Here is a 65,464-nt window from a genome sequence, read left to right on the forward strand (position 1 = left end):
GCTTTTTTTTTTTTTTTCTTTTTCCAGTTAGTTAGCTTTCAAAATTTGAACGCCCACAATGTCTGGAGAGGTTTCCTGTTTGGTTAGGTAAAGTTGAATGGCCACAAAAAGTAGCAGACGATGCCTGATGTCTTCAATTTAGCAATGAAACAAATATAGCATTGTTGGCAGTGGAGCTGCATGCCTGTATGCTGACCAGCTTCCAGTTGGCCTCGGTGGAGACACAAACACTGAGACAAAAAGGGAGCTCAGTCCTCTCCTCATTCAGCTCCGAGTTATACTACTGAGGTTGTCAGGGTGGACCTGAGCTTCCTGAAACAGTAAACTAATGCTAAGCTCCTACTCAGAGTGAGAAATGACCTTCAGAGTCCAACTCAACCATCTTCCCCAGTTCATCTGTATCCTTGCCCTGAGTATACTTACCCTTTGCAGACAAGAGTCTAATCAGGTCCCAAAGATCTCTGCTGATGGAGATTGTCCATCGCCCCCAGGAAATCCATTCAGTTCATTGTTATCCTCTCAGAGTATTTCCTCATACCTAATTTGACACTCCCTTGCAGTAATCTAAGGCTTCACTCCTTATCATATGGCCAGTGGATACAGAGAACATATAAATCCTTTCCTCTCTGCAGTCTTTTACATAGTTGAAGGTGGCTACCATGTCTTCTCTAGCTGAAGCCACCCTATTCCCTCAATCTTTCCTCTTGGATAGTGTTTTGGAAACCTCTGAAAGAAAGACTGAAGGGCCTGGGGTATTGTATCTGTTGTGCGAGTATGTAAGAGCTGAGGGGCACCCAGTACCAAGGTCAGGCAGACTGACAGCATAGTTTTAGGTAACCGGGTTTTAATCATTTTGACCTAGATTGCCAGTTGTGCTGCAACAGTTGTGCTGGGGGTTTCAGTGAGGAGGACACTTATTAACAAGGGAAGAGACGGTAACTAAACAGTTGACAGATGGTCATGACTTTAGCACGCTGTCAAGCACGTGCTGTATCTGAATTTATGACTTAAGCTACTGAACCTCTTTTTCAGCTCCCATCTGGCCAATCTTCACCTGCCCTCCCTTTCTCCTTCCTTCAAGGACAGTGTCGAGAAAGGGAAGGGTTTTATACAGCCATACCTCCTGCCTCAGTGTGCCAAGCCTTCCCCAGACTAATACTGTTTTCTCATTACAAATCCCACAGCTTATCATTCAGCGTAAAACCAAGCTAGGATGTAATGCCTGGTGTACAAGGTATTTATGCAGGGACACGTTATGATTCAGATAGTGGCATACATTGAAAACTAATCCAGACAATTCTAAAGTAAATGAGTAAATAATCTGCCACCTAACGACATATCCGTGGCTCGCTGTATCTTTGTATTTGAGAGAGACATTTTCAGGTCAATAAGCCATGTGAATGAAGAGGAGAAATGGAAATGAGGTGGGGGAATGCACCTAGAACCCCACTCTTCAAAAAGGCTTGTTCTCCACCTTTCCCTGTGACAATGTTCTTTAGCGAATGGATTTCCAGCACTTCAGAAAACAGACTGAAAGGTTTATTGACAAAAGGTCAATTGCCTCCAAATGAAGAATGAGTTGTTGAGTAGGCTGTAAAAGATGTTTCATTTCTATTGAACAAAACCCACCTTCTGAACATCTGAATAGCAACCCACCACACAGACCAGGCTGTTGTCATTCCTGCCAGAAAGTCCAAGACTCAGGTGGCTCCAGTAGTGTGAGCACAAAGGGTATCTTTAGACAAGGAAAATACCGGTTGCTTTCTAACAAGTGTCTTAGGGGTCTTCTAACTTACAGTAAATTTTCTTAAACAGGACTTGGTGCCTGGGGTACAAGGAAGGCCATCCTTCAAAATATTAGCTGATTTACTTTTCTATGCTCTGCTTGAGTTGGTGCTGGCTACCTGGGACTGCTTCTCCTCCTGCAATCAAGGAGCTGCCATGATGGCTACATTCCTCTGATACTGGCGGTGACTAACAGGGGGAATCCTTGTGATTGTGGGATACCAGCTGTCTACAAGCACTCAGCAAGGAATACAGAGCTCTCACCATAAAAAATCAGTGCGGTCACTAGCATTGCCTCAACCTGTGTGAAAGTCCTTACGTGTCTCTCTGTCCTTCCTAGCCTATCTCCCTCATTCTTGGAGTCATAGAAACATCTAAACATCTTTTGAGGAGCGGAGGAGAAAGACCAAGCGGCCAGAGTAGTTCCAAGGAGCTGGGATATTGCGTTGTTTATGGTGCCCTGGGCTGTTCTAGCTGGCCCGTGCAACGAAGCACCAGGTCTGTTTGAAACAAGTCACAATTCACGGTGTACCCTGCTGTGTTAGGAAAGCTGTCACAAAAAACCAACATTTGACTCATTTGCTGCTTGCTGGTGGTGTTGGGAAACAAACTTTTGCAGTCGAGTAAAGTTCAGTATGTCGGAGCGTGCCAGCAGGAAGAGAAAATGCTGATGATAGGTGGGAAGGGAGTGTTGCAGGAGGGAAGGCACTTATGGGGTTGAGCTCAGGCCAGGGCTGTTGTCCCTGGCTGTGGTGCACCCCCTCCTCCATCCCACTGGCCTTGCAGGTGCCCCTGAGCTCTGTCCCCATAATGGTCCAGGGATTCTACCCGTAACGGACCCAAGACCCTTCCCTTCAAGTGCCTACAACTGCCTCCTCCATCAAACCCTGCCCACAATACTGGCTCGGCACCAGAGGCTGAATGCCATGCCAAAAAAAACTGTGGAAAAAAAAAAAGCTCAGGCAGTGAAAAGAAAAGGAAGGACAAGAGAAGGGGGGAGTACTACAGTCATTTCTTCCCGCAAAGCTTTGAGCATCCTCTGCAGGTATCTGGGTGCTCTCGAATTCCCGTCATCACCAGCAGGCTTCAGTATCAGACATTATACCCTGACAACAAGGTGCCATCCTGGGACCTGATGGGACTATTCTCCTTGCTTTCAAGATACTTTGGCTAGCAGGACAAGTGCACTATAAAATGTCTCTTTTTGTTTCAGCTGACTGATTTGAAGCTTCTGAGCCACAATGGTCCAGCCAAATGAGCGGTCCCATCACCCCCAGGTGAATACCACGGCAAGGAAAGGTATTGGACCAAGGTTCCTTTTGTTCTGCATCATTTCCAGGCAGGACACTGCAGGAACAGAGCTCTTGAGAAGCAGAGAACTAAAATTATAGATGTAAATGGTGTTTATTGCAGGGGAGGATTAAAACCCAAACTAACAGGCATAAATATGAGAGGGTGGTCATCTGAAGCAATCTGCTGTCAGCAGGAGCAGCTACTGCTCCACAAGTTGTGCGCTGCCCTTTTTCACAGGGGTGGCATCTTCCTCCCCACATCCAGCCAGTTGCCCAACCCTCATTTGCCATGCTGTGTTGCTGTTGAGCGTTGCGTCAAATTCATATTGAGCACAACAAGGCGCAAGAGCCCTGGTCTTCCTTTCTGCTTGTGAAGTGCCAGGCACACCTAGGGTATCCTATAAATGATAAATAACAATAACACATGCACATATTCATAACCAAGTCACTGTTTACATAGTGAATATTCAGCAGCCAGCAGATGGTTCTTCTTTCACTGCCTCCAAAATGGAAATGACCAGTTACTAAAGATAAAATATTCCTTCCCTTTTGCTGCTTCCCGAGGGCTCCTACTTGTTGTTCTCTTGCAGAACTGCTGCTCCCTAGAGAAGGAAGCCTTTCAGCCTTGGAAACAGTGAAATCAGATCTGAAATATGAAATGTTTCAGCAGGAGCTGCAGATAAATGAACAGAGTGTTAAATCAATTCCAGAAAATAGACTTGGATTAATCCTCCTGCCTGCCACAGCAGTGCTCTGGGAGAAGCGGTCTCTCTCCCTGCTGCCACACGGCTGCTGCCCCTGCCATCACGACACTCCTCTGGTGGGTCTGTGTGAGCAGTTCCTAAATTACTTTGGCTCTGCAAAAAAGCTAGCTATCAACTAGTGCACTGGATGCACTGCACACAGCCACCAGCCCGGCCACACTGCAGGTGGCAAGGATTTTAACTGGCTACTTGTTTGCTACACGGAGGGCCGGATCCTGCCTGCTTCGTTTCTACCTGCCCCAGTGGGTGCAGTTTCCATTTAAGATCCATTACATAAAATGCACCTACAGCACTGGGAGCAGAGACCAGGCCTCCAGCCACCCAAGGCCAAGTCAAACACCATCTTGCGTCTTGCCCTTCTGTGTCCCCACGTGTCACATGCACGGTTGCCCAGCTCCATTGAAGGACACGGTCCCATCCCATCCCATCGGGTAGCTTGGTATGAAAGATGCTGGGCTCAAACTCTGGCAGATTTAGGAGGAGCTGGAGCCCAGGCACTTCATTTTCTGAGCACCTCTTTAAGCCCTGGGTTTGGTGCAGAATAAGGGCCATTTATCCCCCCCAGTCAGATGCCCACGTAGAGGGGATTCCCACACCGATCCCTGAGTGGGTTGAGGTGCTTTCTGCACAGCCCTGAGCTAGACTTCTGTTCAGCCCTATCACGAGCCAGAATGTTCTCTGGGCAGCTCTCTGTCCCTACCAGTGATGAACAGTGTCTTTTCTTGGAGCAGATCTGGCTTGCTTTACCAGAAGAAATTCAAAGCCTTGTTCAGGAAGAGGGTGAGAGGCAGAACCAGGTCCTCCTCTGAGGATGCTGGAGGCAGCCCCACGTTCACTTGTTTCCAGCCCCCATGCGGCCTGGACTCCCAAGGGAAACACCTCTTTCTTTGTGCCGGGGCGGTGTGGAGATATCCCTACAGATGTTGGGAGTGAACATGAGGGCCCTGAGGCCAATACGCCTTCTGGGCTCAGAGCTGAAGGGTAAACCTCAGCCCAGTAATATCATCTGCCTAAATGAGCCAAGGGAAAATAACTGAGATGCTGCTTTCTTTTCTTGGATGAAGGAAAAGCAAGCCACAATTTGATCATGCGTAGCTGTTTGTCAGATTCCAGGAACCACCTGACGTATTTGGTATCAAACAAATGAAGCCCTTAGCACTGCTTTGAGTAAAGTTAGGTAGATGGCACTGTATCAAAGGCAACCACCCATCAAGCTATCTGAAGAAAGGGCATACTGCTGTCAGATGGTAATTTCCCTTATCCCCAGGCTTCTGGGCATCTCCAAAGGCCAATGGTGGTCCAGGGCCCACAGAGCCAGTGTGGTGTCTGCTGTGGGGATGGCATCTCCTCCTCACAGGGGCAGTGATCGAGTGAGGAAAACCCAACAGAGGACTGCAGTAGAGGAGCAGTGGACCTCTGCAGTGGAGGACCGCGGAGGATAACTACAGAGGACCACAGTGTAAACAGCCAGGAGGGAGATGAATTATTCACCTCTGAAGACCCAGTGAGGAGTTATGAGAGGAAACAGAAAAAGGGGGAATAAATGTGAGGGAGAAATCCCACAGCAGGGAAACTTGGACTTTCTCCAGACTCGTCTTCACTTGCTTCTCTCAGATTCCTGCCTGGTGGATTTGGGGTAAGCACAGCCAGTACCCAGGTTTCCAAAAGGCCTGCCAGAAGAGGAGCCACGGTCTGCTTCACTCACAGCTGGGGAAAGAGGGCTGCCCCATAGAGCTGGAGGGGGCGGCAGGCAGGCTGTGCCTGGGGAGCAGAGGGAGCAGTGGGGAGCAGGGGCACGATCACTCTGGGGACTCTGAGAGGACCGAGGCCAGGGGGAGGCCTGGGGAGGGCTTGGGCAGGAGGGGTCCTGGCATGGTGTGGAGGGCAGGACTGAAAGGAGCTGGGAAACAGGAGTGGAAGAGATGGAGATGGGGGGATGGAGGGGACTTGGGGAGGGAATGTGGAAGCTGGAAAGAATAAGGGTGGTTGGGGTCAAAAAGAGCCAGCGGAGGGGTTGGGGTGAGCGCCGGGATGAGAGGGGCTCCCTGCAGGAGGCACCGGCTTCCCAAGCACCCTCCCAATCCCGGCACTTCTCGACGCCCCTCCCCGGGCACCCAGCTACCGCCCCCCGCCCGGTTTTCCACGGCTGCCGGCTGACCCCCCCCCCCCGCTTTGCAGCCGAGGAAGAGCTGCAGGTCCGCGGGTGACGGGTGAGCCGGTCACCTCCTGAGGAACAGCCCTCGGGGGGTGCCCGGGGCGGGTGGGGTGGCCCATGGGGACAGGAGAGCATCCCCCTCCCGCCCCGCCCCGGCGCCGGGTGCGGCGGGGATGCCCGGCCGAGCCGGGAGGTGGCGCTGGGAGCCCGCCGGGAGCGGCGGAAGGGAGGGGACGGGAGGGGAGCGGCGGGGAGTGCAGCCCTGCCCGCAGTCTCATCCAGAAAAGCCCCGCCGAGCCGCTTCCAAAGGCCGCTCCTACCCCGCTAGCCGTGATGCCCCCGGCAGGTCCGCCCCCGCCTGGCCGGCTGAAGGCCCCAGAGTGTCGGGGAGGGCGCCAGGCTTTCGGTTGTCATTGGGCAACTCCCACTGGAAGATACAGGCACAGACAAACAGGGTCTTCTTCAAAGAGGCGTAGCTCCTTCCTACGCTCACCTTTATCAGGGGCATCCAAAGGCAGTGGAGTGATGATCGAGGTAAAGGGAAGCAGCAATCCCACCTCCCCTGCCGGGGTGAGGATCGAATCACCTCCCCAAAGCCTTTGTCATCTTGCCCTTGGGGAAAGAGTAGCAGATGGTTGGACTAGATGATCTGAAAGGTCCCTTCCAACCTAGGCGATTCTATGGAACAAAGGGGCTGCACGGAGAGGAAACAGAACAGATCAACAAACTCACTCCAGCACAATTAACCCTTCCTACAGTACCTGCTTGCATATCCAAGGCAGACAACTTGAAGGTTCATCTGGCTCCAACCTGCCCATAAAATATGCCCCATATGGGGACATCCACACCCATATCTTAACAAAATGCCATCTTGTCAGAGGCTAACGCAAACTGGGCAAAGTGCTGGGAACCACACGGTGGGGAATGAATCAGCTGAGCAAGCGATGTAGGTCAGTGGGTACAGGCCAGGCCTGTACCACATGTGGTATGAGATGCTGCGGTGCTGTGTTTTCGGCCCACTGGGTTACAGAGCTCAGGGCGCTTGCTTGGCCCACAGCCCCATGCTCACCTCAGCAGACCCCTGAGGCGCTGCCCTGTCTGGGAAGGTCGTGAGGCAGCAGCCAGCAATGAGTGTGGAGCGTACATCCTGCAGCAGCCAGCTCTTCTGAGCCCACCTCTCCATCCCTCACGGCACACAAAAGGGAGTAGGGGGCAGGTGGTGTGGGGTGGAGAGACGTTTCAGTGGAGGCTGAAGATACAGAAGGGGTAGGAGAACGGGAGCCCTGCAGTAAGGTGTGCTGCCCCCCAGCACACTCCTGGTGCTGCAGGGAGTGGGCTGGGGGGGGGGGGGCAGAAATGCACAGGTTACACATCCCTTCCCTGGGTCACCCACTGCGTGGGGCTGCCACCATTGTGACTTGGGAGCCAAACAGCTCAAGGGGATTTGTGGACGTGCAATGGCAGCCCAGTATGGTACCATCAAAACCCAAGAGAGACCTCTCCCCTGCCTCTGTCCCACCGTGGTCCACCGCCAGCTCTGCTGGGGAGCCTCCAGCCCCACAGCTGTGATCTCTCCTGGGAGGGCAGTGCTTGCTCTCCCAGCAGGATCCACCTGCAGAGCAGCATCCCCCACCCACACCTCCCCAAACTGCCACCAACAAGGACTTTGGAGTCCTCATTGCAAGAGGCTAAAAGCTGCATCAGATGTGAATCTTACCCGCTGCAGTGATTCGTGCTCTCTTGCAACATGGCTAAACGTGCTCCAGGAGTTCTCCAAGCTTTTGCTTGGGAGCTTCAGTGCTTTCTCCTTGTTTGTTACACCCTGTTTTACATTGGTCACCAACAGAGAGCAAAAGAGCTGCTGCATCTGCCTTGTCTCTGTGTGCTAGAGCTCTCCCTGGGTCTCTTGGGGGTCTGCTGAAGCAGTGGCAAAGCTGCCAGTTGCTGGGCTACCTGTAAGAGTAACCTGGAAGTCAAAAAGCATGGCTGCAATCATCAGTGACCACCAGTGTTTCAGGACTCTGCTTTTGCCACGGGGTAGCATTATTAGCCATCAATAAATGTCATCCACCCGCACTTCCCTTCTAGCTTCAGTTTGTCAGAGTTCTCAGCTCCTCCCCGGTGTAACTCCAGCCTGATAAACGCATATTGCCTCTACCTGAGTGGTGGCTTCGTTTCAGCAAAGGGGTGGGAGAAAGGAGGTGCAAAGATCATTATGAATGAAGTTGAAGATGAGAAATTATATGCGCAGTAAAACCATAGGTAAAGCCAGCAGCAGCAGCAGAGAAATTAATAAATAATTATTTGTTGATGACTAGGGCTGCAGGTGTTCCAGGCTGAGAAGTGGTTGAAAGTAGCTGGTGAGTGGGTCAGAGGAGACGTTGTGCGCTTCATACAACGTGCGGCTTACCTAGGGAACACCTTGCTGCAAGGTGCTGTGGATGCCCACATTTTATACGACTTCTGAATTTCTTTCAAGAACGATGTATTTGCTGGTGCAGGAAGCCTCATGCTGGCGAGTGGGAGAAGACACTGCAGGAGCATCGTCCTCCTGCTCTGTTCTTATGCTTTACTCAAGGTGTTTGCTGCCAGCCACTTACAGAAACAGAATGCTAGTCTACATAAATCCTTTTTCTGACCTAGGACCCTTCCTTTTTCTTCCCTTTTGTCCTTTTTTTTTTCATTCTGAGGCTATTCTGCACATGGAGGAAAGGCCAACAAACCGTTAGCAAATATGTTTTTGTTGAATATTTTTTATATGAGACAGCCTATTTAGAGTTAATGACTTTCATAAAGGACCACGCTACCCTGCATTAGCTAGCTGCACTCCTGACAACTGTTTTTGCCGGCGAGAACATCAGTGCATTGATTGTTTGCTCCTGGGCAGGCTGGGCATGTGGGCAGAGGCACAGCCTGCACGCAGAGGCCCTGTGTTTGGCCAGGATGGGAATACGGTTCATTACATGATGTGCATATTCCTCGCTGGCTCTCCCGGCTCAGCCTGTCAGCTTACATCCTTCCCCCATAATCCACTGACATTCTCATTAAAACTACCATCACTTTTCCCTGCTATCTCTGCAATCAATCTTTCATTGCTTGAAGCATCATCGCAAATGTCATTTCCTGCTTCAGAAGGTCAAGTGCTCAGCCTGGATCTTCTTCTCATCTGTCAGGAATTACCCGTTGCACTTCCTGATGCAGCAGGGTCATTTCCCTGAGATTTGTGGGAAAGATTTGACTGTGATCCACGACCTCCATTTCGAGCTCCATATAACCACGTATTTATTTCATTTCTCTCTCACACGCAGGTGCGTAAGAGAGGGAGGTGTATTTTCCACAGAGTGAATGGACCGGTGTTCCTAGCTGTGTGCATCTCCAGACCACAAGGAAGCAACACAGCACGCCCTGGGCTTTTAGAGCAGACACAGGGCCAAATCAGAGCCTCTGTTGTTGACAGGGTATGTGGGCGGTGGGCTTGACCTCTGGGGAAGTGAGACTAGCTATTTGCAGAGTAATGCAAGGATGTTTGATGCACAAAAGCTGGCTTGGCATTACCACGTGCAAGCCTGCAGGTCTAGAAGACGACCTCTACTGGGTCCTTCTTCAAGGGGGTGAGCGAAGTGCTCCGTGTTGCAAAAGGCAGGGGAAAAGCGGAGGAACATTTGGGTAGTGGCGGGATGCTGGGGTGAAGAGAGGAAAGTCCTGAGCAAGAAGCTACACCAGTTGCTTGTGGTGACACAGGAGCCAGCGGGAGCAGCCACAGAGGCGCTGCTGGAGGCAGCAGCGGCTCACAGCCGGGAGGACCGAGGGTGGTATTCATTGAGAAGAGCGGTTGAGTTTAAGCTGCATTGGTGGCTCGGACAACTTGAGCTGCTGGTGCTGAGGGCACAGCCATGGTGTCTTTTGGAGCCGGGCTGACGGTGGCTGGGCAGCACTGTGGGAATACCTTGCTTCCCCAGGCCATTGAAAAAACCGAGATCTGGAGCCACGGAGAAATCCCGTGCCTGCGAGCGCTGAGCCACACTGTCCCACCTGCCTGGCAATCGGGAAGAGCCAATTAGCATATTTTAATGTAACTGATTAGTGCCTGGTCACGCAGCCTGGGTGGTGGGTGATGTTTGAAGCAGATTTGAAATTACAAGCATGTAGACACCAAACCACGAGGGAGCCGGCATGGGGGAGAGACGATTTCCCAGCTTAGCAGCTGCGACCCCAGTTTCTCTGTTATTCCCAATGGCAAACCGCCTTCAAAGAGCCCTGCAAGGGTCTGGGGTGAGCACTTGAAAATTAAGAAATTAACTTTTTTTAATTAAGGGAATTGAGGTGGCTGGTGTTATGGCGGCTCAGCCACTGCTGCAGCTCTTCCAGCCTTTCCTTTTCCCATGGTCTCCTGTGGGAAAGGAGAAGCGTCTTGCATGGGGCCGGGGGTCTCCCCCAGGCAGACCCCAGTGAAGGGCTCAGAGCCCCCTCCCCCGCGCAGGGACATGCAGGTCTGTCGCAGCTGGCTCTGCCCCGGATTTCAGGGGGTGTATGTGGGAGGTGCTGCCCTGCATTTGGGCTCTGGGAGCGGGCTGTGGGGCAGCCCGGAGGCCCCCGGCCGGGCCATGGCTGTGGCGGGCACTGCCTCAGCCCGGGATGGTGCCCGCAGCTCTCCCGCGCTCTGGGGACCCAGCAATGGTGCTCACTGAGAGAAGAGGCTGCCTACAGAGGCCCTGTTTCCTTAGTTACGGCAGGCAGGAGGTATTTCGGGAAGGAGGCAGCCAGCGCTGGGAAAGGCAGGCAGGCCTCGGGAGAGGGGACCTAACGCTGCCCCGGGGAGCAGCTGCCCTCCTGCTGCCATCCCCAGGGCTGTGCGAGGCAGGGTGGTTCACCAACACTTCCCTTATGCGGTCACTGAACTGCCCGGATTTCATTTTCCGAGTGTCTGCTCAGTGCCCTGGAGTCCAGCTGGAAGAAACGCCGGGCGCCTGTGGCTGGGGTTGAAGTGCTGCTCCCCAGCCGCAGGGGAAACCATCCAGCATCACTGGGAAAGCACAGCTTTAACCTCCTCAGGTGTGAGTTTCCATCTCTAACCAGGAGATAATCCCCAGCTTGTCCCGGGGATGAGGAGAAATTCATTCCTGCTTTTGAAGCATGGACATAACATGATGATGAGGAAAAAATCCTCCAAGGAAACAAGTAATTCTGCCCTGGAAGCAGTTTGCAGGTAAGAAAGTCTGGGGCCTCCTCCAGGGCTGCGCTGCGCCAGCACCGGCCAGTTTGTGCCTTTGCCCATTCCCAGCCCTGCTTCCCAGGTGCCGTGTCCAGGCCTGCCCACACCGCACGGTCCCATGAAGCCCCTTGCTGGCTCCCACCCCTGTGCTAGGGATGTGAGGGCTCTCTTCGATGGTTGCCTACATGGCTGAGGGCTCGCGGGCTGTGCTTGCCACACCCCAGCTGGCTCATCCTGGTGGGGAGCAGCCTGCATGGGGACATCCCGGCAGTGCCGTGCTGTGCCAGGCTGGGCTGCCAGCCAGGGGCACAGACACAGTCTGGTCGGCTCCAGGAGCAGGGACTAAAGGGTATTTTCATTCCTGCACCCTTCAAGTCTGCCCCTGGCCTGGGCAAACTGCCGTTTTTGGGACATACACCAGCTCCACAGGGGTATTCAAAGGCATATCTCCGGCGAAGGGCCACACCTTCGCCAGCACTTGGCTCCAAAGCTCGGAGACACTGGAGCTGCCCAAGGGAAAAACCACCAGCCTTTTTTTTTAAACATGGGCAAAATAAACTTTTTCTCCAGATGTCATTCTCAGGAACAGTTGCACCATCTTGTCTGAAATGTGTCTAGACAAACTCAGCGCGAGTCCCTGAGCTTGCCTGGAGAAATTCAGCTTGAATATTAAAGCCATAAGCAATGGAAAAGAGGAATTACAATTGGGAGCATCACACAGACAGCAGGACGCAGTGCTACAGCTCCGACTGCGAATCAGCTCCCTGTGCCTTGTCCTCCCGCGGCACGCCGTGTCTCTCCTGTGCTGCTGCAGGGTCGTAAGCAGCACAGGAAGGAGTTAACGGGCTCCTCCACACGCGGAGCTGGAGCCTGAGCCACATGCTGCTTGTGCTTCCCAGGCGTGGGGAGGGACCTAAAAACCATGGGTTGCCCGAGCCCTTGTGAGACCACTCCTGTAAGGCTCTTCTTGGGCAAATTCCATTCTATTCTATTCTATTCTATTCTATTCTATTCTATTCTATTCCATTCCATTCCATTCCATTCCATTCCATTCCAGCTAAGCACAATCTGGGCCAGAGTCAGGAATCATAGAGTCATAGAACGGTTTGGGTTGGAAGGGACCTTAAAGATCATCCAGTTCCAACCCCCCTGCCATGGGCAGGGACGCCTCCCACTAGACCAGGCTGCTCAAAGCCCCATCCAGCCTGGCCTTGAACACCTCCAGGGATGGGGTATCCACACCCTCCCTGGGCAACCTGTTCCAGTGTCTCACCACCCTCACAGTAAAGAATTTATTCCTAATATCCAATCTAAATCTACCCTCCTTCAGTTTGAAACCATTACCCCTCATCCGATCACTACACTCCCTGATAAAAAGTCCCCCCCCATCCTTCCTGTAGGCCCCCTTTAGGTACTGGAAGGCTGCTATAAGGTCTCCCTGGAGCCTTCTCTTCTCCAGAAAGAAACAAGCATCTCCAGGGAACAGCTTACACACATGGTAGGTTTGCCCAGCTTTGTGTGAGCCCTGATGTCTTGGTGGGCCAAGGGAGGAGGAGTGGCTGTTCACTCCTTTGGGATTTGGGCAGCTCAGCAGCAGCAAGGTTGCCAGTTCTGCCCAGAAGTCAAGATTTCCCAGCAGCATTTGCCAGTTTAGATGGCAGAGAAGCCATGGCTTATGAAAAACACGGTCTGCGCTTACTGAGAACTAGGGTATCGAGTACTGGGGACCCAGTGGCAGATCACAATCACAAGGCATTTTAGAAAATCCCCACAGATTTGTTTCTCCCACAAGCCCCCGCTGTTCAGCATTTGCAGAGCACATGTTGTACTAAGCCAGTACAGTCCTCTCTGCTCTCTCCTGAGGCAGACAGTGTCATCTGCTGCAAGGCAGCAGTCAAGGTCCCCAAGCCTTGGTGATGCTGTAGGACTGTTGCTGGCTTGTCTGGGGTGAGGGGGCAAGTTGCATGACTTCTCTGCATCATACGTATCGCTAGGGCTGAAGGAGATGGCAGTGAAAGAGATCTGGAAATCTTTTTTTATTCAGCTGTTCCCTAAAGTTTTAGGCACATGTTGTTTGGGCTATGGTAGGTCCTAGACATCACCAGTTGGGGATAAAGGTCTCATTTATAGTAAAGTTTTATCAAAAGGCATCACGTTGTAGCCCACCCGTGTTCTGCACCATACCTCTGCAGAGCAGAAACCAGCTGAGTGCTACCTCACCTTGTGGAGCCTGAAAAAAAAAAAAAAGGAAAGACCGTATGGGAGACACCCGCGTTTTTCACCCCTTGGTTCCTCATGGTCCGTGAGCGGTGTCAGCCTGTGTCCACTTGCAGTATGAGGTTCCACTTGCAGTATGAAGGGAGGTTCTTGGCTGGCAGCTGATTACACGTTTTTGTTCCCTGATGCTTCTCCTGGTGACTTTCATAGCTGTGCTTGTCAGACTGGAAGGTCTTTTAAGCGGTAGGGGCTTAGCCACTGGATTGTTAAAAGAGATGAAATGAGCCCAAACCAGCCTTCAGAAGATGCTGCAGAGCAGCACTGTTTACTCAGCGTCTGGAGAAGCCCCTGATGTAGGACCCCAGGCCCCCCATACGAGGTGGTATCAATGAAGCACTTGGGATGTCAGTGGGACTTCCCTGTAGTCACGTTCTGGTGGCTGTTCCCTGGCAGTCCAGCTGCAGGTGTGTCCCTGATCACCGGCTGGGAATACCAGTGACTGGGTGAGACCACCAGTACCAAAGCCCTGTGTGTGCTGCCGGCCCTTCCTCCAGCACGGGGTGTTGCACCTGCATCCTCACATCCTGTGGAGAGATGTGGGCATCCTGTGGAGAGATGGGGCACAGGGTGAGATGCTTAGGGGAAACCAGGCTCTCAAAACCCCTTTGCACCTTGGTGGCTCAGGTCCCTGTCCCACCTGCCGGTCACTCCTGATGGCAGGAAGGCACGGCTGCCCTGCAGAAATAAGACCCCTGGTAAGTTTCTTAGCTACCACCCCTGCCACGCAACTGAGCCATGCTGCATCAACGGGAGAGGCTCTGCAAACGCTGCCGAGGTCTAAACCGCTCCCGCCCACCTGCCCCTGTCGCGGGGCTGACCCCCTGTGTGCCCCCACTGCGCTGCCTGCCTGCCCCGGAGGCCCGTTCCCCTCTCCCCCTCCCTCCGGTGGGCACACGCCCGGCCAGCCATCCCGAGGAGCCCCAGCGCCGCAGAAGCTGCTCGCAGAGGCCGATGCGGGGGGGGCAGAGCCTCAGACCCCGAAATAGCCTGAGCCGCCGCAGACCCCGCAGCCCGGGCGCTGCGCCGGCAGCTCCCCGCCCGCTCCCCGCACCGGCAGCCGCCGCGGAGCCGCCGGCCGCGGCCTCGCCGCCTCCTCCCCGCACGGTAGGCAGCGCGGCAGGGGGCTGCCCGCCCCCGCTTCGGGCCAGGAGGCGGCTCCCCCCGCCCTCTCCCCGCGGCGGGGCCCGGAGCTCCGGCCGCTCTTCGGCCCGGCAGCGCAGGCCCCGGCGTCCCAGCATCGGTGAGGCGGAGGGAGCGGCCCGGGGTCCGCGGCCTCTCCGCCGCAGCGGGGCGGGCGGGGAGGCGGAGCGGCGGCGGCCCCGGCCCCTTCCCCTTCCCTTTCCCTTGCCGGTGCCGGGCAGCCGGCGGCCGGGCGGCGCGGGGGGGCCGCGGGGAGAGGAGGAGGGAGGTGGCGAGCGCGGCGCGGCGGCGGACGCGGGGCCCGGAGCGGAGCGGGCCCGGGACTCCCCCCCGAGCAGGTCAGTGCGGGCTGCGGGGCTCAGCCGGCGGTGGGCGGCGGGTCCGGCGGGCAGCGGGGCTCCGGCGAGGGGTGGCTGAGGGGTCCCCAGGGGTGCAGGATGGGTCGCGGGGGGCGCGTCGTGCCGGTGGGGTGATTGGGGTGGGGAGGTGGCCGCGCCGTGCGTGGGGGGAATGCCGCCGCCCCCAACCCCCATCCCCATCCCCATCGGGCTTAGCTGCGCCTCCCGGGTGGGCCTGGCTTTGGGACTGCGCTGGGGGATGCTCAGGGCAACTTGCCTGACCCCCTGGGCGAGTGTGCCAGCGCCGCGTTGGGCAGCACCCAGATGCAGCTTGCGAGGGTGACTCTGTGGGTCCAGGGATGGGTTTGGTTTGCTGTTGTAGGAGATTTTGGGGCACTGAGCTCTGTTTAGACACCGTTTTCCTGCCCTCCTTCTGGACCAGGTACCGAAGTGGCTTTAAGTAATGCTTGTCTCCACCCGCCTGATGGGCGGCTGGGGCCCAGCGAGGTGCGGGGGCTTCCCTGGGCTGCTGGAGTACGTCAGTGGCAGAAGCAGAGCGCGAGCCCCAGCCCCTCAGTGTCCTTTCCCAGTGCCCGCGCGCTGGCCTGCGCTCCTGTCCTCTGATGCGAGATAAAATGTCATCCCACCGCTGTGTCATGCCATGGGCTTGTGCTCGGTCCCCACGTCATCCTGGCTACAGAATCCTCCTGACGGTGTTAGAAATGCTTCATGCTGGCAGGGGGCAAGAAGGGGAATCTCTCCCCATTTCTCCCTCCAGCTTTTGAGAGATTGATGACTGTGAAAGGGCTGTTGGGTCAGGATGATCTAACGCTCTAAGTTGTTCTCCCCCCAGTTTACGACTTGTCCGCAGAACAAGGCCCTGCCTTCTCCCTCACTTGCTTCCCCATCCTTTCTAGCAGCAGCAGTGCTGCACAGTGGGTTTGCAATTCAGAAACCTCCTGAACAGAACGGGTGTTATCCAGGAGAAAGAAAGAGAAACCTTTGTCTGGCTGGCGGATGTTATTTCTGCATGAACATCTTTTTCTCTTTAACTGTTTAGCCACCATCTCCAGCACTGATCTGCACTCCTGCCTTCTCCCCTTTCAGAGAGGTCAGGGGGGAGTGGACAGAGAGTGAGGAGGAGAGGGGAAAGCTGTCTGGGCAGAAGAGGTACAAGAAAGCACCTTGCCCCACGTTGGGGTTTTATGATGCAGTGTGACAGGTCAGGCTGCCTGTCTGAGCAGCAAAGAGAAGGCAAAATGTGCCATCTGGAATAAAAGGTGCCGTTGAAGTGGTTTGCAGTATTTGTTCAGAGGAGAGAGGGGCAAAAGCACAGAAAAAGCAGAAGGCAGAAAGTCTGGCCTTGAGACCAGACCTGAACCCTGGCCTCGCTGCCTGCCTTGCTACCCTGCGAAGTGGTGGTCAGGGCTGGGCAGCAGAAGGAGAGGGAGGCAGAAGCAGCTCTTTCAGGAAGGATTTATCTTAAGTAGCCTGGCAAACAGCCATTGGCAAACAAATAAGTAATAAATAAAAAGCCGGCACCCCTGCAGCCTCTGACTCCGTAGCACATATGGGCTTTTCCGGCTTCCCTGTAAGCTTAAACCTCTGCCTTCTTCCCATGGCAGCATCCTGGCTCCTGTCTTCCTGCAACTCCCATCTGAATGCCTTTCTGCTCTTTTTTTTTTTTTTTTTTTTTTTTTTTTTTTTTTGCATGATAACACTCTAATCACTCTGTAGCTGCTCTCCTCTTCAAAGCTTTCCCTGATGTTAACTAGTTCATCCCTGGTTTGGTGGCTGCTGACACTGGTAAGCATAGGGTGGTCCTGCAAACGGGGACAGAAATAGCAGTGCTTGCTGGGGATGCTGGTCAGGGGTGTGCATAGGCCCTCGCGGGTAAATACCATCCTCTTTCCACGCAGAGACTTCTGGCCCAAGGGAAAGTAAGGCAGATTTCATCACACCTTCAGAGCCTACATCTGCAGAGTTGTAAAAGGAGGAGTGTTGCTGCTTTAAAATATCCCTCGCAGGAAATACTCCCGTCTTAACAGACTGCGAGAGCTTTCCCAAAGCAGCAAGGAGAGGGAGAAATGTTTCGAACACCCACAAGTGAATTAAATTGATATTAAACTAATCAGTCACCTAAACTCTTAAGCAAACACCAGCGTGCTGTGCAAATGCTGACTCCTCTGTGAGTCCTATAAACACCAAAGCCTTCTACCATTGTCACTTCTGTGTTTGGTGAAACCGCTCTTCTTACCTGCTTTAATTGCTGTAAATATATTTTGTGTACTTAGCCCTGAGTTTGAAGAAAATATTGCATCGCTGAGGCACTGCGCTCAGAGCAAAAAGCGGGTTTGCTTTGAGATTCTTTCAGGAGAGGCAGCTCCAGTCCCAATTCCCTTCGGCTATGGCTTGATTACATTCAGTCCCTAACCAGCTATCAGATCCCTCAATGATGAGAGGCCTTAGAGCTTGGCATTTACCTGCACTTTAAGATGCCTGAACATCTTTTAAAAGCTAGCTTGAAGTTCTTGCTTCAAATGTAGCTGGGGCTGGTAATTAGGCTGTGATCACACCTCGTTATTAGGTGGGGACAATGGCAGCAGTTTGCTCACACCGTTAAAACAACAGCTGTGCACGGCCCTTCCCATCGCCCAGGCTGCTATTGTTGCTGGTTAATGGGTGAGACTGGGCACAGCAGGTCCCGAAGGAGAGAGGCCAGGGGAGGTGGGGTGGAGTAGCCTGGTGGGGGGCATGGGCTCCCCTCTCCCAGCTCGCTGTCCCGGTCCCTGTGTCACCCTCACCTCTCTGGCAGTTCAGCCACCGCTCCATCACCAGGCTGGCTTTTTATGACTCATCTTGGTGGTTACCTAAGCCCCAGCGCTGTGTCCTGCCTTGCCTGTCCTGGTACAACCCTCTCTTAGTGGATGGCTGTGTTGGCGTAAGAGCTGCAGCCACGCTAAAGGCTGCAGAGAAAACCTCTTTGGCTGAGAAATCTCCTTCCTAATTGAAATTACTGTAATGCTGCCCGGCCTCTGGGGAGCGTGAACGCCACAGTGTGGAAGCATTTCAGCACTGGGATCAGTTGTGCAGTTCCCAGCAGAGTCCCCATGAGAAGCTGTGGGTACCATTTTGACCAAAGAGGGGCCTCTATGCTGTTGTGGTTTGATTTCACACAAAGATGTGTTTAAAATGGAGTTCTGGGGCAGAGGGGATCAGTGCTCCTGTTCAGTGGGAGCATCAGAAAGCTTTGGGTTACCCAATTCCCCTACCCCTAGCACCAACATCTTGTGTCTTGTCATCTGCAGAGTGTGGGTGAGCCAAGAGGAAGGCAGGATCTGAGCTGCACCCCCAAGTGCTAGAAAGCAGGTTGTGAGAGGTGGAAAAATATGTCGTCATGTAATTTTGAGTTCACCCTAACAGAGAGAGGAACATGCTCTGGCCCTGCTCTGCCAGGGAGCACTTTATTGTTAGCTGGGAGTTGGTGGTAGGGGACAGCTGGGGCAGGAGGTGATGGAGATTGAGACAATGAGACCCTTGATGTGCTGCATTGGATGGTGTAGGGGAGACCAGGAGAAGGTAGAGGTGGGAGAGTTAGGGCAAACCTCAGGTTTGGAAGAATAGCTGGGGAGCAGCTCCCAGCTGTGGCCCAAAGTGAGCCCAGGGTACTCTGAGATGAGGCCTGGGGACCCTGTGTTGGCCAAGCCATGGTGACCATGCTGGAAGAGTCCCCTTGCTGCACTGCCAATGCAGCAAGATGATCCACGCTAGGATGACACACATGCCAGGGAATTGGCACAGGCTGAAGAGATGAGATGTTGTGTGAGGGCTGGCAAACTGAGGGCTGCCTTGTGAGGCTCGGAAGCAGCCAACCGTGGGCCACAGGGCACCAGAGCAGCTAGGATCCCAGCCAGCGCTGGGACAGCCCCCAGTAGCCTGTGGCTTGGGACCCACCTGACTAGAGGACCTGGTTGCAACAGCAGGTTGGGATGGTTTTCTTGGCATGGCCCTGGCTTGGAGCAGAGTCTCCATCCTTGGAGATACTCAAAACGTGCCTGGACATGGCCTTATCAGCCTCCTCTAGCTGACCCTGTTTTGAGAAGGGACGCTGGACTAGATGATCTCCCTTCAGCCTCAACGCTTCTGTGATTATTTGTCCTGTCTTCTGACAAATTTGGTCACCATGGGATAATCCCCAAGGCAGCATTAGAGACCAGAAGTTTGGCGGTTTGCCTGGCTGCCCTGGGCCTGCAAACAGCGGTCTGGAGGTCTCTGCACCAGTAAGAGACTCCCAGGGCTTGCAGGCTCCCGGCTGGGGACATGCACCATTCTTTGTGTTTCTGGGCAGCTTTTCTCAGGGAGAGGTCTCAGATGGCAGAACTTCATGGAAGGGAAGTAAAATGACAAAAATGGCAGAAAAATGAACCAAACTTCATAGACTTCAAGTTTGATCTGCGCTTTTTTTGGCTCTTGACCTGCTGCTGAGTAGGATGGATGGATTAAAGTCACAATTTACATTAATGATCATAAAGCCGTGACCTAAGCACCTAGTTTTAATCTGGCTGTGTTTGTACACTTCTGCACTTTTCCTAAGGACAAACTGATTCTCAGTGATGAGTATGTTGTGATACTTAGGGCTGAGCAGGAGGCTGCACCGTGCTTGAGTGGGTTTACAGTGTAACATATAGTTATTTAGATTCTTAATGTTTATATTTCTTGCATTAGAAAATGGTGAGTGACACATTTATTTGTTAGATATCATTTCATTATTTATTATAAATTTGGTCCAGCTATATTTCAGTGGACAATGAAATCCAATTCAAACTGCAGACAAATGGTTTCTAGTTGGTTAAAGTGTGGGTCCACAACACAATAGAAAAAAAAATAGTTTATGAAAGCATTATTTGTATATGTAATTAATTTAACAATAGTATCTTACTATACTATATTGTATTACTATAATAATACATTATAAGAACAGAATTTTATTATAGGAGATGTAAAATATAACCAGTGATATAACCTGATTATTTCTGGCTTTTAAGAATTCAGAACTAGTAGAGATTATCTTCTCACACTTCATCCTCATTGGGCTTGGAAAGGGAACCAGGCTCTCCTGTGTTAACCTGCAGTAATTTTCTGAACTTTGACTAAACTAATCAGTGTACTAAATTAATTGAAACTTTTTTTTTTCCCCTCTGCTTTCAAAAAAGTTGCTGCTGTCAGAGCCGCTTTTGCAGTTCATCGGGCTTTAGCTCCAGATGCTCAGCCAGTGTGTGGATCTGGCAGCAAGGACATTCTGCATGAATTTCTACTGACTTATTTCTCACTGATGAGAGTGATCTGAGGTCTTAGCATGTAGGTTGTTATAACTTCCAGTTTTAAATTGACTGTCTTTTAATTTAAAAAGTTTTTAGTTCAGACAAAATCTGATTACTTTTAAGTCAGGTACGTGTTTCCAAAAGCCATCACTCTTTTATTTGTTCTAGTTCCAAGTCCTCTTTATTGCTTTTTCCTTTCATATTACGCTGCTGCTAATCTTGTCATCAGGCAGTTTCATTGCATTTTTCTGTTGGGAGGTTTTCATCAAGTTTAATTTTCTTTCATCCAAGTTTTTAATTTCTTGTGTTTTCTTCCACGAAATTTCATCAAATTCTTCCTTGTTCAGAAAACAAAAAAACGCCCTAACAAAGCGAATACTGATAGTAACAGCTGCAGTGGCTAGGCTACCTCCTGAGAATGGTGAATTTTAAAGACTTTCAGGTTAGTTTAGTCATTGCAGGAAAGTCAGGGGATGGATGTTTCTGCAAATACAGTCTTCTGATACCTTACGCATCAGGCTTGATAAACCTAACTATGCAAAACTGTAGTAATTGGACTTATAGAAACTGTGACCATGCCCTAAGCCTTGTCCTGGGTACATACGTACACTATAACAGCTACAGCTTTACATGGGTTCCAGAGTAATCATTAGGTTTCAGGATTCCTTCATGACAGTAGCTACATCTGAGGGGCCGGCTGTTTTTTGGACAGTCCCTGCACAGAGTCAAACTTCAGGTGTTTCTTTCCCTCCATAACAAGGAGGTGAATTCCTGGTACTCATGAAAGGCATGTTGCAGTTGTTGGTTTCAGCAGAGAAGGGGTTTCACTTTACATTTCTTTGGGCCTGGGATTTTTTGTGGAAAATATCCTGGGGGTAGAATAAATTTCTGTGCATCTGTAGCCTTTGAAGTCCCAGCTGGGAGTGATGTTCGGGGGTGTCCCTGGGAGCCTGCAGTGCCACCACTGTGTCCTCCCCAGCCCCTGGGGTGGGAGAAGGGGTGCACAGGCGTGTGATGGGACCTGCCGAACTTCGGGTCCGATCCTGCTCTCGGTGCTGCAGGCTGGCTGCCCACTCCCCAGACGTGCTGGGGAATGCTCTGTGTTCCCCGGAGCTCGCCTTGGTCAAGAGATGGGAAGCGAGGAGGGTGTTTGTGTCAGCAGGATGGTATCTCGCTCCCTCATTGAACAGAGCTAATGCGGGTAGCTGGGTTTTGCGGCCATACCTGTGCACGTGGCCAGCCTGGTGCTCTGCGCAGTGCCAGCGGCATCTCTGGAGCCCGCTCTCAGATTCGGGCTGGTCCTGCAGCTCATGTAGCACAGGATCTCTCCCTGCCATGGGGAGCATTAGGAGGAGCCTTCCCGGTCCCCTCCTGTGGCTTTTCACTCCTGGCTTTTGGTCCTTTTTTGGTCCCCTCCCTCCAGCATGACATCCATATGCCCCGTGATGGAGCTGTGCTGCCAGGAGAAGCACAAGAAAGCAGCTGGACAGGATTTGGAGTCTGGTGTGTCCTGCGGGTGGTCCTATCCCCAGGGACATGGCAACAGTGTGGGATTCAGTATCACTTGAATATTGATCCCCGCCGCTCTGGAGGAGGGTTTGGTTGTCTGTGCGGAGCTTTGCTCACCCTCCTGGGGCTGTGGTCAGCACAGGCATGTCAGGATGAGCCGAAGCCTCCACAGCATCTGCGGTTGCAGAGTTTTTTTGGCTCTAGTAAGTGCAGGTGCAGCACTGGCACTGGTGAAGCAGAGGGGTGTTTCAGGGCAGGATGTGCCCGTGCTTTACTGGAAGCACTGGTTGTCTCGGAGAGCCAGGCTGGGAGTCAGCAGTTGTGCTGAGGTCTTGTCCACTCTCACCTTGGGTTTTCTCAAACTGGCTGAAGGCTCTTTGTGTTTCCAGGTGGGGAGATGCTTCCCAGAGCAGCGATGGCAGCTATGCAGCACAGTACGTGCCAAACTGCCCCTTACATCAGCAATGTAGTGGATGAGGAGGTGGAGACCCTCGCTCCTTTAGTAAATGCCTTGCCGGTACCGCAGAGGCCAAGTATGGGATCTCAGGCGCTCACTGCGGGGCCAGCCCAGCTAGGCGAGAGCAGTGTTCACAGTGGCAGGTTTGGGATGTGCTGAGCGGGGATGCAGGCAGGGAGAACAGCATACACAAAACCAGGCAGAAAGCAGGAGCCCGGTCTGGGGCTGGGCCAGGACACCCAGCCACTGTGAAAAGCCCTACCTATCAGCACTGCATCCCCAAGCATCTCTCCCAAAATGGGCACAGACCCTGTCTGATTCTTGCTGATTTTGGCAGGGCCTCAATAGCTGCTGGGCTGTGGAGAGGTTTGCAGTGGCTCTTGCTGGGACACTGCACCTTACCTGGGCCCCCAAATCTCCTTGGATGGCTGTATTCCTGGTGTTGGCTCTGCTGTGCCCAAAGCCTCCTGGAAGGACGAGGGGGCACAGGCTTGAGGAGGCTCCTTTTGCAGCCATTTGCTGCAGCACCTCCCATTTAGTTTCATTTCCTTTTCTCTTCCACATGAGCGGTGATGCTCTGGAGGGCAGGGGTGGCTGCCTGGGACCCTGTGCTGCCATCAGAGTGGGCAGAGCAGTGCAGGGGCTGCCAGCCTTTCTCCAAGCACCAGCCTGCCTGCGTGGCCCTGTGTGCAGGGAAGGCAGGCTTGTGCAGAGAAATTAGGGACAATCTCTCTGTTTCCCTGCCCCTAAAACTTGCCATCCTGATCTTTTTTCCCATTTCCCCTCTGATCCCAAATAGCCTTTTTCCAAGGCTTGCCCACGGAGAATCTCTGATGCTGACTGTTGGATGCGGCATGTTTGAAAGGATGCGACCTCCCTCCAGACCTGCCAGGCTGGGCTGACAGCCGCTGCGCAGTGTCGTGTCGCCTGCTCTTGCAGCTTGCAGGTCTCTCTGTGACCACCCTGCTGCCAAATCTGCCATCTGTTTCACCACATCCTCTGGGCGATGCTGTGCCTCCCGGCCCACGGCTTCCCTCCTCCCGATTCCTTGTCCCTTTCTCAGCTCAGCTGCTGTACATGTCCAGATGTGACACTTGCTTCTCTGCCTGAAGGGAAAGAAACCATTTCTTGTGTTTTCCTCCGTTGCATCCATCACTCCCGACAGCCCTTGCACTGGCCATGGGCAGCTGCTGGCCGGTGGGCATGGCCGGAGCAGGGCAGGAAGGCAGTGCAGTGGGTGCAGGCAGTGCCAGCCTGCGGCACTGGGACAGCAGAGGCTGCGTGCTGCCCATCTGTGCCCAGCTCACCCCTGTGTACTGGGCCACTCGCCTGCGGTAGGTGTGTGTTGGGGTGGGATCCTGAACCCCAGTCCTTGCCATGCATCTTGTCCCTGCTCCTGCTGTTTTGGGATGCACCAATGTGCCCATCCCAACAGCCCCATGATTTCCATCTTATCTCTGATGCTCCAGGGACGTTTGACTCTCCGGTTCCTCTCCCTGGAGGAGACGAGAGCAAGCTGGTGGGTGTGATGGGCTGTCTGCTCCTCTCTGCTCTGCTCTGCCCTGCAGCAGGTACATGGCTGGGGCTTTGCTTGGGTGTTCTGGGCAAGGGGAATTCCCTGGGGGTGACGGGGGTGATGGAAACGAGCTGTCTTGTCGTGTGAGCACCCGTTGTGCCAGGAGGAGGCTGGAACAATCGGTGCTTTGCAGAGCCACGTGTCTGCAGCTCCACATATGCCCGTGAGAGCTGCCTCCCTTCCCAGCTGCAGCAGCAGCAGCATCTTTCCTCTGATCTCCCCCAAAGGCTGCGTGGGCTGCGGAGGCGGCTGGATGCATGCCCCGGTGATCGGGGGAAGACTGACTGCATGATTCCCCCGCTGCCCAGTGAAAAGCAGGGCCGGGCTGGCCCTGCGTGGGGGCAGGATTTGGTGGGAGGGCAGGTGGCTGGCCCACGGCCCAGGCAAAGGCAGCACAATCTGGTGTTGAGACTATGCGACGGGTTCAGTCTCTTCCCTCCGCCTTTTCAAGGACCAAATTTACTTGCACACTGGGGGATAGTTGGTGATTTGGTGGATCCCCTACAGATGTGTCCCCAGGGGATGGAGGTGGCTGAGCCAGGCCTTGAGGAGCACCTTCTCTCCTTGTCCTACTGCTGCAGACCCCTGTGTTAACCATCAAAGTCTTTCCCCTTCCCTTTGATGCGCTATTGACTCAAAGTGGTATGCTGAGAGCTAATCCCTCTGGCGCAGCTGGATGCAGCTAGTGCAGTGGCTGCCGGGGCCATCCCAGCTTGTGCAACCCGCCGGTGCCGGAGCCTTCACTGAGCTGCCAGCTCCCACGCTCCCAGGGCAGCGTGATTCATCCCGGTCGGCTGCTATTACCCCAATCTGCTCGGAAGCTGGGCAGAGGTGGGAGGAAAGCCTCATCGGGGCCAGGATTGGCGAGTGGTGTACTCGTGGGCTCCTGCTGCAGCCCAAATCTCGCTCTGCTCCTGGCACCGAGCACAGGCGATAGAAATGTTCTAGCTCTGCAGATGCTCTAAAATCGTATTTTATGTGTGCGCGTGTGTGTATAAATAGTGTTGTAACCCACTGCTCTCAGGAAGAAGCTTTTGTGTGTGCGGAGAGGGGAGCTGGGCAGGGCAGGAGTGTTTCTTTGCTTCTGCAGCAGAATCAGCTATGGGAGATGTTGTGGCTGCTCAAAGCTGGGGAGAAGCAAAGGGGGCCAGCAGCCGGGTGCCAAGGCCTCCCCCAGAGCAGTGTGGAGGGAGGCGCGTGGGTGGCCCGAGGAGAAGTGGATCAATGGGACAAGCATGATGCTGCCCACCTTATACTGGCCCCTGGGAGGCTGTGGGGTGAGGGTGCTCGGTGGCAGGGTGCCCTCATGTCCCTGGCAGGCAGCAACAGGCTGGAACAAAGCACAGCTGGATCCCTGCTAGCCCACCATGTACTCACGCTTGCCCCCCATTGCACAGCAGGCTTGCGGGCATCAGCTGTGAGGGTGCTGGCTGGAACAACTGTGTAGGGGACTTGAAATGCACCCGCTTTCTCCACCAGCTCGACAGCGAGGTCCCTGCCGTCCCCACCCATGCCATGCCATCCTGGCTGGGATAGCTGCTCCCCAGCCTGCAACCCCCTCATCGCACGGCCCGAGCGCGCTTGCGTGCATGTGTGTGCAAAGCGCAGTCCTCTCCTTGCCTCTGCCTTGGGGTGAGGTGCCTTTTGCTCGCCGGGGATGGCTGTAGCTCTGCTGGAAAGGGCTGTGCTGGCCACTCCTGTGGCTGGCAGTCTCTCTGCAGCAGGTGGCTTTATAAATGGCAGCAGATAAACCTCCCACTTTCCTCTTCACCTCCCACAGCTCCCCGCTCCCCAAACAGCAGAGGGGCTTCGGGGAGGAAGGAGCTACTCTCCTGCCTTTTCCCCCATCACCAGGGACCACAGTGCTGCTGGCACGTTGTGGCACTGTGAAAGATGGCCGTGACCCACAGTGACAGCCGCAGCCTGGCCCCTGACCATGCCACAGCTGTTACCGGTTTCCATATAGTTTCCATGAGGGAGTGTTTTTCCCAGCGGAGGTGGCACTTTCCTTCTCACGGGCCCTAAGATTCTCCTCTGTTTGAGCATGGTTACCTGGGTGGAGGAAGAGCAATCTGCCTTTAAACGCCCAACATCCCATCACCATCACCGCTTTGCTGAGAGGTGCCTGCCTTGGCCTTTGATGCCAAAGGGGAGCTGCTCCCGCCGGGCTGGCTGTGCATGGGCACAGCATGCCATGGTCCTGGGGCTGGCAGGTGATAAACAACCCAGGGGCACCCTTTGCCGAAGCCTTTCCCTGGGGCTGCCTGCTGCCATGGCCCTCAGTCATGCAGGCAGCGGGGGCTGCGAGTTGTCCTCATCTGTGCTTGTCATCATTAATTAATTGCAAGCTCAGGGGTTGCTCTGGGGACTGCGAGCAGCCTTCAGCATACCAGCTCGGAGCAGGGACCTGGTGGGACTGGGGGCTCTCTTTGCTGTTTTCCTGAAATGCTGTTTTCCCAAAATGCTGTTTTCCCGAATGCACATGCATGTGCACATGTGTGTGTGTTAACCGAGAGCCCTGGGATGACTCCCTGACCCTTTCCCACCTGCGAGCGACCTCCATCCCCTGCAGTCAGCCCTGGCTTTTTCACAGAATCATAGAAAGGTTTAGGTTGGAAGGGACTTTTAAAGGTCATCTAGTCCAACCCCCCTGCAATAGCCAGGGACATCTTCAACTAGATCAGGTTGCTGAGATCCCCGTCCAACCTGACCTTGAATGTTTCCAGGGATGGGGCATCTACCACCTCTCTGGGCAACCTGTTCCGGTGTTTTGCCACCCTCATTGTAAAAAATTTCTTCCTTAGATCTAGTCTAAATCTTCCCTCTGTTAGTTTAAAGCCATTACCCGTTGTCCTATTGCAACAGACCCTACCAAAAGCGTGTCCCCATCTTTCTTTTCCTGGCTGTCTGCTCCCAGCCATCACCCACCAGCAACTTGGCCGCTCCCTGCCCCAGGGCTGGGCCCAGCCTGGGTAATCCTTTGTGCTGAAGAGCGTTGATTTAAGCGTCATCAGAGGACAAGGGTGCAGTACGCAGAATGAGTGACAGGCCCCTGCCCTGGAGAGCTTGCAGCCCAATTAGCTCATGTTTGCTCTGTGCTTTGGCACACACAAAGTGCGGTGTGAGGGGCTAAGCATGCTGTGTGCACAGCGGGATATTGAAATATAAAACAAATACAGGTTAGAGCTAGCCTGCAGTGGCAGCTTAGTCAAATGTGGTGAAAAGGGCTGGGGATGGAGAGAATACACTCCGCTCCGGTTCTTCCTTCCCAATCTCCATGTGCTGGGTCCAGCAACTGTGGGCTCACACATGTGGGGAGGAGGTGCTGGAGGAGAGCATGGTGTCTCCCACGCAAACAAACCTCCCCGGCTGTAGATCTCACCCTAAGCACCGTTTGCTCTCGGTTGCCTGAGGTTTGGCTTTATTCTTGTACCGAGGAGCACTGCAGCGAGTCAGTGCTGCCGTGTCCGGTCCGCAGCATCCCTCCGGGAGAAGGGGCTCGTGCAGGTAGGTGGCTGCTGTACCACAGAGGAAGGCCACAAATATTGTCCTATGGAGAGCCCCGCTGCAGGCTGGGGGCTAGGATGCCTTCTCATCCAAAAACCTCACACATGGAACTTAGTCTGTCCCAGCACCAAAACGCAGCCGCCCCTGGGTCTAAACAACAGTGCCTGAGAAGGGGAGGGCAGGGAGCTGGGGGCGATGTGGCAGCCACCACAGGGGGACATGGCAGGGAACGGTTTTGCTCTCAAATGCTGTGTTGGTTTAAGGTGAGTCTCAGTTTTTTTCCCTTGGGGCAGCATGACCCTGTGCAGGGTTTCCTGAAGGTGGTGATAACCCGCCACTCCTGAGAGCAGAAAAACTTGCTTGGCTCCCCAAAATGGGGTCGTGGTCTCTCCCTCCTGGTGAGTCATGTAATTTAGACAGTCAGTCTCAGCAGGGCAGTTTGGGACCGGTGGGTGAGGAGAGGGAAGGGGAAAGGACATGCATTTTCTGTCCCAGGAACAGACACCTCTTCCCTCATCCTGCTGCCCACGTGGTCCCTGGCTGTGGGTAGCTGTCCCTCTGCGCCGTCCCTTTCTGCAGGAAGCTCCCAGGGGGCCAGGAGGGACACATGAAGCATTTGGAGGTGGGAGTGGGGGTACCAGAGGGGGACTTGCTGTGGGGTTTGCATCCCCAAGGCCTGGGTGGGCTCATGGGCCAGCAGCTCATGAGGAGCTCATCAGGGAGCCTGGCAGGTGTTTGTGCCCATTGAGGGGAAAGCAGTGCCAGAACTTACGCGTGGGGAAGGCGATGTTTATTTACATCATCTTTAAGCAGGTTTATTTTACTCAGCCATGCTCTCACTCTCATTTTCTCATTGATCCCACTCACTCCCACACTCGTATCCCCCATCCTCACAAGCCTCTTGTGGGCGATATGGGGACAAGGGACACAGGCTCTTGGGTCCTCCTGACTGCTCTGAGCAATCATGCTAGTCTTTGAGCATGTGTTTTGTACCCATTAGGAGTCAACAGTTGCTGCAGGGTGGTCCTTTGCTCCAAACCTTGCTGCCCCAGGCATCTGCCCTGAAGATGGTGTGAAGATCCCTGCCCAGGGATGCTGCTGCCCTGTGCCTGCCCCATGGCCCACTGGCAGCCCACCTTCTCTTTGCTTTTTGGACCTGGAGGACATGACTCTTAAGAGAGAAGGGCGAAGGGAGAGCTAGGGATGCGACCCACATGGGGTTTTGGAGTGCCGTGTCTGTGGTTCCATCCCCTCTATGCTCATCCCCCTCAGCGACAGATGTGGCCTGTGGTGTGCCTGTTCTCCCATGCAGTGAGCTACAGGGATGGAGAGGTCACCACGCCCTTTGGTGCCAAAACTGCTTCTACTAGGGTGTGCGCTGAGCTCAGCACAGGCTGTTGATAAGCCTTTTCCCAACCGGAGGTCGTTAGTTGTGCTGAGTCAGTGGCAGCGTCTCAGATTTCCTGGCTGCCCCGGTCACTGCAGTCCTGCAAGGTCAGTTGCTGCAGTCCCACAAGGTGGGACAACAGTGGCTCACCTCCCCACCTGGCCCTGGGCACACCAGGGCACAAACCTGATCTTCCCATGATGGCAGTCCTCATTTTCCCCTCCCACAGCCTGGCCACATCTCCTTGAGAGGAAGAATGGTGCAGAGGCAGTCAGGTAGCAGGGATGCTTGCTTTTTGGGAGACATGGTCTGGCTTCTCAGCCTGGCTTTTCTGCTGTCTTTGCGTGGCCACGGGCAGCTCCATCAGCATCCCTGTGCCCTGGCTGCCCACCCACCAGCCGAAATGAGCAATGCCCTCCCTGCAGGAGCAAGATGCCAAGGCTGGGTGAGCGCAGACACGCCGAGAAGCCTGGTTTAGTCATCTGAGTGCTCCCAAGACTTTGTTTTGGTGTTTTGCTACTCCAGCTGTCCGTGAATCCCCTAGCAAATGAGTTTGCTGGCAGGGTGCTTCAAGGGAAAGACGAATTTTGAAAAATTGCACTCACATAAAAGAAATGCCTTATTTTCAGTCAGAAATCTGATTCTCTGGATTAGTGCCCATCCAACCGGAGAGAAGCATATGCTGGCGTATCAACAAAACAAACAGGGCACTGAATATTCAAGGCAAACCTTACACACTGGAAATGCTTCATAGAAATTACACAGCAAATCACTTTCAATGGCAAATCTCATACATTGACTGTTGATTCACAGCCACTGCAAACAGAAGAAAGAAGGATTGCCTTCCTCTAGTTCTGTGCATGTTTTCTGACCTTATTTTACCCTCTTTCCTCCAAGTAAGACCTAGATTGTGTAGACCCTATATTGTGATTTCTGCCTCTATTTTATTGCTTCGTTTTGCCAGCTGCAACCCTGCCCACTCCTGTGTTTCTTGACTTGCCCCTTGCTATCACTTCTCCAGGACAGCAGCTACTCCAAGGGACACCTGTCTCTATGGCTGGCATCTGGAGGCACTGCCTCATACATAGCTAAGGGGAAGCTCTCCCAGTGCTTTCTGGAGGTGAAGGCATCCACCCAGCTCTGTTATTCACAACAATATTTCCTCCTCTGGCCATTAAAGATTAGGAAAAGCACAATGACAGTGGTGTAGCTGGGAAAAGGATCTGGCCTGGTGATGCTGTGGGGTTCATTTGGACCTTTAAGATACGATCACCAGGGTATTGCAAAATACTGAATTATCTTGTACATTTGGTCTGAAAATTTAGCTTAGGTGTTTTAACAGTGACTTTAAGACTGACCTACAGTGTCTGTGTGATCTCTCACTCGGTATACCAAGTAAGGTGCCTCCTCCAGTTGGAGGGAGGTTGAACATGTCCTGCAGCTCTGAGTTCAAGCTGCTCCTGGAGCACATGAGCAGAAATCTCCTCTCCCCGTTTCTGCTGCATGTGCTGTTCCTAGAACGTTTACATGATTTACATTTAGCTGGTTGCTCCCGATGGTTATTTTAATGGTAACACTGCAGCTATATAATTTGCATAAGCTTTTCTAAGAGCAGCACCATAAAAGGTGAGATTAGCTGGAACAAATGGTCTAGAAAAGTACCAGTTTGGGTATTTGAAGGTGGGTTTCCACGGGTATTCGGGGGTGAAGGGACCAGGGAAAAGGTAGGAGACTGAGCTTAAGATCAGCTTCATAGGAGCTGTGACACACTGCAAGGGCTGTGTTACAGGACTGAGCACTATGTGATGGCTCCTTCAGGCAGCAGAGTTGGAGGCACCTGAGAGAGAGGGGACAGAGCTGGACTGGTGGATTCAGGACTCTTCTGCTCCTGAAATTTCTCTGTGCAGTGCTGGGTGGAGAGACAGGAACCAGTTTGGCTGGGTGGGTGAAGGCTTGCATTTGGGATGTCTGTGGACAGGAGAGCTTGCAGCATGAGATGCTAGCACCATGTCCAGCAGGAACCCATTGCTTTTTGCCACCAGGAGCAAAATATCTGCTACTGGGGGATGGGGACAGCAACAAGGACTTTTGTTAGGGAATGACAACCCATACTGATCCCGGTGACAATCCCCCTCACCCTGCCATTGTGCCGCAGGATGTTCCTCCTACAAGCATGAACACGGTGCCTAGAAACAAGCTGCAGGATCTTACCGCTGGCAAGTGGAGTGGTGGTGGCAGAGAAGGGACTCGGAGGTTGCTAAGAGTCTCCTTGTTTATTTGCTGAAGGTCCAACAGCTCCCTCGGTCAGAGATACACTCTCCTTGTTAACAAAAAGGCAGTGAATTATTTAGCAGCTGAAAATGCCAGATGGCGATGGCTCTGCTGCTTGCAGGAGGAGGGGAGGGAGGGAGATGTGCACATGGGGAGAGCAGATTGAGAGCATCTCTGTAGGAAAGGGCTGACCCCAGCCAGAGGCCCTGGTGGTTTCACAGCTGCTTGATGGCGAGTAGGAGGCAGGCAGGCTGGGGCAAATGGCTGCTGCTTGTCACAGCGGCCCACCCATTTCCCATTTGTCTCCCCTTGTTGGAGTTCCCTCTTCAGGGGTTGTTATCCCAATGGGACCATGTTGGGCGTCGAAGCATGGGACTCCCAACCCCAGCTGGGAGGCAGGCCATGACTGAGGGAACTACAGAGAGGCTTTGCCAGCCCATCTCTCACTTCACACCTGGCTGCAGGGATGGTACTTCAGCCCCAAGTCTACTGGGATGCCCTTGGGACCAGTATCAGCGTATCTCAGGTGACCTGGCAGTTCTTTTGGGAGCTAGTGGTCAACTGTCCCAGCTTGGGCTGCGGTGTCTCCAGACACCATGAACTGGCCAGATCAATATGTATATGGCTAGGGACCTCCGAGGAGAACTGAAGATGCTGTAGGCAGCATGAGCAGATCTGTACCAGACACTGAAGCCCGTGCCCTAGGTGACACAGCACCATATGCACAGTAAAAGGGACTGCCATAGGTCTGCATGTTCTGCGGATCTTGATGCCTGTAGTTCAGCAGCTTCTGACATCTCTTCAAGGCATCTATGCAGGTAGCCAGATGCCAGCCTGATCCTGGAGTGGGGTGAGCCTCAGGCTCTGCTGGGGTCATAGCCTTGGTCCAAGCATCCCAGCCACTCTTTGGCTTCCGGTGGAGATTTTTCTTTGGGCTGGAATTTACACTTCAGAAGTGAAGAAAATAGCGAGTCACCATCTCTCTCTGTTTAATTTGGAAACTGCAGACACCAAGACTAGTTTTTAAGCTCTTCGACCCTCTCAAGAGCTTGAGAATCTCTTAGAAATCCTTGGTGTCCACATGATTGCATTTGTCAGGCTGTCAAAGCCTTTTTTTTTTTTTTTTGTTGTCAACTCTGTGTTTGAAAGCCTCTCTCTTCCTCAGTCTTTCCTTTCCCCAGATGAGGATGTCAAAGAGAATCAGTGTCTCAGGTGTGTAATCTGTGTCAGCTCCTGCCCCGGCACCCCTGTCCTACCTGCTCTGCTCAGCTGCGGAGTGGGGATGGTCTGGGCTCCTCAGGAGCTTTAGGACAGTCTAATCTTCTCAAGCAGGAAGCTGCACAGTCTAAGATAGAGAGGCTGAGGCTACAGCAGTCCACATAAAACCACATGCTGCTGTAGTCTCCCGTCTGTCACACTGACACAGCAGAATTAAATGTTACCCAACAAAAGCAAATGCGTGTAGAGCTCAGGAAGATCCCCTTTCTAAGCCAAGGCATTTTGTGCGTGCTCTCTCTGTGCTCTCCAAGGACCTCTTGATCAGATTTCCTTTGGTGTTGATGCAGAGTTGATCCTGTTTGGTCTTGATGGGAAAAAACCCCACCATAAACACTTTGCATCTCCAGGTCCCTGGAGGTGCTGGCTGTCTTTGCATCCTCCTCCATTCCTTAATCAGACTGTGGTTCCTGCTCCTCTTCTTCCATCCTGTCCATGTGGGCTGTGGGCATCCTGCAGAAGGGATCAGCTGTGGCTGGGTGACTGCAAGGGCTGCAGCAGGGTCCCAGTCGTGGCTGGAATATAGATAAAAAGGAAGGAGATGAATGAATGCTTGATGGCTTGAATACAAAGCTCACAGGAGTACGTGTTAATGGGCATGATGAGGTTTCATGTGGCCTTTGCACAGGCCACAATATACTGTGCTCAGCATGTCTGTGGGGCAAGGCACTCATGTAAGTCCTTATAAAATTCAGGCAGGCCGGAAGATGTTGTTGTCAGGAGCACAAGTCCCTGAGAATAGGGACATAGAATAACTGAGATTGGAAGGGACCCCGTGGAGGTGAGCTGATAGAAGCCCCTGCTCAGGATCAGGCCAGCTTCAAAATTACATTTGGTTGCTCAAGGCCTCCAGAGACAATGTTTCCTTGTCCATCTGTTCCCTTCCACCCCAGTAACCTCAGTCTTCCCCTAAGCAGGATCTTCAGCCCTCTGGGTTTATCTGCCTAAAAAGTATGAGACATCCTACCTCAAGGCCTTTTCAAAAGAGACATTAGGGATCCAACCCATTTTGAAAACTCCCCAACGACCTGTTAAGGGACCGTCCTGAGAACACCCTGAAGACCCCTTGCTGTCCCAGTGTGCCTCTCACCCCAGCAATGTGGTTGGTCTCACCACAGTCCGAGCTGTCCTCCTCTGAAGGCCATGCAGATCTCCAGGCCCGGGAGCAGCTGACTGAAGGTGCTAGTGGGGGCTCCCACACATGCAGACATGGCAGGAGGAGAGAGTCTGGCCCTGTTGTCCCCGCCTCGTGTCTGTTAGCATTTGCTGTGCTGGTTCCTTCTTTTCCTGTAGTTCTAGTGAGTGCAATGGCCATGCAGCACTGTCCTGGCATGCAGGTCTGTGGCATCCCCATGAATGACAGCCGTGCTCATTCATGCTGGCAGCTGTGGGGTGCTTGTTCCCAGGGGTCTCAGGCACCGCACATTTGGAGAGGATCCCCTCCTACTTAAAGCATGGTGATAGGAAACATTCCACGCTCTTGGCCATTAATAGCCTTTAAGTGTTTCCTACCAGTGAGGGCTGTAGCCTGCAGTATCAGCTCCTGGGGAAATGGGGGGAACCTTGGCATTTAAGGACTTTGAGAAGCTGATTCTTCTGAAGACTTCAAGGTCTCTTGGAAGGAGCAATCCTGCTCTGATGGAAAGACAGAAGGGAGGTCCCAAGAATCCTGAGTCACACAGAGCATGATGCTGGAGAAGGGAGGGCTGGGGGATGTTCCACATGCAGTAGATATCTGGCTGGAGGGAGCCAAGCAAGCACAGCCCCAGCAGCCCAGTTGTTAACATCATCATTGCTCTTATTCTCAGAAATTCAAGCAAATGCTTCAGCTCCTCATTCCTGCCTGCTGACCACACCAGGGTGGCCATGACTCAACCCAGCTTCCAGGACTGAGGGGCAGAGGTGGCGAGAGACCTGTCTCAGGTATGAGAGAGACAACCAAATCACCTGGGGTGGGGTAGGGAAAGGATAAGAGGTAGCTGTGAGATTTCTTCAGCAACTGCCCTGCATCCCACAGCCCCTCCCTGGGAGAGACAGGGACTGGGGAAGCTCCAGGGTCACCAGCCAGTCCTCTCCCATCCCTGTCCTCAATGAGCTCCTCACCTCACTAGAGAACCTGCAAGAGCCATGTCCCCTTTTCAAGCAAAGGCTTCTTCATCTGCATCCCTACCTCTGTGTTGCAGAGTGAGACCCCACGGAGGCACCGATGGAGAGTGTGTACTCGGTGGAGCCGGTGCCTGACGGTGCTGGTCCCACCTCGCTGGACGTGCTCAGCTTCCTGGACGCCCTGGTGAACAGCACGGAGGAGCAATGCTTCAGCGCCCGCTCCCGCAGCACTGTCCTGGAAGGGCTGCCGTTCGGCGGTGTGCCCACCGTGCTCGCCATCAACTTCATCCTCTGGCTGGTGAGCAGGCCAGGAGGGTGCCATGTCCACGGGCACCGCAGCCCCCAGCTGGGGTGTCAGAGACTGGCTGTGAACATGAGTGTCTATGTTATGGGTGTGCTGATAACCACACGTATGTGCAGCGTGTGTACCATTGTTTAGGGGAATGGGTGTGCGTGCAGGGGACCAAGAGCTTTGCCCACAGCATGATGGGTAGCAGGTGGTACTTGGGCAGCAGTGGTGACATCACGGAGCAGGAATAGTTTGGCTTGGGGCAAAAGTTTTGCATGAGCTTGGGCTCGTGAGTGGGAAAACAGAAAGGAGCAATGTGGGGAGATCCCATGGATTGAGACCCTGTGGCAAAACCCTTCACCTCTCTTCTTGCCTCTTCTTCCAGCTTCTCCTCCTGGTCTTCTCCTGCCTTCGGAAAGCGGCGTGGGACTACGGGCGCCTGGCGCTGCTGATGGACAATGATAGGTGAGCAGGTTGTGAGGCCACCGAGGGTGATGGCTCCAGCCTCTCCAAGAGGGCTGGCAGGGGGGCCAGTGCTGTGGGGTGGCCCATGGAGGAGCTCCGCAGGTGTTCCTGTCCCCGCTGCCTACTAGGAATGGCCTGGCTGCCCTTACCCGTGGACGCACAGTCACCATCTGCTGCAGGGAGACAGAAAGCCCAAGCCAGCTTTGATGCCCTCTTGCAGGCACCATCTGGTGTCTGTGCTGTCACTGCCAGGGAGGGCACTGTCCTGGGAAGGACAGATGCCCAAGAGCTGCTTTCAGGTGGGAATTGAGATGCCACCTCTCCCCCTGCCGCTCTCTCAGAATCAGCAGGGCTGGCCAGTGGAGGAGGCAGAGGGCGACATGCAGCAATAATACTGTTCCTCATGTCAGCAGAGCAGCCCGCGGGAGGAACTGTTGTAAAAGCCCCTATCCTGCGTTCTCCCCTCTCCAGCTCCTCTTGGGCTCAGGCTCTGGAGCTGAATCTGGCAGTGGACAGGCAATGTTTCCCTTCACCAGGGAGATCAAAAGGGCAATCAAGACTTAAAATTCAAGCACAGATTACATTCCTTTTACTGTAATGCTGTTTGAGGGCTGAAACCAGTGGAATATAAAAATCCGGTTCAGCAGGCTCTTGTCGTGGAGCTAAGGCCAGTTCTCCACCAGCCACCCTGCTGTGGGCCAAGGCCAGAGAAGCCACAGGGACTCATCAGTGCAGAGGCAGTGAGTGCAGCCCCTGCCCCGAGCCCAGTGGTAGTCGCTGGTCCAGCCCCAGTGCAGGATGCGGGGAGGGGGAGGTAGTCCTAGTTGCTCTCCTAGGAGAAGCTTCTCCTCTGGTGCTCATCCTCTCCCATCTGCTGCTTCTCTCCTGCCTCACCCCTCCACTCCTCCCCTCACTGCAAAGTTTGACGTCGCTTTTCTACGGAGAGCAGAGTGAGAAGGAGAAGTCCCCATCGGAGAGCAGTCCCCTGGATGTCGACAACAAGGATGTGGTGAGTGCTGGTGGCCGTGGCAGCAGGAGCCCAGGCTGGTCTCATCCTGGCCCAGCCTGCCCTGCACTTCATGGGAAACCCAGATCAGAAGTTAAATGGGAGAAATTAAATCCTCCAGTGTGGGGTTTCCTGCTTGACACCCTTTAACAGCTGGGTATTCCTGGGAAAGCTGGAGGCCTTCTTTGTCCTGGCTTGGTTTGAGGCATCTACCTTGAATGGAAGAGATGTTCCCACCAGTGTGAGCATCTCCTGTCCGCGTGGCCGTCTCTGCTGGCTGTGGGGACCTAGTTAGAAGCATGGCTGGAGCCTTGCTCTGCACGCCCGCAGGGACCTTTCTGGCCCTGGCCAGAGTCCCCTGGATCACACCTCCACCTCTGCGGGCATGGTGGGCTGTGGGGGCTTTAAAGCCATCTTTTGTTTCTTTCTATCACACCATGCACAGACCAGGTTTTGCTGGAAACGAGCATGGACCGACACGTTTTTCTGTCCGTTTCTCTTTTTTGGCAACAGAAGCTCAAAAAATCAGTCACTGGTGCGACTGAAAAAATTACAGAACTTCTTTAAAAAAAAAAAACTAGGCAGGAAAGGTGACGAAGGAAAATCCTTGCAGGTGGCAAGAGTCCTATTTAAAGGCTCAGTACTGGATGCTCTGGGCGAATCTATATTGCTCATCAAAAAATAAGTGAGAAAGACCACAGGGAATGCCAGCATGGCTAAAGAGCAGATTAGGGGAGATTATTAGATATAAGAAGACATCCTTTTAAAAGTCAAGCTGTTCCCAAATGAGGAAAATCTAAACTCTGCCATGTTAGAAGTAAAAGACTCTTAAGTTGGGGGGAGGGGGAAGAGGAGTTTGAGGAGACATTTGTAGAGAGCATAAAAGCAGGTACTGGATTTTTCTTCACAAATCAGGAACAGGAAACCTGCCAGAGGGTTTGTAGGGCTGATAGGTGGTGAAGATAGAAAATGCTTGCTGGAGGAGGTGAGGATGTGGCAGGAGAGCTAAATAAAGTTTTGTTGCCTGTACCCACTGAGAAGGAGCTTGAGTAAATTCCTGCCCTTCTCTACGGGGAAGCACGTAGAGCATCCCTCCAACAGCAGGGCTGGAGTATAAGGTTGCAATAAAAGCAGCCTGACAAATTCTCAGGTTAGCATCACAAATTCCCAGGAGCAGGCGTGGGACTTCTCACTCACGTGCAACCTCTCCCCTGCACATGGGCGACCTAGAGAGCTGGGAATCAGCTGATAAATGCTGGTTTTTCAGGAGGGTTTCTGGAAAACCCAAGAAATTACAGCCCAAGGAGCTTGTGGGCTGCACGAACAGCTTCCCTGGAGTGGGGTGTAGAAGGGGAGTCAACCTGGCTGTCCTAAGGGGGTGTCTGGCCCGCGTAGAGCTGTCAGGTGTGCAGGGATGCCTGCGCCTCCAAAGCATAGGAGAGAAAAATCCTAAAATTGCATATTCAGTGACTGGGAAGGAGCTATTACACAAGATCTTGGTGCTGTTGTATATCACTCTATGGCAGCGCTGGCTCAGCGCTCGGTAGTGGTCAAAAAAGCACATTGCATGTTAGGGACTGTCAGAAGGCAGAGAGGAGGGAGCTGCTGGAAGCCAGGAGCCTGTGTTACAGAGATGCCCCGTGTTCCCTGCTCCTCCCGGGGCAGCTGCCTCTGGCCATTGCTGCAGAGAAGCCGCTGGGCTGAGTGTCGCTGAGCTGCCCTGGGCACTGCCTCCATTTGCTCAGCCCCCTGGCCCCAGGCACTGCACCGTCTCCACACACATCCCCAGTGCGTGCCGTGTCCCAGCTCCTCGCCGAGGAGATGGGGGTGGTCGCCCCCAGCTCATCCCAACTCTCTTCCATTCCAGGGATTCTGCTCCTGGCTCATTTCTATCTACCAGATGAAGTAAGTGTGTGTCCTCAGCATTGCAGCCATGCCTCACCGCTGCCTGCCCCTGGGGAGTCCATGCCCATAGGTGGTCACACATCACCCAGAGCTGCTGGGACCAGTGGCTGAGGAGAGCCCTCCTAAAACATCCCCCCAGGAGAGATGGCAGAGGGCTCACCTCTGTTTCCTCCTGGCCCCTGGCTCCTGTCCCAAAGGAATAGGCTTCGACCTCTTCTGGTAGGAGCTGCCTGTGGGCTGCCTGTGTCCCCCATTCCCTCTGTGCCCAAATTCCACATGCCACACACAGCATGCCATGAGTTGGCATGGGTTGTGTGAGGCCAAAGCAGCCAGTGTCCCTGGGGTGGGAGGTGGTGGGGAGGCACCACCAGCGCTCACCCCCACCTGCATCTCCCCCAGGGACGAGGAGATTCAGAGCAAGTGTGGGATCGACGCCACCACCTACCTCTCCTTCCAGCGGCACCTCCTGGTCCTGCTGATGCTGGTTTGTGTGCTCTCTGTGGCCGTCATCCTGCCTGTCAACTTCTCGGGGGACCTCCTGGGTAAGTGCTTCCCCAGTTGTGGGATGGCTCAGGAGCATGGCACAAGCTTCCCCATGCTCAGGCTGAGCACTCTGCTCTGGGGATGGAGGGCAGAAGAACCCCTCCGTCAGGAGACCCCATGTGAGCAGGAACCCACCATCAGCTGTGGGACAGAGGAATGCAAGAGGCAGGGAGCTTCAGGGTGGTGTGGGCTTGACAGGGACCTGGGAGATGGAAAAGGAGGGACCAAAGACCAGAGCTACTAACCCTGCAAGCATGGGCACGCACACAGCACTGGATTCCCATAACCTCCCACTTCTCTTTCCCTGCAGGACACAATCCCACCCACTTTGGCCGGACAACCATCGCCAACATCCCAACGCAGTACGTGGCTCTTGCGTTCGGGGGGGGCTGTGGGCGCTGCTGCGGCAGGCACTGCTGAGAGAGCCAGTACTCGCCACAGTCCTGGAACGGGGACGGGTCCATGTGAGCAGCATACTGCTCCTGGTAGCCTCATGTCTGTCTGCACCACGCGCGAGCACCATCGTGGTGGGCAGCCTGCTGGCACTGCTCGCTGCACCCCGCTGTGGGCAGAGGTGCTCTCAGGGGTTCTGGGCAGCCTATCTGCAGTGTCTCAGCCAACATGCTGGATGCTCCCTGTCTTGTCCTGGGATCAGGGTCCGGCAGCCAGCTTGGGAAGGCTCCGCTGGGCGGTGGGGGTGGCTGTGGGTGAGGCGCTGAGCACCAGGCTGGTCGATGTGCCATGCACCCGCCGCAGCGCTTGCTGATCCCCTATTCTCCTCCGCCAGGGACCGTCTCCTGTGGCTGCACAGCATCTTCGCCCTCATCTATTTCATAGTCACCATCCTCTGCATGGCTCACCACTCCGTCCACCTTGAATACAGAGAGAACGAGAAGGTGAGCAACCAGCCTTCCTCCAGCCCTGCCATGTTCAGCACCAAGGGACAACTTTGTGCTTTGCAGAAAGGATGGTCCCAGTAGATAGGAAGAGCTTTAGAAACAGCCTGGCACTGGGCAGGCACGGAAAAATAAGGCTGGTTTTCTCCAGCTTGTGGAGAAAGCCTGGAAGCCTGGAGGCAAATCTCTCTGTCCTGCTGCCGTGTCTCTTGAAACTGAAGCTCTGCTGTGTCTGTCTGTCTGGGAGGTGGCAGCATCTGGCTGTGCCCTGGGGTCTGGGAGCAGGCGTTGAGGAGGTCTGTGCTGACTTGCCTCCGGGGTGGCAGTCGGTGGCCTGGCTCATCTCTGCCTTCTTGGTGGCTGGGCGAGCAGGGTGGCAGCACAACGGCCCATGGACACCCACCCGCCCACACCCTCTGCCCCTTCTCCTCCCCCAGGTCGCCCGGACACTGATGGTTACCCACATCCCCAAGGAGATCACAGACCCTTCCCTTATCATCAAGCATTTCCAGTGAGTAGCGGCATGCCGCAGCCTCACCAGGGCAGCTGGCAGGCAGGTGGCAGGGGCTGTCCCCATCCCCCAGCTCCTGGTGTCACCATGTCCCTGTGCCCGCAGTGAGGCTTATCCCAGCTGCACCGTCACCAACGTCCAGTTCTGCTTCGACGTGCGCAAGCTGATGAAGCTGGATGCGGAAAGGTGAGTGCGTGCAGGTCCCTATTGCCTGTGGGGGTGGGTGTACCGCTCCTGCCCAGCATGTCGAGGGACCCGGTCTGTCTGTCTGTCTGCTGCTCCCCAAATGACCCTCATCCCTATCGGCTTCCTGGCAGGCGCAAGGCAATGAAGGGGCGGCTTTACTTCACCACCAAGGCACAGAAAGAGGGGAAGATCATGATCAAAACCCACCCCTGCGCCCGCATCTTTTGCTGCCGCTTCTGTGGCTTTGAGCAGGTAGGTGGGTGCAGGCAGGGCTGCAGGCAGCATGTCCCCACATTCCCACTGTGGCAGGGCAGAACACGGCAGCTCGCCCATGCCGCAGCCTGGCGAGTGTGGCAGAGCCCCGGCTGCTCCTGCAGGTGGATGCCGAGCAGTACTATGGGGAGCTGGAGGAGAAGCTCACGGATGAGTTCAATGCGGAGCGCAACCGCATCACGCTCAAGCGGCTCGACATGGCCTTCGTCACCTTCCAGGACGAGCGGATGACAGCCGTGTGAGTGGGGCACCTTGCCGGCTCCTCTGGCCAAAGCCAGGCGATGGGTCTGTCTCCGCTGTGCCTCTGCCACCTGCAGAGATGGCTGCTCTGTTGGGGCTGCGGGAAGTGTCTTGTGAGAGGAGTTGGGGGGTCCTGAGCCCTCACTGCGGACCTGACCCCCTGCTCCCTCCTCCTGCAGGATTTTGAAGGACTACAGCCACATCCACTGCCGCAAGCACCCCCAGCAGTCCTCTGTCACCACCGTGGTCAAGTCACATCACTGGGGCGTTCGCTATGCCCCTGCACCCAGCGATATCATCTGGTGAACCCCCATGGCGTGAGAGGGAGGGAGGGCAAGCAGCTGAGAGGAACCCATACCCATAGTTATAGTCAACCCATATAGCTGTGGGGAGCTTGCGCCTCTACCTCTCCGGGTGGCAGGGGCTGACAATTCCTCCTGTGGCCATAGCAGAGATCACCAGGGGTGACTGGATCAGGCGAGGTTTGTGGTGATTGCCAGGCTCTGGTTTCTGCAGCCTGACTCCAAAGCCTCCTGGTGGCATAGCACTCCCACTGCAGTCGTACTCTGGTCCTCGGGGCTCTGCAGGTGTCAGTGCAGCAGCACAGGGAATGAGATCGGTTGAACTTGGAGCAGGTGCTGTCAGGATGGTTGATGTGGGCAGCGGGAGGCAGAGCTTCGGGGAGCCAGGCTAGGAGACCCAGGACACGTGGCTTTTCCTCTGCACCATGTCCAACTCATGCTTTCCTCTCACAGGGAGAATTTATCGGTCCGTGGCACATCTTGGTGGGTGAGATTCATCCTCCTTAATATCTGCCTCTTCGTCCTCCTCTTCTTCCTCACAACACCAGCCATCATTGTCAACACCATGGACATGTTCAACGTCACACAGCCTGTGGAGAGCCTCAAGGTAGTCCCTGGGGCCCCATGCCAGCTTTCCCAAAGGGAATTTTCAGGCTTGTCCGTGAGGGGGAGGGCACCAGCTCTACACTGGCCCAAGTAGATGAGCCATCACTGGTGTCATGGTTTAACCTCAACTGGCAACTAGGACTACGCAGCCATTTGCTCACTTCTCCCTGCTCCCCCAGTGGGATGGGGAGAAGAATCAGAAAAATAAGGAAAATTCGTGGGTTGAGATAAAGACAGTTTAATAAGTAAAGCAAAAGCTGCACATGCAAGCAAAGCAAAACATTCACTTACTACTTCCCATTGGCAGTCAGGTGTTCAGCTATCTCCAGGAAAGCAGGGCTCCATGACACGTAATGGTTACTTGGGAAGACAAAACACCATAACTCTGAACATCCTCCCCTTACTTCTTCCTCCAGCTTTCTATGCTGAGCGTGACATCATATGGTACGGAATATCCCTTTGGTCAGTTGGGGTCAGCTGCCCCGACTGTGTCCCCTCCCAGCTTCTTGTGCACCCACAGCTTACTCTCTGGTGGGTGGTGTGAGGAGCAGAAAAGGCCTTGACTCTATGTAAGCACTGATCAACAGTAACGAAAACATCCCTGTATCGTTAACATTGTTTTCAGCACAAATCCAAAACATAGCCTCATACCAGCTGCTATGAAGAAAATTAACACTATCCCAGCCAAAGCCAGCACAACTGGGTTTGTTGAGTCATCTGCGTTGATGAGAAGCAAGAAATGGTCATGCCCCTGCTTGCCATCCGTCCCCTTCTTGATGTGTTTCTGGTGGCAGAGCCCTGGGGCACGTGTGCAAACCTGAGCTTTGGTGCTGGTGTCCATGGTGGAGTGCAGATTGGTGTCCATGCAAGAGGAGAGGGGTGGGAAGAGCTCCAGGAGATGTTAGGAGCTGCCAGTAGCCCATCTCCTTCCTGCTTATTGACCAGTGAGCTGTTAGGTGGACACTAGGGCTCAGAATGTGCCCATGGTGCCTTTGGCTGGCCTCAAGTTCTTATCTCCTGAAACAAATGCCCCTGCTGATGGAGAGGATGCCCCAGCCTGCCTGTTTCACACACTATCCTGCATCAGGAGGCCCAGGGAGATACCTCCAGCATGGCTGAGCTCTGGCGGGCTTCTGAGGGGGTGTTCGACATCTCTCTTTCTGCAGAACCCCATCATCACCCAGTTCTTCCCCACGCTGCTGCTCTGGGCCTTCTCCGTCTTCCTGCCCTTCCTCGTCTATTACTCAGCGTTCTTCGAGTCACACTGGACAAGGTAATGGGGCTGGCCCCTGCACTCCCCCAGGGCTGTGGTAGCTGGGAGGAACCTCAGTAGGCCTCGTGGGACCCGACCTGCAGGGAGGCAGGCAGTGGAGCAACAGAACCCCACAGAGCCCCATGGGTGTTGCCCTCTGTGGAAAGAGCACCAGGTCCATGCCTGAAGGAGCCATTTCCTTGCCATAGCCCTGAACACTTCCAGGCTGCTGACAAAGGCAGGTGGAGCTGGTTTTAAGACGAGTCTGAAGAAGTCGGTGAAAGGGATGGTGTGATGGTGGCTTGGCAGTAGGAGGGCCATGGCCCTGACTTGGGTGGCATATCCCAGCCATAATCCTAGCCCTCCAAGACAGAGGTATGGATTCAGGATGCTCAAAGTCTTCTAGCAGAGGAAGCTCTGCCCAGCTCTGAGAATTTGCTCTGTCTGTCTAGACCCTCCCCTAGCCCCGACCCCTGTGCCTGGTCTGCTGAGTCCTTGCAGGAGCTTTGTCACCACATCACTTCCTTCTCCCAGCGAAAACGGGGGCTCCTGAACCTATTGTAGACAGCCAACTGCCTCTTGTTTGGTGTCTACACCAGCAGGGATGGTAGGAGAGAGTAGGGATGAAGGAGGTGAGATGCTGGGAGGACAAGAGCTTTCACTACAGCAGATTTCCTCATGGTGCCTCCCACTGGCCTGGGAGAGGCTTTGCAAGACCCCAGGAGATGCACAGATCAAATGCAGGTGGCTTTCTGGGGCTGGAAATAGCTCCTTGGTGAAGAGTAAGACCCAGCCCAGCCTCTCCCCCCACCGCCTGCTCTGCCTCAGAAAAGTGCAACGTTCTTCTCTTGCCTCCCTTCTCCATAGGTCGAGTGAAAATCAGCTTACCATGCACAAGTGCTTCTTCTTCCTGGTGTTCATGGTCATCATCCTGCCCTCGCTGGGGCTGAGCAGGTATAGACCACCCTGCCATGCTGCTGCCTGCTCCCCGGCAGCTGGGATCGCACCTGGGCCCCTTGCCTCCTGCAAGCCAGCCCCAAAGGGCTATGGGCTCACCGCCGCCGAAACAAATCTGTCTCTGGAGAGGAAAACACTCGCTGTTTGGCCATGCGGAGCTGCTCCTAGAAAGCTTCTGAGGGGAATGGAGCAGCTTGCCAGGCTGGCACAGTGGTGGTTATGCCCTGCTTGGGGTCAGCCCGCAGCAGACCCTGAAAGGACCAGGTCAGGTATCAGTGTAGCCCCAGCTACAGCAATCCTGACTGTCCGGGAGGTGAGCACCCACGCTGCGGTGGTCCTGTGTGGCAGAAGGGGCTGCTCTGGCAGTGTAGGGTCCAGAGGGTCTCACCCACCTGGGTCAGAGGAAAGCATGCACCCACTGCGTGCACCCCCCAGTTGCTCTGCGGCTCTCCATCTTTCTGAGATGCTCCTCTTCTTTCCCCTGCAGCCTGGACCTTTTTTTCCGCTGGCTCTTCGACACCCACTTTCTGGACGAGGCCAATATCAAGTTCCAGTGAGTAGCAGGGAACTCCCAGGCAAGTGGGAGCACCCAACACCAGCCCCCAGCAGCTCTCATGGCCCTCTGCCTGAGCATCCTCTCACCCTCTGTGTCCCTGGGGCAGGTGCGTTTTCCTCCCAGACAACGGCGCTTTCTTCGTCAACTACGTGATCACCTCCAGCCTGATCGGGACAGCCATGGAGCTGCTGCGCATCCCAGGCCTCCTTGTCTACACTGCCCGCCTCTGCTTTGCCAAGTCTGAGCCCGAACGGCTCCACGTCAAGCGGGTACGTGGCTCTAGTCACCTCTGAGCCTACACAACCCCTGGCAGCCCAGGGATATGCTCTCTGGAAACTCGGACTGTCTTGGTCTTATGGGGAGGCCACCACGCAAGGGGCGCTGCTGGCCCTGGCCCCATGGGAATAACAGGGGGAGGCAATCGTGTGGGCAAGGCTGCAAAGACAAAGGCAAAGGCAGCCTTTGCAGAGGCAGAGGCAGTGGCGGTAATGACGCTTCTGCTTGTGCCCCAGAGCCAAGCCTACCAGTTCCAGTTTGGACTGGAGTACGCCTGGACCTCCTGCATCTTCTCCGTTGTCATGACCTACAGCATCACCTGCCCCATCATTGTCCCCTTTGGTGAGTACGAAACCATACCCCAGTCCCACTGTCCCAGGCGATGCCAAGAATGGCCAGTCCCAGCTGCCAGTAGCGGTGTGGGAGTATGAGCTTCCCATGTGGTACAGGAGGGTATTGTCCCCTGGGCCACTGTCCCCCAGCCCTGGCTATCCCTGTTGTCCTCCCCCCAAACTGCCTCTCTCCTCCCGCCAGGTTTGCTCTACATGCTGCTCAAGCACATGGTTGACCGGTACAACATCTACTACGTGTACATCCCCACCAAGCTGAACCAGCGCCTCCATGTTGCTGCCATCAGCCAGGTCGTAGTGGCCCCCATCCTCTGCATGTTCTGGCTGCTCTTCTTCTCCGTCCTGCGCCTTGGTAGGGAGAGCTTGGGGTTGCCCCCTGCCACTGCTAAAGGTCATATCTAACATCTGGGGGGACGAGCCACCGGTGTCACCCTTGAGTTAGGCATGGCATGGAGGGTGGGAGGGGGGATGGGATGGAGGAAGGTGTGATGGAGACCTGGTAGATGACAGGGGTGTCAGCTAGTGTTTTGGGAAGGGGGTTGAGAGCCTATAAGACCCAAAGCAGGCGCCAGCCTGGGTCTCAGCTGGATGTGCTGAGATGGTCCTTGGAGGCTCATGTGCTTCCCCAGTGTCTCTGCTCTAGGTCCCACCCGCCCTGTCACGCTCTTCACCTTTGTGGTCCTCCTCTCCTGCATCGTCTTCTCCTTCTTTGGCCTCTGCCTGAAGAAGCTGCAGCCGCGGAGACCCTCCAGCTACCAGGTGAGCGCGGGCTGCCCGTCCTGTTCCCTGGCCCTGCTTCCATCCATCACTTCCTCACGACCTCCCTCTCCGCAGATGTCCGACCAGTCTGATGGCACCTTCAATGATGTGGAGCGGAGCAGCGTCTCCTCCACTCCCAACTCCAATGTGAGTACCCCTTCCCAGCCCTGCTGTGACACGTCCCCCCACAACCTTGCTCCACTGGACCCTGACCTCCTGCTGCCCCTGGGGCAGCTCTTTGTGGCCACCGTCCTGCAGGAGCCCGAGCTGAGCCTGACGCCGGCGGCCTCCCCAGCGCACCAGTCCTACGGCACCATGGGCAACCACCTGGAGCCAGCGGAGGATGGGGAAGACGGGGGGCTGCAGAGCTTTGAGACGGAGCTGGAGACAGTGGAGGGCGAGTACAGGAGTGGCCCCGTGATGGAAAGCCAGGCCCGCTACCAGTGAGCATCCCTGCCGCCGGGGCAAGGACCAGCCATGCTGAGAGCGGAGGATGTGCCGGGGGGCAGGAAGGAGCCTTCTCAGCACTGGTGGGGACCACCTCGCCGATGGGGTGGGGGGGAGGACAGGACTGTTGTGAGGGTGATTCCCCACTGCATGGGAGGTGGAGGGAGGCTCTGACGGTCCCTCCTGCTGCTTGGACCGGCTCAGCATCCCCTGTGCTCCCTCATCCCCACCTGCCTCTTCCAGCCCATTGTGGGGAAGAGGGGGTGCAGTGGTGTGGGGAGAGGGTCTCTCTGAGAGGCCATGGTTTGGGGGCAGGAGGGAGGCTCTGGCCCCTCCATGAGGGGGAAGCAGCCCAGACAGCTCAGATGAATGTGCCCGCCACCACACTGTCCCATGGGTCCTCAGTGGCAGGCGACAGCCACCCCTAACCCTTGCTTCCTACCCTGCCCACACACTACTCGTGGTGGCTGTCCCTCCATGCCAGCCGTGCAGGCTCCCACCCACCTCCGCTGCCATACCCAAGGCTTTGCCATTAAAGCAGGGACTGCTGAGACGTGTGTGCTTTGGTGGAGGAGGTGAGTTCCCACGGCTGCTCCCACATCTGCCTGAGTACCAGTGGCCCTGCCCCGAGGCAGGCATGAAAACGCAAGCCCGGCTCTTCCCAACCCTCCCACCCCATCCTGCCACCGCCGCTGCACCATGCCTGTGCCCTTGGGTCCTTGGGGATGAGTGGGAGGTCAAGGGACGAGTGTGTTTAACAGCTGTGAGGGCAGCAACTTGTCATCCCGCACCCCTCAGCAGCATCCCCCTCGTGCCTGCGCTCTCCCTGGGGCTGGCCATGGGACCCCGCATGGCTCTGTCTTAGTTGCCACAGAAATGGGGCAGGGGGAGCTGGCAGAACCCCAGCCTCCGGGTCCTGGTCCACCGCATCCTGCCCTTGCCCACAAGCCACAGCCATGGGATGCTCCCCCAGGAGCCGCACCGCCTCTTGAGTGCGAGTCCTGCTGTGGTCAGTGTAAATGCACCAACTTCTGCCCGGATGGCATCCCTGGTGTTTTCCAGCTCATCTGCAGCAGCTGTGGAGGCCTCCAGGGACAAGGGCAGACTCTTGCCCTGCTCAGCCCCTCTCCCACCAGGCTAGCCCACCTGGCCATGTTGGCTCCTTGCTTGGCCCTGCTTTGGCCTTGGGGCTGATTTTCCTGCTCCTGATTTTCCTGCTGGCTTCAGAGCAATCTAGCCACCATCCCAGGGCCGTGCTGGGAGGGAAGGGACAACGATACAGCTCTGCCGGCACTGGGGCTACAGTGTGGGGATCGCTGCTGTGTGCAGGCAGATGCTCGGCCATGGCACCATGCAGCATTACTGGTGCCACTAGGTGGGGGGGGTGGGAAGGGGGGGGCATGGTGTGCCAGTTCTGGGGTGGGGATTTAAAAGGCAGCCCAGCAGCGAGCTGTGAGGCGCTGTTGGATTCTAGTGGGGCTGGTGGGTCTCAGCTCGGTCAGCTGACAGCGCCGTGAACCCCATCCCACCCATGCTCCTGCATGCTGGCGTGATAGCTGTGGCTCGCTAGCCACTGAGGGGTTGCCTCAGGGGAGCCTGGAGCTCAGCTGCTCCCTTCCAACCCCAAAAAACAGCCTGGGGGACTTGTGGCTCCCTGCCCAGGTGCCCCCAGGGCTGCCCACAGTTCAGCTGCTGCCCTCACTGCCTGCTCTGGGGGCAGCCCCGGCCAGAGCAGGGGGATGCCGGTGGCCTCTTTCCGGGTGGAAGCAAGTGCCTGCAAGTGGCACCACGTCCTTGGGCGCTTGGACTGCTGGTCCGATTGCCCTTGGCTGCCCCGCTGTAGGAACATGCCAGAGGTCTGTACCTTCTCGTGATTTATTGCTATGACCGTGCCTTGAATAAAATGACTTCACCCAACTGCTGCCTGGTGTTGTCACCCCTGTGCATCCTGCCTCGCACCAGGAGAGGCGGGACCCTTGCCACTGGAGCCAGTGGAAGTACCCCATCCCCTTTCCCCACCTGTGTGCTGCTTTTCACCCTTCCTGGGGATGTCCTGCAGAGACTTCAGTGGCGGGAAGACCACATGGACACCTCCCCTCCACCAGGGACCTTGCCCCCACCATGGTCCCACAAAAGCAATTCCCAGTGAGTGGGCAGAAGCAGCAGAGGCACTGGAGTGGGGAAGCATCCCGCTGTGTCCCCTCAGAAAGATGGGCACAGCCCTTGGCACCATCCCAGACAGTGGGGATGGGGTGCAGCCTCAGCACAGGCATGTGCTTCTCCTGCCCGTCCTCTGCCAGCACTTGCCCCCACAGGCAGGGCTGGCTCAGGACACCACTGCCTGGAGGGAGCAGGAGGGTGGCCTGGAGCTCCTCTGGGACTACAGCAAGGAGCAAGGGTAGCCATCCCATCTGGGGATGGAGCAGATGGTGCCAAAGCTGAGTTGTCCACCAGCAAGTCCTGGGGAAGTTCTAGGAGCAAGGGAGCGAACACCATTTTGGGAGCCCTTCTCTAGGTTTAGAGCAGATAGTGCTCTTTCACACCCCTCTTCCCTTCCCCCAACACATTCTTTGTACCCAAATTCCTATTTGAATGATTTGCCCCTGGTTTCAGGAGGTCCCTCCTACCCACCCCTCGACGGCTTGCATGGGGTGAGCCCTGCCTAGCCAGCCTGGCTCACGGCACAGGGCACAGGGAGGTCTTCCCTGTGTGTGAAAAACCGGAAAATTTAAAAACCCAGTCCCCCCCATCACACATCCCCACGGAGGCCTCCCACAGTTCATAATTAGTGGTAGACAGGGCTAAATGCAGGGCTTTGCTGGCGCCAGGGAGCTGAGGCAGGAGCCCTGGCTGTGAGTGAGGGCTGTAATTGCCCCCCGCAGCTCGCAGCTCTCCCAGCCCTTGTGCCAGGGAAGCTCATCACAGCCTAACGAGGTTGTGTAAGCCCCAGCGCGTCGCGCCTCTGCCACTCCAGCCCTCAGAAGCCCACTCTCCTGATTACAGCCTGCGCATACAAAAGTCCCTCACAGCCGGGGCCGAGCAATTACATGGCGTCTCCCACTGCTCTGGCCGGCGGCGGCGGTGGTGGGCAGTGCTGGGGGCACCCCCGCTGGGCAGCAGCCAAGGCAAAGGGGCGGTTTGGGGGAGCCGTGGCAAACCTCCACGCCGGCACAGGGAGTCGAAGACGGGGTTGCTGCGCTGGCCCTTCCCCACAGAGCTGGGGTTGGGGTCCCACCACCAGCCCTGAGGCTGGCAGCTGTGCCCCAGCACAGGAAGAGCTGGAAAATTTATTTTAGCAATGAAACACACATTTCTGCTGCCCTCCTCACCCTTCGCAGCCCATCACATGTTGCCCTGCAATGCAAGACCCATCCAAAGCGTAGCTTTCCTAGGATGCTCACCGTGCTCACCTGTGGCAAGGCTGGGATTTCCAGCCCTCAGGAGATGCTATTACAGATCCCAAGCTGGTTTCCCCGCTGTAGGAATCATCCTTCTCCAGTGCCAAGCGCCCAACTGTCCCAGGGCTGGAAACCCACCATGTCAAAGCTAGAACAGACCCAGGAAGGGGGAGACAGGACCTCCTGCATGCCCACCAGCTGCTCCCTGGAGCAGGGCTGCTGGGGCGGCTCCACAGCCCAGCTGGCAGGGGGAATGCTGCGTGGAGCCCAGCAGGACTTCCCTGTGAGGCCATGCCCTGCTGCTGCGGGCAGCCAGCAGCGGGTGACCAGCAGCAGGTGAGGTGATGTTATCTCAAAGATCAAAAGCAGCAGTTGAACAACAGAAAAGGGATTTTTAGGCTGATTGCTTAAAACTCTAATTCTGTTTGAGATCGTTAAATTTGAAGGGTAATGAGCAATCAGCAGCAGGACGCCTTTGCTAGCCCCTCTGCTGCTCACCCATTCAATTACAGTGCACAAAAGCTCCCAACAGACATTTGGTGCTGGATGTCTTCTCGTGTCAGTCGAGCTGAACCACATACGTGCTCCCAGGGACCAGTAACTCCAAAGCCTGAGCCAATAAGAAGAAACCAGTAAATCCCTCTCTGACATCCTTTTTTTTTTTTTTTTTTGGCTTACTTGGGCCTTTTATATTAAAATAAACAGAAGGCAGCAAAAAGGGCCAAGACTCACTGTTGTTCTTTATTAAACAGTACAGCTGGGTATAAGAGGCACACGGACTAGTTCAGTTCTGGTGGGAGTTACACAAAACATGGTGCAGAAGAGGAGAAGTTAAGGAGCTGGGAAAGCTAGAGGGAGCAGGGATGGTTTGGGGCAGTAACACCCACACCCCATCCATCACACAGCTGCCTACTTGTCACACAGAGTCAGAAGGTCCCCCACATGATGCTGAATGCTGATACCCCAGAACAGGGTTGCAAAGAGGACATCCCCATTCCCAAACCCTCCTGTCCCGTACCATGGGGACCTACCCCATCACAGCTAACACCTCCCTCCAGCCCCAGCTCCTCCAGGCCTTACTACCTGGCATGAGAATGGGGAGGACCTCACCTGACCCAGCTGATGGAGAGAGACATGGGCTGGGATGCATGACACCACGCTGCAGGACTGCAGGAGTAGAGCCTGGTAGCATGGGGAGGACAGCGAGCATCCTACACAAGGATGTTCACTACCTGTTCCACAACACCTCTCAACTCCCCTCCCAAACACAGCTGGAGGGCTCCTTGCTTGCTGGAAGCCTATGGCCACCACCAGGCCTGGTGTCAGGGAAACAGAGCCCCATCTCACAAGGCACCCCATCATCCCCTCCATGGCATGGGGCTGGGAGACTTGAGCTGCAGCTGCAAGGAGTGGGCAGCCCTCTCCTGCCCCAGAGTGGAGGACATCTGAGTATAGGAGGAATGTGTCTCTAGAACAGGACCATCTCAGCCCTCAACATCAGGCTGTGCCTGCCCTGAAGGAGCAGCAAAAAAGGGACCTGCCTGTAACTGAAAACTTGCTCCATGTCCTTGTCCCAGGGCTAGTGATGTCTGGAAACATGGTTCTGCCTGTCTCACAGTGACTTCGTCATAAAGATGAACTCTTCTTCAAAGTGCTCAAGTTCATTTCCCCCCAGAGCCCTCCGGTACTGCCTCTCAGCCATTTCCTGGGATTTCTTCCTGCAGATACTGTCTTCTCACACCTGTCCTGACACAGCACTGCTGCATGCACCTCGCTCTGCTACAAAGCGTCTGTGTCTCCAGTATGGCTGGGAGGGATGACTAAAGGGTGAGGAGCTCTGTAGATGGGCACTGTGTGCAGCTGGGAAGCGCTCCAGGTCCTGACAGCATCAGCAGAGAAATTCCAGCTATGCTTCCTCTGGCCAAGAGCCAGAATGATTTCTGGAAGCTGTTGCCATGACATGATTGCAACCTTCATTTTTATTTTAAGACATCTTTTCTTTGTATTTACTTTATTCTCCTTAACACAAAGCAGTGAAGAGCCACCACTGCTGCTGCATTTCAGCTGGCTCTGAGGTTAAACCAACCAGCCAAACCAACACAAAGCCTTTCAGCTGACAGCCCAGACCCGCTAAAAGCAGCCTCACCTCAGGATGAACATGAACCCACTGCTCAAAGCATCCCTAGGAAACATGCCGAGTTGTGGCCAACCTGACATGAGGAAAAGCCATGGATCCCATCCAGGGATGAGGCAAGGCAGAAGAAAGCAGCAGGATTAACCATCTGGTAGTGACATGTTGGTGAAGGAAGAGGGGGAAAAGCTCCCCGAAGGTTTGGGAGGACAGCCACACAGCACGGCATGGCACGGCACGGCCAGCTCCCACCTCTGCTGCCCTTGCCCCTGGAGGGGCCAAATCTGCCACTTCCACAGCTGAACCGGGCACAGCAGCACGGGAGGAGTGAGCAGTGCCAGACCCGGCAGGTCTTGGGCATAGCAAATAGGATCTTGGGCAAATAAGCCCGAGAGGCCTATGCTAGCTGTCATCTAACTAGGGAGGGTGGCAAGAGGAGGGAAGAGGAGCGAGCTGAAAACCAGAGCAGGTACATGGGTGTTGGTGGTCTGGCTAGCCCAAAGGAACTCGGGGCAGGGCGGCGTACCTGTGCTGCAGCACTCGTAGGCTTCGCTGCAGAGACATACCCTGCCAGCCCTTAGCAAAGGCAGAGATGTGGTCGTGTCGAAGCAAGGCAGAATCACTGGGAGACCCCCGAAGCACGCGTGACTGAAGGAGACGGCAATGGGCTAGTGCACAGAGAAAGATGGAGGTGGAGAGAGGCAGAGAGCGCAGTGTGAGCGCTCCTCCTGCCCAGGACCGCTGCGTCGTCAGGGATGGGGATGGCTGGCAGGATCTAGTCCCCTTCTGGGAGGGTGTCCCAGCCACGTCGCATGGCTTTCACCACAGCACCGTAGAGTTTGCTCCAAGCCTCCCGCACATCTGGGCTGAAGGCAGCGCCAAGGCATTTCTCCAGCATGTACAGCAAGGACTCGCCGACAGTCTGCAAACCAAACAGGGAGGCATCAAGCTCAACAATGGGGGACAACACGCAGCCCCTTCTCTCACTTCACCCCCTTTTTGGATTTCCCCCATTGCAGGGCAGCTGCTCCTCCTCCACCAGCAGGGCCAGGCCACTCCATCCCTGGCTGCTCAGAGGGGACCCAGCCCCAGCCCATGCCATCCCCTTCCCCTGCCCTGTGCTGGCCCTCACCCCGCACCCCGGATGAGCGGGGAGTGCAGGCAGGGAGCAAGGGCTGACACCGCGCACATAACACCAGGGGAGAGGTACACGTCCATCCTCCATGGTTCCCACATGCGGGTAGCCGGCCCCATCCCCTGGCATAGCAGCAGATCAGCAGAGCTGAGCAATGCCCTGATGCCAGCAGAGCGGGTCAGACCCCAGGCTGGATGCTCAGGGCCTGCCTCGCCACCTCTCAGGCCTTTCCATGGTGCACTGCTCCTCACGGAGCTGCGAGCAACCCCATCCAGGAGCACCAACACACTGAGCGCGGGGCTGGTGGGATTCACTATCCCAAGTTAAGGCGACCCTGCTCCCTCTGGAGAGGAACAAAGCTAGCAATAACAGCAGGGAGCCATGCAGTTTCCTTCAACCTGCCCTTCTCCACTGCGTTATCCAGCATTTATATCTGTGCTTGATGGCAGGAGAGGAGTAACCAAGGGTTTAATATGGAGGATGCTCCTGTCTTACTGCCACGGAGGAAGGAGTGGCTGAGGTGCAGCAGCCCCATCCCAGTGCAGACACAGAGGCACGTGTGCGGTGAGCATTTGATGAGCGCAGAGCATTTGATGGAGCAATCCAGGGCCCAGGGCAAAGGCTGAGCCTGCAGCTCCATGTCGCAGGAGAGACTGCAGTGCCCCAAACCGCGGCCTTCTTCAAACAGGGGAAATGCCTTGCCCCTCTCTGTCCTTTTTCCCTGGCCGTACTGGGAGAGGGCAGAAAATGAGGGGAGCTCAAGGGTTTCCCTGATTGAGCCAACGTCACTACGCAGGTAGCAGCTCGGGGGCTGCCCTGAGCCACCAGCTTTCTCTCCAGCCAGCTGAACCCAGCAGGTGGGCACAGAGGGATGGGGACGGTCGAGGGCTACACAAACACAGCCGCAGCGGGACAAGAGAGGATGTCTCACCGAAAAAGACTCGACCTTCACACCGACTGCCTGGTGCTTCTTGCCGAGGTTGCAGAGATACTCTTCCAGGCAGGACAAGTTCTCCAGGTGGCTCACAGCAGCATCGATCACCAACATCACCTGCAGGAGCGCAGAGGCAGAACGGCACTAACAGCAAGGCTCAGCTGCCCTGCCAGGGGAACAGAGAGTCTGACCCCTCTGCTTCACCCTTCTCGGTGTGACCACCTCCCAGCCCAGCAGATGCCCTCTGAGCTTTCCTTTGCTCCTCTGTGATCTGTGTGACACATAGGTGAGGCATGCTGGCAGCAGCACACACCACATCCTTCCATGGGATGCTGCCAGAGGTGCCACGGAATCATGGAATTTTTCAGAGTTGGAAGGGACCTCTAGAGATCACCTAGTCCAACTCCCCTGCTAAAGCAGGATTGCCTAGAGCACATCACTCAGGACTGCATCCAGGGGAGTCTTGAAAGTCTCCAGAGAAGGGGAGTCCACAGCCTCCCTGCCCAGGGCAGCCTGTTACAGTGCTGTCACCTTCACTGTAAAGAAGTTTTTTCTCATATTTGATTGGAACTTCCTATGTTCCAGCTTGTGCCTGTTACTCCTCGTCCTGTTACTGGGAACCACTGAAAAGAGCCTGGCTCCATCCTCCTTAAACCCACCCTTTAGATACTTGTAAACATTAATAAGGTTTCCCCTCAGCCTTCTCTTCTCCAGGATAAAGAGTCCCAGCTCTCTCAGCCTTTCCTCATAAGGGAGATGCTCCAATCCCCCAGTCATCTTTGTTGCCCTACGCTGGACTCTCTCCAGCAGTTCCCTGTCTCTCTTGAACTGGGGAGCCCGGAGCTGGACACAGTACTCCAGTTGTGGCCTCACCAGTGCAGAGTAGAGGGGGAGAATGACCTCCCTTGACCTGCTGGCCACACTCTTCCCAATGCAGCCCAGAATTCCGTTGGCCATCTTGGCAACAAGGACACATTGCTGGCTCATGGATAATTTACTGTCTACCAAGACCCCCAGATCCTTTTCTTCAGAGCTGCTTTCCAGCAGGTCCACCCCTAACATATACTGGTGCCTGACATTCTTCCTCCCCAGGTGCAGGACCCTACACTTGTTCTTGTTGAACCTCATTAGGTTCTTCTCTGCCCAGCTCTCCAGCCTGTCTAGGTCATGCTGGATGGCAGCATGGCCCTCTGGGGTGTCAGCCACCCCACCCAGTTTGGTAACGTCAGCGAACTTGCTGAGCATACACTCTGTCCCCTCGTCCAGGTCGTTGATGAATATGTTAAACAATACTGGTTCGAGTATTGACCCCTGGGGGACACCACTCGTTACAGGCCTCCAACTCAACCCTGCTCCATTAATCACAACCCTCTGAGTCCTGTCACACAGCCAGCTCTCAATCCACCTCACTGTCCCCTCGTTTAGTCCACACTTCCTCAGTTTCCTAAGGAGAATGTTATGAGAGACAGTGTCAAAAGCCTTGCTGAAGTCAAGGTAGATGACATCTTCTGCTCTGCCCCCATCTAGCCAACCAGTTATAACATCATAGAAGGCTATGAGATTGGTCAAGCATGATTTACCCTTGGTAAATCCATGCTGACCACTTCCAATAACTTCCTGCTCTTGAATGTGCTTGGATATGACAAGTCGCTCCATTACCTTCCCAGGGACGGAGGTGACACTAACCGGTCTGTAGTTCCCTGGGTCCTCCTTCCTGCCCTTTTTGAAGACTGGAGTGATATTGGCCTTGCTCCAGTCCTCAGGCACCTCTCCTGTCCTCCATGACCTTTCAAAGATGATGGAGAGTGGCCAAGCAATAACATCTGCCAGCTCTCTCAGCACTCGCGGGTGCATCTCATCAGAGCCCATGGACTTATGGATGTCCAGATTGTCCAAGTGGTCTCTAACATGATCTTCCTCTACTGGGGAAAACTCTTCCTCTCTCCAGACCTTCCCCCTTGCCTCCAGGGCCTGGTATTCACGAGGGACAGCTTTAGCAGTGAAGACTGAAGCAAAGAAGGCATTCAGTAGCTCTGCCTTCTCTGTGTCTTCCACCACGAGGGCGCCCATCTCATTCGTTAGTGGGCCTGTGTTTTCCCTAGTCTTCCTTTTTCTATTGATATACTGAAAGAACCTCTTTTTGTTATCTTTAACTGTGGTGGCCAAGACGAGTTCTGCTTGAGCTTTGGCCCTTCTAATTTTCCCCCTGCATAGCTTCACTACATCTTGGTATTTTTCATAAGTAGCCAACCCCCTTTTCCAAAGATTATAAACTTTCTTTTTTTTCCTGAGGTCCAGCCAAAGCTCTCTATTTAGCCAGGCTGGTCTTCTTCCCTGTCTGCTTGTTTTTTGGGACTTGGGGATGGCCTCCTCCTGAGCTTTTAAGAGATCCTCCTTGAAGTAAGACCAGCCTTCCTGGGCACCTTTGCCCTTCAGGACTGTCCCCCAAGGGACACTCTCAACCATGCTCCTAAGCAGGCCAAAGTTTGCCCTTCGGAAATCTAAGGTGGCAGTTCTGCTGGCTCCCCGTCTTGCTTCACCAAGAATCGAAAATTCTATCATTTCATGGTCACTCTGCCCAAGACGACCTCCAATCTTTACATTCCCTACAAGACCTTCTCTGTTAACAAGCAGCAGGTCCAGTAGGGCACTTTCCCTAGTTGGGTCCTTCACCAGCTGTGTTAGGAAGTTGTCTTCCACACACTCCAGGAACCTCTGGGACTGTTCCCTCTCTGCTGTGTTATATTTCCAGCAGACACCTGGGAAGTTGAAGTCCCCCACAAGAACAAGGGCGAGCGATTGTGAGACCTCTGCCAGCTGCTTATAGATTATTTCATCAGCCTCTACGTCCTGGTTGGGGGGGTCTATAACAAACTCCCACCACGATGTCCGGCTTATTGGCCTTCCCCTTGATTCTTATCCATAAACACTCAATAATGTTGTCATGCACATTGTTAAGTTCTTGGCATTCAAAACTGCCCCTGACATAGAGGGCCACCCCACCGCCTCTCCTTCCTTGCCTATCCCTTCTGAAGAGTTGGTGGCCGTCAATCACCGCACTCCAGTTGTGCGTGTCTTCCCACCACGTTTCTGTGGTGGCAACTATGTCATCGTTTCCCTGCTGTACAATGGCCTCCAACTCTTCCTGTTTGTTGCCCATGCTGCGTGCATTCGTGCAGATGCACTTCAGCTGGGCTAATTGCCTTGTCACTTTATTGGGGGGGACAAGCCCTTATTCCCACCTTTCCGTGTTCAGATGTTTCTGTAGCTGCCAACCTGTCACTAGTCCTCATGTCTTTGCTAGCACAGCAAGCAGTGCTGCCGACCTCCCCATCCCAGACGTGGTAAACAACCCTATGGCAGCAGAGCAGTCACAGGCTAAGATCCAATGCTGATGCGGTCATTACAGCCCTTAGAATCCCGGGACAACTGCAGGAGAGCCCTAGAAGTTACCAGGACTAGAGTTTCCAACTAAAAGTTGCCATGATGGTGCAGTTGTGAATAAGGCAACTCCAATTTTAAGATTAGCCAAGGTATTTTGATGAGATGGGGTGGATAGTACAGCTGAGAGACCTGGTCTGGTAAAGCACGAACTACCATGGTCTCCCAGGAGCACGAAGAGTCAAATGGAAACAGGACAGAGAAGGGTTAATAAGGGATGAAGGGAACAGACACACCAAATTAGAAGAAGAGATTAAAGCCAGGACATGGTTAGCTTGGCAAAGCCAAGAGGTAGTACACTTGTGCTCTATAATTTCAGCAGGGAAATTATCTCCAGCAAAAGCAAAGAGCTATTTCAGCTCAAGGCAATAATAGCAGAAGTAAAAATGGACTTAACTTTGCCAATAAACAGAGGCTGGAAAATAACAAAAAGCTTGCAGCTATCACAGGAGCGCAGTCCTGAAACAGCCTCTTACAAGGAATAAAGACAGTCAAGCGAGGCACCAAACTGGTTTAAAGATGGAGCCAGACAGTTTATGAAGGCATCTGCAAGCCAAGGCTGTGCTCTGCCCTGACGTGGCCTCTCCGCGGAGCTCAGCAAAGCGTCTCTGCTGCGCTGGGTCTAATTCTGTCTGTGCATGAGCTCCTCCAGAGGACATCAGCATCGCTCCTCTCCCTATTTTGGGGGGAGGCGAATGTGCATGGCAGCACTCCCCCAGAGGCTATCCAAGAGATGCTGTGGGCCTTCTAGCTCTGCAGCCGCACCAACAGCTTCTCCACACTTAGTGGGTCCACAGAAGCCTGGCCCACTACGCAGCTCTATGCCACCTCCTGACCAGCATGTGGCCAAGCAGAGGGCTTCAGTCCTTGTCTGGACAGAAGTGAGCTCACTGATGTGGTTCCATGGTAGAAGAAGGGGGCTTCCAACTTTCACAAGAGGCAATCCACTCTCAGATGAGGGCATGGAAACCAGCATGGTGCATCTCACCCACCACAACCCGCATCCTTCTCCCTTCCCCACTGTTGTAGGGCACTTTGTCATGGCAACAGCACCTTCTGCTAGCACAAATCACCCCCCGCAGTTACCATCTCAGGAGATTTTTCCATGCGCTGCCCAGTCAGACACCCCACAGTCCCAAGCCATTGCCCAAGGGCTTCCCACTCCATGCCACAGCCCCTCTCTCACCTTCCTGATGTGATCCAGGAACTCAGGGGCAGAGAGGCACTCCTGAGGGCTGGCAAACTGTTTGCAGTTGTACTGGAAAAGGGGCAACAGCTCAGGGTCCAAGTCAAACAACCTGCAATGGCAAGAGAGAAACCCCCATCTTTTCACTTAGCTTTAGAGTTCTGCTCACCCCTGGAACAACCCCATCAGCAGCACACCTGAACCCACACCCCCCCGCCTCCCTTCCCACCTACTGATCCCTCCCCACCTGTAAAGGACCCAGAAGTTCTGAAAAGTCTTAGTTTGGAGCAACCCAAGTTACCTATATCTCTGTTTCCCAAGCCCACAGCCCCAGCTCTCGGACAATTGTTTATGGCACCCGAGGACCAGTCCCAGCTTACTGGAGTTCCTCCCCGCCTGGCCCTTCTCCCCAAAGTCTTCGTCGTCATCTCAACTCTTCCCATTCCCACTTCATGATCCCCTTGAGACCCAAATCTGCCAAATCTGGGGAAGGCCTGCAAGCTCCAGCAGCTGGCTTTCCCACTGGAGTAACAGGAGCATGCACAAACTCAACTAATGCCCCACTCTCCCGCAGCATCACCAGCTCCCATTTTCACCCCTTCATCCTCCCTACCAGTGTATGGCCAAGCACACGCAGGTCTCAGTAGCAGCCACCCAGGCGGATCTAACAGGCTGATGCTGTCCACAGAGGCCCCAGAGAATTCAGGCGAGACAGTCTCTCTTCTCCCCATCCTGCACATTAAATTACTGCATCCCCCCGCTCTCCGCTAAAACTCCCAAACATCGCTGTGGCTGCTCACAGCCCTGCTCTGCGAGGTTTGGCTCCTGCCTGCTACACCCCACTCCAGAAGCTGCTCATCAAGTCTCCAACCGTCCTTTTTAAACCACTTTTCATAGGTTTTTTTCCTTTTTTCTCTTCCCATAATCAAGACATTAATCTGCTTAGGAGAGACGAGGAGTTGGGTTTCAGCCGCTCCCCCTGGCACACCGTTTCCTCTGCCCTGAGACTGAATCCCTCCCCAGCGGCCAGGCCTTTGCTGGGGCTGGAGAGTGTCGTGTCAGGGACAACGAGGAGGTCCCTTCCACACACTCCCCGGAGCCGGGCGGACATGCAGCTCTTCAAACAGCAGAAGTCAGGGTGCCAGGGCGGGGGATCGGCGAGCAGAAACGCGCGAATCCTGCCCACCGCCTCTCTCCCTCTCACCCTCCCTCTCCCCATAACAAAGTTCTCACACTGGTGGAGGGTGGGAAAGGCCGGGAAGCGGCGGGGAGCGGGGCGCCCCCCTCTACAACGGCGGCCGCGGCTCGGCGGTGGGGGGGGTTGCAGCCCCGCGCTGCTCCCCCCGACCCGCCAGCAAGGGAGCCGGCCGGGAGCCATGGCTAAGCGAAGGGAAGAGCTTCTCTCCGAGAAGGGGAGCCCGTCCATCCCCCTCCTCCACAAGCCCCCAGCGTCGATCCGGACGGGCGGGGGGGCTGGGGTGCCGGTGTCCGCATCCCGTCCCTGCCGCCCCGCTCACCTGGTGAAGAGGACGAGGCCGTGCTGTACGGGGCTGCCGCTCAGCCGCTGCCAGCTCTCCCGGATCAGCGCCCGCTGCCCGCCAGACAGCAGCGTCCCGCTCTCCATGGCGGGGGCGGAGAGGAGGGCGGGGGGGGGGGGGACACCGACCCCTCGCCGCCCGAGGCCAGGCGCTGGCACCGCTCGCTCCGCCGGCGGAGGGGCCGCCGAGCGGCAGGCGCCCGCCCCTCGCTCCGCCGGGGGGATGCTCCGCCGGGGAGGAAGGGGGTGGTAGCGGGGAGCGGGCGGTGCCGCGCTCACCTGGGGGGGGGGGGTCCCGCCCCCGCGGGCGGCAGCGCACCTCCCCGGTGCCCCTCTCCTCCGCCCGCCGCTTCCCCGACCACCTCAGCGGGAAGGAAGAGCTCACTTTATATTTCCCACGCAGGGGAAAGGAGGGAAGGCACACACCCCCCACCCCCCAAAAAATAATTTAAAAAGTAAAAATTAAAATGCCCAGCCCCCCCTTCCCGCAGGACAGAGGAGAAAGTTCAGCTCATTCATGGTTGACATTTTCCGATCATCCCGATTTTATGAGCGAAGCATCACGGCAGAGGCGCGCTGGCGAGGGGACCACCGTCACCCAGCCCTGTTCCCTCCCACAGCTCCCTCCCAGCACAACTTTGCTCCAGCACTAGGGCAGCCCCTTGCTCTTGGCCGCTTCCACTGGGACTAAGGATGCCCCACAGCCACCTGCTATCTCCCTGGGCAGATGCAGTACAGACACTGCAAGATACATGTTTAATTTAAGGCTAATTAAGCCAGCTGAACCAGGCAAAGTTGTTAATAACAGATCAGAAGACGTGTCATCTTTGTCAAACATGTTGAGGACACCCAGCTCCTCTTTATTGTTCAGATACAGAGAAACACCGCTTTGAATTTGGCCCCAGGATTTAGGCAGCATGGAGGAAACAAAGAGGGAAGGGGCAAGCGAGGTCTCAAGCAGCACAAAAGAAGCCAGGAAAGCCAGAGCAGTCATGCAAGTAAAGGGTGTCAGAAGGATGCGAGCAACATAAAAGCACAAATATTACTGAAACCATCACAATCCGCTCTGAAGTAACAATTGTGCTGATCTTACTACAAGTTCTGGTTCTACACATCAGAATTCTTGTAATCAGGAGAGAAGACAGCAGCCTCCGACCCAACCCAGGAGCACGTTAACTCAGTGGCAGCAGAAAGGAGGTTCTTCTTGTTGGAATACTGAAAATAATCTCTGGAAGGAGATAAGTTCAAAGCCACAGTGCTACATCCTCAGCGCCAGCCCCAGCTTGCCTCCCAGGGGCCTTTCTCCTAAACAGCCAGAGTGACAGCTCTGACTGCAGTGACAGTTAGAAGCCACCTGAGACATCTCTGCGAGTGCCAAAATAAATTACTTGTTTCCTTGGGATTTTGAGACCCCTCATTCTCAGTGCAGACCAGACAAGATGCTGTACAGGAAAAGCTCCATATACATTAGAGGAAGCTGGAGAGTCCAACAAAACTCACAAAGAAACTGAACTGTCAGGTGGGACTGGGGAGTCTCACAAATGCTGCAGATCTCTGGCTGCTGAGCCAGAAAACAAATGATGCTCCAGGTTTGCCCTGTTTTGAAAGACTTAATTATTGTCAAAGGTCCCAGGTCCTGGAAAGATGTAAATGGTTTATGCAAAATCATGGCTTCTGTTAAAAATACAGGATTTTAGTTTTCACGATAACTAAGAAAAGCCTGAAAAGCATATGACGTCTATGCACCTATATTCTTAGAGAACAGGGGATAAATAGAAAGCATTCAAGAATAAAAAAAAGTCACAAGCTGCATGGCCATCTCACGGCTGGGGCATCGGAACATGCAAACCTGCTGGCCCGCAGCGCTTCCTGCTGTTGGCCACCATCTTCTGGTCCACAACAAGCTCCCACTAAAACAGTGTCCTAGCTGTATGATTGCAAAGGAAACATTCACGCTGGGGACTGATGATAAATCAGGGTGATGATAACTGCCGAAGCTGCAAGGAGTCTGGAAGAGCAGCGGGAAACACCGGGTTAATCTGAGCAGGGCAGCGAACACCAGCCCAGCAGTGCCAACGCAAACATTAACCTTTAGCTGTCTTGCAGCTGATCAAGCGCGCCAGTAAAGAGCACGAAGTATCATCCTACAGGCATCTGCGCAAGCTCCTCTGACATTTCAGCCTGCTGTCACAACCACACAGCCATGGAGCTCCACCAGAGCCTGGCTGGACCCTTCAGCCTGACCCTGCTAAGGAGACAGGGGAGCAGAAGTGGGCAGTGCTGTGCTGCCAGGGCGCTGGAAAGGAGAGCGGAGAGACTTCCCTAGACCACAGGATACCCAGGAGCAGAGTTGAAGCACGTATACGCAGTCAGAGCAGCAACTGAGACTGAATATTTGCCTAGCAACATTTTGAATATATTCAGCCCTAGCCGATAGCGAAGGAAGAGAAGCACCGCGAAGGCAAGTTATTCTAGTTAAGAGTGATTGTCTCCTAAAGCTTACTTGGGATATGGGACACCTCTCTTTGGGTCCATGCAGGCACCTTACCAGCTACCGCATCCCAAAACAACAGCAAAATGCAGGTTCAGCCATTGCTCCTGGTGGCAGCGGTATCTCAGACAATAGCAGTGAAGCTGTGACAGCACGGGAAAATGGTGGCTTTTGTCCAAAAATCTTCCCCCACACACCTTCCCTCCATGCTGCAGATGGTGGCTGCACGCTGAGTGCTCGCAGACAAGGCGCAAGTGTCAAAACAGACTAGAGATAACAGCAGCAATGAGAGCGCTGAATGTGACATGTCTTCTCCTTCCATGGAACATATGGGTGCCCCAGCTGACGGAAGGGGCAGTGGGCTGGCCCTACCACTGCCCATCTGTTGGCACCCAAAGCCTACGCTGGTATGACACTCAGCAGAGTCTAAGGACCAAAGGGAGTGAATTCCTCCCCTGCCCCCAGCACCAGCTCCTTCTGGGCAGGGTACGGGCACATTCATGAGCAGTTCCCCACCTTCCCTGCCCCTCTGAACAGTCAATTGTCCCTTTGTTGCCTTCTGGCACTGGTACATCCTCTCTCCCTTAATAAATCCAGCAGGTTTGTTTTCCCTGTGACAGCACCAATCTTCCAGCACAGGAAGAGGGAGCTGTAAGGAGGGTCTTGAGGTGGGAGACAAGGAGAGCTCAGGGGTAAGAAACATCTGAACCCGCCGTTCACATAACTTAAAAGAGCGAGGGCTCAGGAGACACGGTTGCTCTTCCCTGCGTACAAAGCAGCTTCTCCCTTGCAGCTACGTGGCTGTCAGAGGAGTTCCTCCTGCTGCAAGAGCACTGAGGTGCTGACAGCACAAGTGGAGTCCAAAGAGGATTTAAAGTACAAGGACAAACAAACAAAGAAACCTCCCTTCTTGTTCAAGTATTTTGTGAGCCTTCAAGCATGAGGAGCCCCAGGACGCATCAGGAGGTTGAACACTGCAAATATTTCCATGGTCCGAGGGTTTCTTCTGATGGTCCCCAGCTCCCTTGGCTCCCTGTACCCAGCCTGGCAGCACGGCTCTTTCCTGAGATGTTCTTGGATTTCTGCAAGACTGTTGCTGGAGCTGTCATGGGTGAAGAACCAGGTCAGCAGCACAGAATTCTCCAAAATCATCTTTAGGCCACTTGAAGAAAGGGGAGGCAGATTTCTGGAGAAACTCACTGACCCACAAAAAAAACAATAAAGCTTTTTTTGTGCTTTGGAAGAAGACAGTTTTATGCAATGTTTTTAACTTCTAGTGGGCCTCATTATTGTAATCTACGGCACCTTCAAATTACAATACCAACACACATAACTCTCCTTGCCAAGTGTTGGCTTTATTTGCTCAGTGCCTCAGTTTACCCACAGGGAAAGAAACTTACCCAAAGCACGTAAAACAGTGTGACAGAACTGGGAGTAAGCTCGTAAACGCCTGTCCCCAACCCTGCACTCAAGGTTCAGGCCCCTGGAAAACAGACCTCCCTCCCAAAGGAAAACCACATCGGCCTGGCCCAGGGATGGCTGTTTTGCACGTGCTGCTGCAGCGCCGTCAGTTTTCACCCCCAGTGCTGTGCCAACAAACCCAGATCCCCTTTGGACCTTGTTCATTTCCCATTCTACATCTGCAAGTCCTCATGAATAATGCCACTCTGATCTAGCTGCTTCAGGCTCTCCCTGCTCACCTTGGAGATGGACTCCTGGGCTCGGCTAATCCCATTTCTTCCCCCTTGCCCCCAGTCTCAAATCCACAGACCGCGGCAGCTCTTCTTTTCCCCAGACTCCCATTCCCATCCTCAGGTGATAGCAGAAGTCATGCAAGTTCCCAGCAGCCTTCTCAAGCTACACCCCCCCAGGCCATGGCACGGCACAGCTTAGTAGCAAAGCAAATATGAAACGCAGTTGCATAACATGAAGCAAAAGAGATGCAGGAGGGAATAATCTTGCCCATAAAAAGATGAAGGCAACAGCTGCAGAGCTCGCTGGCTGCCACCGTGCCTGCGGGGAGAGCAGGACAGCACTACCGACCTTGAAGATTTGGGCGAAGGGGAGAGGGATAGGCAAAGGGAGGAGGAACAGTGCATGGGAGAGGATTCAACAACAGAATAAAATGAAAACACAATCTTTTGACTTCTATTTGCTGCTGGTCACCCCCAGGTTCAGCTTGGATCTCCCAGGACCAGCTGGGGAAAGTTTGTACAGGCAGGTGAAAACAATCCAAGGTTGATAGGGCATGAAGTGGGGAGAGAAGCCAAAGGGGACCACGCAGAGAGCTGTTAGCCTGAGTATTTTTGACTTATGAGGCTGTTGAACCATGTCTGTCACTTACAGATGCCGAGACCTTACCTTGGTTGTTATTCACCTTGTGCTCTCTAACACAGTGATAATCCACCAGCTGCTACCCCCCCACCAGGCTGTGATCTTCCAAGAAGCAACTCCTGCCATTTGTAAGTCGGTCTACCAAAGTGAGTTCAAAAGTCTATCATCTACCATGTCAGTCTCGTCCTAAAGCTGAATTTGATAACAAGACACAACTACAGTGGTGTGCACACTCCAAGCTGGTGGGATGCAAGCAGCTGTGGTCCCAAAGCTCTGCAGCCTCATTAGCTCAAACATGGTCCTCCAGCTAATACACCTGGCAACTTGGCAAGCGCTGTGTCAGCACAGTTACATGGCTTCTGTCCTACCTCGGGACAGTGCACACGGGCTTGGATCTCCCTCCAACTGCCCTTATACTTCTAGACTGAATCATCCTTCATGGCAAAAGCTTGGTGAAAGGATGCTTTACTCCCAGCGGAGCCTCCTCTGTGTTCCCCCTCTGGATTTGTCTTGTTTCAGAAGCGCTGCTGGTGCCAGTCTCTGAAGTGCTCACTGTTGTCTTCTCTCTGATCTCAACTCTGTCTCTTCTTTCCCTCCTTCTTGCAATTTGAATTGATGCTATTGACCAGGGCGTCTCCTACAATCATTTGACCTACAGCAGTTGTCTCCCAGAACAGTGTCTTTGC

The 65,464-nt window shown here is 54.6% G+C and overlaps 3 protein-coding genes across 8 annotated transcripts; 1 reads left to right on the forward strand and 2 right to left on the reverse strand.

The window, feature by feature from the left end:
* Nucleotides 1-13,766: 13,766 nt before the first annotated feature.
* On the reverse strand, nucleotides 13,767-34,176 carry LOC141742627 (uncharacterized). The gene is made up of 4 exons (XM_074585362.1): nucleotides 34,075-34,176; nucleotides 14,537-14,963; nucleotides 14,123-14,160; nucleotides 13,767-14,030 (listed from the first exon to the last, which is right to left on the reverse strand). The coding sequence occupies exons 1-4, from the start codon at nucleotides 34,132-34,134 to the stop codon at nucleotides 13,902-13,904; spliced, it is 654 nt and encodes a 217-aa protein (XP_074441463.1). The 5' UTR covers nucleotides 34,135-34,176; the 3' UTR covers nucleotides 13,767-13,901.
* Nucleotides 14,414-48,108, forward strand: TMEM63C (transmembrane protein 63C). Of its 5 annotated transcripts, XR_012586778.1 has the most exons (25): nucleotides 14,823-14,963; nucleotides 34,075-34,189; nucleotides 34,450-34,670; nucleotides 35,047-35,126; nucleotides 36,048-36,135; nucleotides 38,000-38,037; nucleotides 38,437-38,579; nucleotides 38,891-38,942; nucleotides 39,368-39,476; nucleotides 39,914-39,987; nucleotides 40,093-40,173; nucleotides 40,305-40,425; nucleotides 40,551-40,684; nucleotides 40,866-40,988; nucleotides 41,442-41,595; nucleotides 42,761-42,867; nucleotides 43,714-43,800; nucleotides 44,291-44,356; nucleotides 44,466-44,628; nucleotides 44,872-44,977; nucleotides 45,170-45,337; nucleotides 45,629-45,744; nucleotides 45,820-45,891; nucleotides 45,979-46,348; nucleotides 46,507-48,108. XR_012586778.1 is itself a non-coding variant. In XM_074585359.1 (24 exons), the coding sequence occupies exons 3-24, from the start codon at nucleotides 34,473-34,475 to the stop codon at nucleotides 46,189-46,191; spliced, it is 2,493 nt and encodes an 830-aa protein (XP_074441460.1). In that variant the 5' UTR covers nucleotides 14,414-14,589; nucleotides 34,075-34,189; nucleotides 34,450-34,472; the 3' UTR covers nucleotides 46,192-48,108. The 5 variants fall into 5 exon arrangements, 4 of the variants coding, with proteins under 4 accessions (XP_074441460.1, XP_074441459.1, XP_074441462.1 ...); XM_074585359.1 differs by lacking the exon at nucleotides 14,823-14,963 and adding an exon at nucleotides 14,414-14,589 and having other exon boundaries at nucleotides 45,979-48,108; XM_074585358.1 differs by having other exon boundaries at nucleotides 45,979-48,108.
* Nucleotides 48,109-50,311: 2,203 nt separating this feature from the next.
* Nucleotides 50,312-60,243, reverse strand: NGB (neuroglobin). Of its 2 annotated transcripts, XR_012586779.1 has the most exons (5): nucleotides 59,934-60,167; nucleotides 58,417-58,528; nucleotides 53,787-53,906; nucleotides 51,860-52,642; nucleotides 50,312-51,730 (listed from the first exon to the last, which is right to left on the reverse strand). XR_012586779.1 is itself a non-coding variant. In XM_074585363.1 (4 exons), the coding sequence occupies exons 1-4, from the start codon at nucleotides 60,038-60,040 to the stop codon at nucleotides 52,496-52,498; spliced, it is 486 nt and encodes a 161-aa protein (XP_074441464.1). In that variant the 5' UTR covers nucleotides 60,041-60,243; the 3' UTR covers nucleotides 50,312-52,495. The 2 variants fall into 2 exon arrangements, 1 of the variants encoding a protein (XP_074441464.1); XM_074585363.1 differs by having other exon boundaries at nucleotides 50,312-52,642; nucleotides 59,934-60,243.
* Between the last annotated feature and the right edge of the window lie 5,221 nt (nucleotides 60,244-65,464).

The sequence above is a fragment of the Larus michahellis genome, chromosome 4 (assembly GCF_964199755.1).
Source record: "Larus michahellis chromosome 4, bLarMic1.1, whole genome shotgun sequence".
NCBI lineage: Eukaryota > Metazoa > Chordata > Aves > Charadriiformes > Laridae > Larus > Larus michahellis.

Excerpts from the sequence above, each read along its gene's own strand:
- LOC141742627 (XM_074585362.1), bottom strand. The coding sequence starts at position 34,134 with ATGGCCACCCTGGTGTGGTCAGCAGGCAGGAATGAGGAGCTGAAGCAT. Across the intron at positions 14,964-34,074 it reads TGAAGCATTTGCTTGAATTT|CTGCTCGGGGGGGAGTCCCG; the intron begins CTGAGAATAAGA and ends GCCCGCACTGAC. Across the intron at positions 14,161-14,536 it reads CGGCTCCGCGGCGGCTGCCG|GGCAGCCGTGCCTTCCTGCC; the intron begins GTGCGGGGAGCG and ends TTATTTCTGCAG.
- TMEM63C (XM_074585359.1), top strand. The coding sequence starts at position 34,473 with ATGGAGAGTGTGTACTCGGTGGAGCCGGTGCCTGACGGTGCTGGTCCC. Across the intron at positions 38,943-39,367 it reads ATCGCCAACATCCCAACGCA|GGACCGTCTCCTGTGGCTGC; the intron begins GTACGTGGCTCT and ends CTCCTCCGCCAG. Across the intron at positions 43,801-44,290 it reads CCCTCGCTGGGGCTGAGCAG|CCTGGACCTTTTTTTCCGCT; the intron begins GTATAGACCACC and ends TTTCCCCTGCAG.
- NGB (XM_074585363.1), bottom strand. The coding sequence starts at position 60,040 with ATGGAGAGCGGGACGCTGCTGTCTGGCGGGCAGCGGGCGCTGATCCGG. Across the intron at positions 58,529-59,933 it reads GGCCTCGTCCTCTTCACCAG|GTTGTTTGACTTGGACCCTG; the intron begins GTGAGCGGGGCG and ends TTGCCATTGCAG. Across the intron at positions 53,907-58,416 it reads TCCTGGATCACATCAGGAAG|GTGATGTTGGTGATCGATGC; the intron begins GTGAGAGAGGGG and ends GCGCTCCTGCAG.